The 68,211-nt window shown below is 48.3% G+C and overlaps 6 protein-coding genes across 6 annotated transcripts in view; 3 read left to right on the plus strand and 3 right to left on the minus strand.

Moving 5' to 3' along the window:
* Positions 1 to 3,208: 3,208 nt before the first annotated feature.
* MARCHF9 (membrane associated ring-CH-type finger 9) lies at positions 3,209 to 8,324 on the plus strand. Its single transcript, XM_049783085.1, has 4 exons — positions 3,209 to 3,610; positions 4,645 to 4,800; positions 6,809 to 7,001; positions 7,489 to 8,324. Exons 1-4 carry the CDS (start codon positions 3,209 to 3,211, stop codon positions 7,821 to 7,823), a joined length of 1,086 nt encoding a protein of 361 aa, XP_049639042.1. The 3' UTR covers positions 7,824 to 8,324.
* Positions 8,325 to 14,353: 6,029 nt separating this feature from the next.
* Positions 14,354 to 19,334, minus strand: LOC126022227 (25-hydroxyvitamin D-1 alpha hydroxylase, mitochondrial). The gene is made up of 9 exons (XM_049783077.1): positions 19,161 to 19,334; positions 18,357 to 18,547; positions 17,464 to 17,666; positions 17,178 to 17,378; positions 16,921 to 17,093; positions 16,557 to 16,723; positions 16,283 to 16,361; positions 15,266 to 15,463; positions 14,354 to 14,662 (listed from the first exon to the last, which is right to left on the minus strand). Exons 1-9 carry the CDS (start codon positions 19,332 to 19,334, stop codon positions 14,549 to 14,551), a joined length of 1,500 nt encoding a protein of 499 aa, XP_049639034.1. The 3' UTR covers positions 14,354 to 14,548.
* A 1,430-nt stretch (positions 19,335 to 20,764) lies between these two features.
* Positions 20,765 to 26,239, minus strand: METTL1 (methyltransferase 1, tRNA methylguanosine). The gene is made up of 6 exons (XM_049783092.1): positions 26,126 to 26,239; positions 23,032 to 23,195; positions 21,857 to 22,041; positions 21,659 to 21,772; positions 21,431 to 21,532; positions 20,765 to 21,272 (listed from the first exon to the last, which is right to left on the minus strand). Exons 1-6 carry the CDS (start codon positions 26,212 to 26,214, stop codon positions 21,117 to 21,119), a joined length of 810 nt encoding a protein of 269 aa, XP_049639049.1. The 5' UTR covers positions 26,215 to 26,239; the 3' UTR covers positions 20,765 to 21,116.
* Positions 26,240 to 27,257: 1,018 nt separating this feature from the next.
* On the plus strand, positions 27,258 to 34,284 carry EEF1AKMT3 (EEF1A lysine methyltransferase 3). Its single transcript, XM_049783106.1, has 3 exons — positions 27,258 to 27,434; positions 27,574 to 27,685; positions 33,819 to 34,284. Exons 1-3 carry the CDS (start codon positions 27,258 to 27,260, stop codon positions 34,208 to 34,210), a joined length of 681 nt encoding a protein of 226 aa, XP_049639063.1. The 3' UTR covers positions 34,211 to 34,284.
* A 2,516-nt stretch (positions 34,285 to 36,800) lies between these two features.
* TSFM (Ts translation elongation factor, mitochondrial) lies at positions 36,801 to 53,601 on the plus strand. Its single transcript, XM_049783087.1, has 6 exons — positions 36,801 to 36,873; positions 37,106 to 37,282; positions 39,067 to 39,195; positions 39,767 to 39,889; positions 50,138 to 50,225; positions 53,021 to 53,601. The coding sequence occupies exons 1-6, from the start codon at positions 36,802 to 36,804 to the stop codon at positions 53,425 to 53,427; spliced, it is 996 nt and encodes a 331-aa protein (XP_049639044.1). The 5' UTR covers position 36,801; the 3' UTR covers positions 53,428 to 53,601.
* A 1,308-nt stretch (positions 53,602 to 54,909) lies between these two features.
* The window catches only part of AVIL (advillin), a 24,608-nt gene continuing 11,306 nt past the window's right edge, over positions 54,910 to 68,211 (minus strand). Inside the window, exons 11-19 of the mRNA XM_049783069.1 lie at positions 67,506 to 67,643; positions 67,264 to 67,422; positions 66,432 to 66,611; positions 65,844 to 65,989; positions 65,603 to 65,744; positions 62,899 to 63,087; positions 61,657 to 61,725; positions 58,304 to 58,423; positions 54,910 to 55,023 (exon numbers count right to left, since the gene is read on the minus strand). Of these exons, the coding sequence (XP_049639026.1) occupies positions 54,910 to 55,023; positions 58,304 to 58,423; positions 61,657 to 61,725; positions 62,899 to 63,087; positions 65,603 to 65,744; positions 65,844 to 65,989; positions 66,432 to 66,611; positions 67,264 to 67,422; positions 67,506 to 67,643 (1,257 nt within the window). The remainder of the gene's footprint in view (positions 55,024 to 58,303; positions 58,424 to 61,656; positions 61,726 to 62,898; positions 63,088 to 65,602; positions 65,745 to 65,843; positions 65,990 to 66,431; positions 66,612 to 67,263; positions 67,423 to 67,505; positions 67,644 to 68,211) is intronic.

The raw sequence follows: 68,211 nt of genomic DNA on the forward strand, positions 1-68,211 counted from the left end.
TCTGAGGCGGACAAGGACTAAATGACTGGCAGAAGGTAGATTAAAACCCAGTAATACAAGAGGAAGCGTGGCTAAATAGTCGTTTTCTTTTCCCAGTTTCCTGAGTGTCAAAAGCAGAGCCTAGTTCTGGCAGGCGGGAATATAAGGAGACAGCAAAACTTGGTCTTTAAGGTTCTTTTAGCACTAAGATGTTATGCTACATATGTGTTTGTGTGTTTTAAATATTTCACATAAATATATTTCTTTGTTTTCTTTTTTTTTGGGGGGGGTCACACCTGGTGGTGCTCAGGAGTTATTCCTAGCTCAGTGCTTAGAAATCGTCACTGGCAAGCTTGGGGGACCATATGGGATGCCAGGGATGGATCCCACATTCGTCCTGGGTCAGCCGCGCACAATGCAAACTCCCTACTGCTGTGATACCACTCGGCCCCAAAATATAAACATTTTATGTGGAATATTGTGTGCAAAGAATTTACCTCTACCACCACCCCATACAACTATATCGATGAGAATAAAGTGTACCCACCTGTAAACTTTGTGGTTCTTTATTTAGGATCACTGTACTGGTCTGCTTTCTCTGTTTTCCAGAGCAAGTCTTTTCACAAGTTCCTTCCCCTTGCTCAGAACAGTTTTTCACAAATGACCTTTGTGCACATTTGGGTAAACAGAGGCAAGTTTCTCTGGCATTCCTAGGCGGGAATCTAACTTCTTTATTGCTGAGCTCTTGGGTCAGAGAGAAGGAACTAGTGTCCCAGTGTGAGAAAATCTAAAATCTTTTTATTTTTTGAAATGTGGTATATCCCAGTTGTGCCCAGGGATCTCTCTTGGGGGTGTGATTTGATCTGGGTCAGCTGCATGCTAGGCAGGTACCCTACCTGCTGTACTATTTCTTCAGCCCCTGAAGTCATCTTATTCCCACCCTTTTTCATTTTTTGTTTTTGGCCAAACACAGTGCTACTACGAATTACTCCTGGCTCTGCACTCAGGAATTACTCATGGTGTGCTCATGAGACCATATGGCTTGTCAGGGATAGAATTCTGCTTGGACACGTACAAGGCAAGCACCCTACCCTCTACCCTCAATACCATATTTGCTTAATAGCACTTTCCACCCTAACTTCTCTTTAACCATCTAGGAAATGATGTCAGAGTTCAGGCATGAGAAAAATATAAACTATTCTCCAGGATAAAATGGAATGTAGATCAGTACAGATTCCACCCTTATTTTCTTTCTGTGTAGGGAGCTAGTAAAAATAAATAAATAAAAATATAAAATAGAAACCAAATCCTCAAAGTGTGAACTGATTAAGGGGCACTGAGGTAAATCAATGGTTATTTGCAATGTTTGCTTTTATTTATTTTTTTGCTACACCATTGAAGCTCTGTGCTATAGGATTGCTCCCCAGGGGACCAGGCAGTGACTAACCTGGACCTCTGGTATGTAAAGCATGCTTTGCATGCACTCAGCCCCATTTAAAAAAAAATATGGTTGGCTTGTAAACCGTCTGGAAGACTCTCTGTGTCAAACTCCCCCCTTATAGCAGCAGTCTACATTTTGGCCTCGCTTTCTACATAAGCCCACCAAAGCCAATTGTTGTGGACTAGAACTCATCCTCTATACTGATTCCAGCCCCTTTTACTCATTCATTCATTCATTCATTCATTCTTCCAGTCCAAATATTTCAATTACGAGAATATTACTCCGCATGTGCACTTTTACCAAGGAGAGTCAGTCTGGCAGTCTGTCCTTGGTCTCATACCTTCCTGACTCCTGTTAATTACTCTTTCCTAATTAATTTTCTCCCAGTGTGTTTGACCCAACAGATTTCCCCCGGAATCCTTTTCCTTCAGCATTTGGAATGGGGAGACGATGGAGGGGACGCACGTGTCAGATAGAAATGATGTGATGAGGGCATTGAATGGTGCTCAGGGCCACGGCTCCCATAAAAGCACAGAGCGTGTGTTGTGTGTGTGTGTGTGTGTGTGTGTGTGTGTGTGTGTGTGTGTGTGCGCGCGCGCGCGCTAGGCTAGAATCCAGGTTGACCTCTTTAAGGCAAGCTTTCTACCTGCTCCAGCTGTGTGTGCGCATACATGTGTGTGTGTGTGTGTGTGTGTGTGTGTGTGTGTGTGTTTGGGGTGGTGCGTCCACTTTCCCTAGAGTGGTGGCAACCGAGGTCCGTCTTGTCTTTCCACCCAGGGGCGTGCAAAGAAAGACAAGGTTCATTCACGCCCATCCTTTTCACACACCGCACCCTCTTCCATCCATTCCCAGGCATGTCTCCTCTTCCCAGCAGCCCCTCGGGCGATGCCATTCCTCGCACCCATCTGTCTTCCAGCCCCGGCTCCTCCAGCCTTTTGTGTCAAACAAATAAAGACTAGGCTAACCGGGGACCCTCCTCCTCCTTGCTCACTCGCGTGCCTCGAACCCTCGACCAGTGGTGACGGCTGGGCACACGTGCCCGCTGCGGGACACAACCTGAACCTACCCGGGGCACCCTATGCACCTGGCTTGGCACCCCATGCACCTGTGCCGGGGCACCACCCACCCATCGGGCCCGACCACACCCTCCTCCTCCTCCTCCTCCCCTTCTTCTTCCTCCTCCTCCTCCTCCACCTCCTCCCTCTCGGGGGGACACCTGCTCGTGTGCGGGGCGCGGCGGGGCGGGGCTGCGCAGCCGCGGCGCCCGGGCCCGGCTCCCCCTGCCCTCTCCCCGCCTCGCCTCTCCCCTGCCCCGCTCTCCCCGCCGCCGCACCCCTTCCTCCCTCCATCCCTCCATCCCTACCGGCTCCCTCCCGCCGCTCCGGGGTGGGGGGGTCCCCGCTGCCGCCGGAAGGAGCCGCCATTTGCCACCTCGGCCGAGCGCGCGGGCCGGAGCCGGAGGAGCCGCGATCGTCCTGGGTGGGGGACCCCGATCGGGGATCGGCCGGCGTCGGGGCGATGAGGGGGCCCGGCCCCGCCGCTGCACGCTCGGGGCGCGGCGCCCCGGGGGCTCGGCCCGCCCCGGACCCGGACCCGCGGGGCGCGGCCCCCTGAGCCCCCTCTTCCTGCTCTCCCCGCACCCCCCGGCCATGGCCACGGCTGTGCACCCCGGGCCGCCCGCAGTGGCAGCCCCGCCGCCGCCCGGGCCCCGGGAGCAGCAGCTGCCGCTGCAGCAGCAGCCGTGAGCGCCCGATCGCAGCCCCCCCGCAGCCCCCCGCCAATCGGACGATGCTCAAGTCGCGGCTCCGCATGTTCCTGAACGAGCTGAAGCTGCTGGTGCTCACGGGCGGCGGCGGCGGGGGGCGGCCCCGGGCAGAGCCGCAGCCCCGGGGGGCCGGCCGGCGCGGCTGCGGCTGGGCGCCCTTCGCCGGCTGCTCCAGCCGGGACGGCGACGGCGACGAGGCCGACGAGGACGAGGAGGAGTACTACGGGTCCGAGCCGCGCGCCCGGGGCCTGGCCGGCGGCGGGGACAAGGAGCCGCGGGTCGGACCCCCGCCGCCGCCCGCGCCGCTGCCGCCCGCGCCGCCGCCGCCGCCCCCGGGCGCGCTGGACGCGCTGTCGCTCAGCAGCAGCCTGGACAGCGGCCTCCGGACCCCCCAGTGTCGCATCTGCTTCCAGGGCCCCGAGCAGGTCAGGCCCCGGTGGCTGGCTGGCTGGGTGGGTGGGTCGAGGGACGCGCCCCGAAGAGACTGACTGGGCCAGGAGGTGGGGCCCGCGGGGGGCGGGACCCTGCACCCCCCCACCGGGCCCCGATGGTGAAGTGGGGGGTGCTGGCCTCGGGTTGGGGTCCCCAAGAAGGGAAGGAAGGGAAGGGAAGAAAAGGGAAGGTTAGGGGTGGGGCTCCCCCGCTCTCCCCACCCAAAACGGGGGACCCAGCCTTTCTCTCCTCCACTGGCCACCCCAGCCAGGGTCATCGAGGTAGAGCTTTTGGGGTGCTAGGGTTCTCTCCCTGATAGGCAGAGAGGACCGAACTCTAGGCCCACCACCGACCTCGAAGGGAGGGGTCGGCCAGCGCCCTTTGCTTGGCTCTGTCTTCCCACTCCCTGGGACACTTTTTTCTTACTAGAGGTGCCCCCAATCCTGGCAACTTCCCTCCCACCTCATTCCAGAGAGTAATCTTGCTTGGGAATGTCGTGGGCACCGTTGTCCTGAGATAGTGCCAAAAGGGGGGGATGTCACTCTGTCGTGAGATATAATGGACTCAAGAGAAGCATTTTTCTTTCACGCCCCCTCCTTGCACCCCATCTCTCAGGACCTCTGCCCCCCCCTCACCCCCATGCTTGGAAACTCATTTCAGTAACTTACCCCAGTTTTTACATCTCATCTCTGAGAGACTAGACCAGCATGTGACCGGGTGAAAGGCCTGGCTACGAGTCCTTCCTCTCCAGACCCTAAAGGACAAACTTAGATTTGGGGGTCCTCCCAGTGGGGGGGACCTCCCTAAATGTTGGGCCACTCTCCCCCCAAATCTCTCTCTGTCTCCCATTTGTTTAGTCTGGGGGGGTTTACCTTGAGATCTTCTTTCTTTGCTGCTAAGATCTTCACTTCTGGACCACTTTGGGGGTGACGGACCCGAGAGGTTTGGGTTGGCTTTGAACCTGTGACTGGTCTGGAGAGGTCAGAGAGGTGATACCTGATTCGGACCCCCCTCACTCTTCCTCCAGGGGGAGCTCCTGAGTCCCTGCCGCTGCGACGGGTCAGTGCGCTGCACACACCAGCCCTGCCTCATCCGCTGGATCAGTGAGAGGGGCTCCTGGAGCTGTGAGCTCTGCTACTTCAAGTACCAGGTCCTGGCCATCAGTACAAAGAACCCCCTGCAGGTGAGGGGCAGCAAGAGGGTTTACAGACTTAGGCAGGCAGGGTCGAGGGAGCTGGTTTCGTCCTTGGCCTCCAAATGGGTCGAGGGAGCTGGTTTCATCCTTGGCCTCAAAATCATCCCTCACAACTACTACCACAACTTCTCTCTGTTCATCCTTCCTTCGCTTACTCACAGGCAATTTTGGGGTGCCGCAGATATTCCAAGCACTGTCCTAGGCACTGACAAAGTGAAAAGATTCCTAGGCACTGGCAAAGTGAAAAGATGTTCTTAATGGAGAGAATGATAGCCAACGTGAAATGTTGTCTGTATTAATGTTTCATCTTTTTCATAATTCTATTAGTTATGTAATGTTGTTGTCCTCATTTTAAGTGTTTTGCCTTTTTTGTTTGTTTGGGGAATTTTTTGAGGTTTATATTTGTTTTGGGGGCACAGCTGTCAGTGCTGAAGGCTTACTCCTGGCTCTGTGTTTAGGATCAGTTCTGGTGGGACTTAGGGAACCTTAAGGGGTCCCAGGGATCAAACCTGGGTTGATCACATGTAGGGCTGGTAGCTCCCTGGAATGTTACTCTGGCTCCTGGTTAGTTTTCTTTGTGTTTGTGAACTACCTTACTTAGGTTTACTCAGAGTTTACTCTTGGCACTGTGATCATATATGGTGCCATGAGACCATAGTTGGTGTCAGGAATCAAAACTGGGTCTGCCATATGCAATGCACATACCATACTTGCTGAACTGTTTCTACAGGCTCTGCTTTTTTTTTTTTTTTTTGCTTTGGGGCCAATTACAGCAGTGTTCAGGGGATTGTGTGTGGTAGTGGGGATGGAACCTGCTCCTCGTTCCTCATCCCAATCCTCTGAGGTAGACAGGAAACACCACAGCAGAACACTTCCCCCCCCAAATCACACAACTCTTGTTGTGCAGAGCATGGGCTCAGCCAGTTAAACAATCTCTCCAAACCCTATTCCCAGTTAAAATTTTGAGGGCAGGGCTGGAGAGATAGCATGGAGGTAGGGCATTTGCCTTGCATACAGAAGAATGGTGGTTCGAATCCTGGCATCCCATATAGTCCTCCAAGTCTGCCAGAGCGATTTCTGAGCATAGAGCTAGGAGTAACCCCTGAGCACCACCGGGTGTGGCCAAAAAACCAAAAAAATATTTTTTGAGGGTATTGGTGCTGGAGCAATAGTACATAGGATAGGGCATTTGCCTTGCACATAGCCAACTCAAGGTCAACCCCCAAAAATCCATACTCTCCCTGCACCTGCTAGGAATAATCCCCAGGGGACATTTTTGGGCACCACCAGGTATAACCCAAAAACAATATCAACGAACAAATAAAAGTTAAAGGCTTGGAGCCAGATAGTGCAATGGTAGGGCATTTGCCTTGCATGCGGCTGATCCAGGACGAACCTCAGTTCAATCCCCAGCATCCCATATGGTTCCCCCAAACCAGGAGTGATTTCTGAGCACAGGGCAAGGAGTAACCCCTGAGCATCACTGGATGTGCCCCCCCCAAAAAAGATAAAGTCTTGATGCACAAAGAGATTTTGAAAACTTGGTCAACATTACTCAGCACTGTTAGTAGATGATGGAGTTGTGTGTGTGTGTGTGTGTGTGTGTGTGTATGTGTGTTTTGTTTTTGGGTCACACCTGGCAGCGCTCAGGGTTTACTCCTGGCTCTATGCTCAGAAATCGCCCTTGGCAGGCACAGGGGACCATATGGGATGCCGGGATTCAAACCACCGTCCTTCTGCATGGAGGCCTTACCTCCATGTTATCTCTCCAGCCCCAGATGATGGAGTTTAGATTCAGAGTTCAAACCTAGATGAACTAGTGTCAGAACGCTTGCCCGGTCCTACCTTTCTGGAACAAGACAGGAATGTGGTGTCAAACAGTGCAAGAGGTGCCACATTCTAAGTTTAACGAGGTCAATTGGAAGGGGGTGTTGGAAGGCTCCCTTGAACCTGGCTCTCCTGGCCCTGACTTTTTTGAACATTTCCCCCCACACAGTGGCAGGCCATCTCCCTGACGGTGATTGAAAAGGTCCAGATTGCCGCCATTGTTCTGGGCTCCCTTTTCCTGGTTGCCAGCATCTCCTGGCTCATCTGGTCCTCACTCAGCCCCTCAGCCAAGTGGCAACGGCAGGACCTGCTCTTTCAGATCTGCTACGGCATGTACGGCTTCATGGATGTTGTCTGCATAGGTGAGGGTACCTCTCCCCCTTATTTGTTCAAAATGTCTTTCCTTCTTACACACTTAACTTCCCATGTCCACGCCTTCAAACTTCATGCCCACACTTTCTATCGTTGATATGCTTAGGGGTTCATTTGGAGCATGTACCTACCCACCCACTTTCTGCTTCTTTTGTTCCTTTTGTAAGTCTTTCTCTTCTCTCTGCTTGCTTGCTTAATATTTTTTCTTGGCTTGTTTTGGGGGGCTATTCTTATCAGTGTTCAGGGCCTATTTACTGGGGGTATTTTGGTACTCAGGGGGGAGTAACTTCTGGAAGGGGTTTGGGAACTTTGTGGTGATGGGCTTGGAATCTAGACTTAGTCTCTTGCATGCAAAACATGTGTGTCAGCCCATTGAGCTCTTTATTACTCCAGCCCATCACTCTGCTGACTTTAAGCACTTACACAGTCTAAGTCTACGTAGCAGTTGATCCTGGATTTCTCTTTCTCCTTGCTCAGGCCTCATCGTCCATGAAGGCTCCTCTGTCTACCGCATCTTCAAGCGCTGGCAAGCTGTGAACCAGCAGTGGAAGGTCCTAAATTATGACAAGACCAAGGACATTGGAGGAGATACAGGGGGAGGGACGGCAGGGAAGACAGGCCCCAGGACCTCACGGACAGGCCCCCGCTCTGGGGCAACCGGCCGTCCCCCGGCCACCCACCGCATGCGGACGCTCTTGCCTCAGCGCTGTGGTTACACTATCCTGCACCTCCTTGGACAACTGAGGCCGCCAGATGCCCGGTCCAGTTCCCATTCCGGCCGAGAGGTTGTCATGAGGGTGACCACGGTCTGAACTGGATTCCCGGAGCGGTTAATCTTGGGTCAGTGCATTGGCCAGAGATGCTTTATCAGCCATCGGGGCTGCTGGAAGTGTCACCTGGACGCACCACTTCCACCACTGAGGATCTCTGCGGACAGCCTCATGCTGGAGATACCCCGCTGGGCACAGACATCTGGATGCCACTCCAGCCCCACTGACAGCTCCTGACATTCATCCTGGGGCAGCCCAGTGCACAGACGGAGAGAGCAGCTTTTCTTCCATAGAGAACCGTTCTTACCTCAGCTCCTGGGGCCTCCAGCCTCCCAGCTCTACCACATGACTTGGTGAAGAGGGACCAGTGCCAGAAGAAAGGGGCTGTAGACCCCCCCAAACCCCCCACCCCATGGCCACAGGGCATCTGGCAATAAGACTAGATTACATTGACCACCTCCCGTTCCCTGCATGAGGGCGGGGGGCTTCCCCGAGCCTTCCCCCCACTGCATGGGGGAGGGCATAAAGAATCATTTATATGCATATAGAGACTCTTTCCTCATGCGGGGCTTCTCTGGAGGCGTGGGAGGTGTGGGGAGGTTTCTCTACAGAGGTTGCAAGTCCAAATGCAGCTGTGGGATCTGAGTCGGAGGTGTAATTCCCGCTGGGGAATAATTCGCATAGGCTGCTAAGTGGCAGTGCTCAAGGGGCTGCTAAGGGGTGGGCCTGCCACCTCAAGAGTTGTGTGATTTGGGGGGGGAAGTGTTCTGCTGTGGTGTTTCCTGTCTACCTCAGAGGATTGGGATGAGGAACGAGGAGCAGGTTGAATGACATCGCAAAGGAAAGCAGTGAGGGCATAAACAATTTTCTAGACTAGTCGATAGTCCATTTGTTTTCAATAGTAGACGGTTAACAGATTGCCAAATGTGTTTTTTTTTTTTAAATCTAGAGTCGCGCAGATCCTTGGAAATTTGTGTTACATGTGATAATAGATCCAGAGATGGGAAGTAGAATGCAGTGTGAAAAATGATGGTTATTCGCAAGCATGAACGTTCCTTTAGCTCTCTACACGTTGGGGCTGGGGGACTTAGGGAAAGGCTAGAGCTATCTTTCTTGCTCTGGGGATCACGTGGGTTGTTTTAGTCCTTTCCAGGTAATATGTTCACCAGAGAAATGGTGTAAAATGAATTTGGAGTGAGATTGACAGAATTTCCCAATGTTCTACATCTCCAACTCCTTCTGGCTACTGGAATTTTAGACTACAGGTCTGATTTGGTGTTACTCAACCAGTGGCAACAGCTGGAAGGTGTTGTGCTTGGACGCAGCAGATAGAGAACTGGTATTATATTTATATTTGGGGAGTTTGGGAACTAGTGGTTAAAATATGAATCAGTTTAAAACTTTATCCTGAAGTCTTGAGACTGTATATAGAGTGATAGTATCTTGGTTTTATTTTGTTTTGCCACATCTTCCTGTGCCCAGGGCTTGCTCCAGGTCAAGTAGTACCAGGACTTGCATCTGTAGTACCAGGTATTGAGTCCAGGTTGACTGCATGCATCATTCAAGGCAAGCACTTACCTGCTATGCAATCTTTAGTTCCATGATAGTATTTTTTTTTGTTTGATCTTTTATTTGCCAAATGATACTCTGGTTACTCCTAGCTCTGAAGCCTGGAATCACTCCTGTCAGAGCTTGGGGGGAACCAAATGGGATGCTAGGAATCGAACCCAGGTCAGCTGCATGGAAGGCAAATACCCTCCTCATTGTACGATCACTCTAGCCCTCATGATAGTATACCTTTTTTTTTTTTTTTGGTTTTTGGGTCACACCCTGTGACGCTCAGGGGTTACTCCTGGCTATGCGCTCAGAAGTTGCTCCTGGCTTCTTGGGGGACCATATGGGACGCCGGGGGATCGAACCGCGGTCCGTCCTAGGCTAGCGCAGGCAAGGCAGGCACCTTACCTCCAGCGCCACCGCCCGGCCCCGATAGTATACCTTTTAAGTGAATTATTCATCAGCAATTCAAATAATCATGCCTAACACTGATAGTTAGACCTAGACTTTCCCCATTACTGGTTCTTCTTTCAGGGAAGGTTCTGCCATATCTTGTCCCCAGTGAATGCTTTTTGGGGAAGTGTTTTTTGACCTCGAGTCGCTTCTCAGCTAGATCTCCCTCCCTCGCCCAGGAAATGGTTATCTGCCCTTCCCAAGACAGGGTTTGGCCTCTGTCCATGGTACTGGCAATCAAACCTGCCTGGGAGCGTAGAAACAAAGCTGGATCCTGTCTGAGTCACTTGAAAGCATAGAAATGGATCCCTTCCAACCTCTCAGGAGGTCAGGGTAAAGAGGGGATTGAAGCCAAGCACCCGTTCTTTCCAGTGAGAAATTGCTGCTTCAAAGAGCAAACTCTTTACCTTCCCCAACTGGGAAGCCAAAAAGAGCCAGATTCAACTGATTTTACAAACCAGCTGGCAGGGACCAGAGGGAGAGAGAGAGAGAGCAAGTCAGAGGAACTATACTGGCAGAGAGGGCAGGTATGACATAGGTGGGGTTTGCTTTGCCAAACCTGTGCTATCCCCACAACTCCCACCATGGAAGCTTAGGCACACCCAAGAATATAAACACCCACATACACAATTTTTCCATTGCCACTCTGGGTCCTAAATTCAGTGAGACGGTTTGTTCCCTTCTCTTTCAGCACCATGGGAGGTCTTCATGAAGTGGCTGGGGCCAGTATTCAAAATGGTCTCTCCTTCCCTTTCTCCCATGTAGAGATTCTTTTTCAGATAAAGAGATCCTAGGAATCACTGCCTTCCACAAGGGAATAGCCCTGTTTGCCCCATGAGGAGCAGATGTGCAGCATCTCACCCCTAATTCCAGTGGCAAAGGCCCAAGAGGAAGATGACATTTATTCCTCCTCAAACTCAAATCTACTAAAGAAACTCACTTCAGTGTGGGCCAGAGAGATAGTACTAGAGTTAAGACACTTGCTTTGCATGTGGCTGCATCAACAACAGCAAGCAACCCTGCTTTGAATGCTCAGTATCACACAGGGTTCTTTGAGCATGACGAGTGTCTCCCAGTCCTGGGCACTGTCAGGTGTGGCCCAAGCCCCATCCTAAATCAAATTTGGGGAAGTATAAGTAGAGAAAGTTTTGAAAAGCATTGGTATCCTACATTATTTAAATTAAAGCTGAATTTAGTGCCAAGGGAGTGGAGAGTAGAGTAATACAATTAATCCCTAATAATAGAGAAGTTGAGGGGAGAGGTGGTAACATAAACTTTGGTATCTGCCGAGAGTCTTACATATCACCCCGCCACCTTTTAGATCTTATGAAGGTCTCCAAGAGGGGCCAGAAAGATAGCAAAGTGGTAGGGCGTTTGCCTTTCACGAAGCCAACCCAGGACGGATGATGGTTTGAATCCCAGCCTCCCATATAGTCCCCCAAGTCTGCCAGGAGCAATTTCTGAGTGCAAAGCCAGGAGTAACCCCTGAGCACTGACTAGGTGTGACCCAAAAACACACACACACAAAAAGAAGGTCTCCAAGCGGGGGCTGGTGGCTAATAGAGTGACCCAAACCAGGGCAAGAAACTGAGTAAATGGGGAGGGAAAGAAGAGCAAAGTGCATCTTAGTCTAGACCCAGCTAATTGGAATGGGGTGAGGAGAAAGAAGGTGGCAAGTCCTGACCTGGAGAGGGTAATCTGGGATACAGAGGGAGGTTGGGAACATATTGAGAGATTTATTTGTGTGAAAGATGAGTTCATTTGTGTACATCACAAGTGGAGGACTGTGCCCAGCACCTGGGAGGCCAGGTTGTGCTGACTCAGGCAAACAGGTTCCCTCAGCCCACCCTCTACTCCTGCCCTGGGGCTTCGGCCACCTCCACATTTGGCTTTCATGCAGTCTGGCTCACTTTTCTGCCTGGAGCTCTGTCTTTGCCCAGTGGAAGTTACTTCAGGACAGTTGGCCAGGGATGGCAGAGTGGACTTTCTAGGACATCATTTGGTCTTAGAGCTTCAGATTCCAAAAACGCTTTTTCTGAAGAGTCACTGGTTTAAGGTATGCCTGCAAAGCCTAGTTTCTGATCGTGTTTACCATACAGCCCTTTGCATTACTTTCCCCACCACTCGTTGTTTCTCACTGGGAGTCAGACTTGGCTGTTCCTACGAGGAGAGAAACTGTCTGGGCTGGTGATGCAAACCTTCAGGTGTCTAGACTTCTGCTGTGACTTGGTCATTCACAAGCCCTGAGAAACCAGATTGAAGGGTTGGGGGGTAGGGTCTTGTTTATGGAATGTGAGTGAAAGAGAAGTCAAAAGTTAAGGTTAAAATGTTTCATTTTTTTATTTTATTTTTTTTTTCATTTTTTTATTTTCAAAGTTATGAATATTAAAATATCTTTTTGGGGGTCACACTTGGCAAAGCTTAGGTTTTACTCTTAGTTTTGTACAAAGGAATTACTACTCCTGGTAGTGCTTAGGGGATCATATGGATTACAGGGAGCACACCTGGGTGAACTGTGTGTAAGGTAGTGCACTACCTGCTTTACTATTGTTCTGCCCTAAAATATCTTAATATATTAAAAAAAAAAGTCTTGGGGGCCCGGAGAGATAGCACAGCGGCGTTTGCCTTGCAAGCAGCCGATCCAGGACCAAAGGTGGTTGGTTCGAATCCCGGTGTCCCATATGGTCCTCCGTGCCTGCCAGGAGCTATTTCTGAGCAGACAGCCAGGAGTAACCCCTGAGCACCGCCGAGTGTGGCCCAAAAACCAAAAAAAAAAAAAAAAAGTCTTGGAAGGGGCACGCTCAAAAATACCTTTGCCTGGGAACTAAATTCCAGGGCAACCCAACCTAATAGCTACTCGTGAGTCAAGGAGAATTAGTTTAAAAATTGTGTGGTTAAAAAAAATAATTGTGTGGTTAGTTAGGGATTAAATCCAGAACTTTATAGGGTTAGGGTTATAAAGGGCATATAAAGCATGCACTTTACCACTGAGTTTCACTCAGTCTCTCAAGGAGAAGTGTTTAATTTTTGTTTGTTTAAAATTATTAGCCAGGGGCCAGAGTGATAGTACAGTGGTAGGGCGTTTGCCTTGCACGCGGCCAACACAGGACAGACCCCAGTTCAAATCCCTGCATCTCATATGGTTCCGAGCCAGCAGGAGTGATTTCTGAGCCAGAGCCAGGAGTAACCCCTGAGCGCTGCCAGGTGTGACCCAAAAAAACAGAAATTAGGAAATAAAATAAGGGGCTGGGCGGTGGCGCTAAAGGTAAGGTGCCTGCCTTGCCTGCGCTAGCCTTGGACAGACCGCGGTTCAATCCCATATGGTCCCCCAAGCCAGGAGCAACTTCTGAGCACATAGCCAGGAGTAACCCCTGAGCATTACCGGGTGTGGCCCAAAAATCAAAAAATCAAAAAATCAAAAAAAATAAAATAAAATAAAATAAGTTGGGGTGGGGTTGGAGCAATAGTACAGTGAGTATGGTGTTTGCCCAGCATGCAGCTGGGATTGTATATCTAGCACCTCATATGTTTTTTTGTTTGTTTGTTTGTTTGTTTTTGCTTTGTTTTTGGGCCACACACAGTGGTGCTCGGGGGTTATTCCTGGCTCTGCATTCAGAAATAACTCCTGGCAGCCTGGGAGGGGAGGAACATATGTAATCATATGTAATGCCAGGGATCAAACCTGGGTCAGCTGCTTGCAAGGCAAATGCCCTACCTGCTGCACTATCACTCAGGCCCCCATGCATGATTTCTGAGTATAGAGCCAGATAACTCCTGAACACCTGAACTGGGTGTGACCAAAAAACAAACAAACAAAAAATCATAAGCCAGGGCCAGGGAGAATGCTTAGCATGCAAGAAACCTGGATTTGAGGCTGGAAGAGATAGTACAGTGAGTAAGGCCTTTGCCTTTCATGTGGCCAACCTGGATTTGATCTGCATCCCTTATGGTCCCCTGAGCATGACCAGGAGTGATTCCTATGTGCAGAATCAGAAATAACTCCTAAATACCACCAGATATGATCCCCAGACAAAACAAAAAACAAACAAACAAGCAAAAGGAATCTGGATTCAATCTCACACCACATGGCTCCTTAAGTAACATAGGAACAAGTCCCAAAAACTCAGCAGAAGGTTATAGAGCTTCTGCATACCAATGGGTATGGCCCAAAAAGCAAAAACAAGATGAAAACAAAAAACACGAGCCAGGTAAGGTCAGATTCAACATCTAGGGGAAGAAGAATAAATAGAGGTAAACTACTTCTGCTGCATGGTCCACATTCAACACAGAAGCCCTATGGCTTTGCTAAGTTAAGCATTGGGTCTGGCAGAGAATATATAGACGGAAGCCTCTTTTCTCAGAGAGTTCACAATAGAGAGGGCCAACCAGGTGCAGACCAGATGCACAACTACATAGCAAAGGCCATGATAAGAATTGCTTAGCCAGCAGCAATGAAGGTCACAGAAGTCTCAAAGGCGTAGTGGTTGAATTCTTCCTCAGGCCACCAGCAGTTCTAGTTAAGATCTGATTTGACTGAGGCATTGATGACCAGGAAAAGGGCTGAGTTTGCAGAAGGACATGATGTTTCATGGTGTAGACCGACTATATGCTTCATACACAGATCAGAATTGCTTCAAGTACTGGGCTTTAGTCTTTCTATCCAGTTTGGTCAGACAGGCCTGAGGTGTATATGCGTCTCCCTGTTTTGCACCTAATAAAGGTATGAGAAAGGCTGGCAATGATGGCTTCCTTCTGCAGAATTATCTGTCCAGGAACTGAAGGTTTATGCTCCTCTCAGGCACCAGCACTGTCCGGGTCATGGGTTTGATTGGGGCAGCACCTGGCTCAGGTTGTACCTCAAAGTGGATCAAGATCTGGAAGGGCAGAAAGAAGACAATAACAGTAAGAAGTAAAGTATAGGACAGTGAATTTTGAAGTGGTGCTGCATTGCGTAGGATGGTATTGGTTAAATAGGGTGATGTTATTAAGATATTATGCCAGGATATATTATGGTCTGAATAATCTCTCACCCTCCAATAAGGCTCCAACACAAATGCCTTATTGCTGGTAATTATATCAACCAATTATTTTGTTGTTTGTTTGTTTAGGGGTCACATCCAGTGGTGCTCAAGGCTACCTCCTGGTTCTGTGCTCAGGGGTCACTTTTGGCAGTGCTTGTGGATCATATGTGATGCCAGGGATCAAATCTGGGTCAGATGCATGCAAGGCCAATGTTCTAGCCAATGTACTTTCACTCCAGCCCTGGTCAACTAATTTATTGTTTTTCATTTATGAATGGGCTCACTCCCAGAAGTACATGGTGGACCACGTGATGCCAAGGATCGAACCCAAGGCTTCCCCACGCAAAGCATGCACTCCATACTTCAAACATCTCTCTAACCCTCCTATGCTAGCTAGAGGGAGCTCTCCTGATGTGAGATGTTAGGGACTCACATAATGGCGATGGAGATGCTTACCTGGGCCAAGGCCACTTGCAATTCAAGCTCAGCCAGCCTTCTCCCCATACAGCTGCGTTTGCCAAAGCCAAAGGGCAGAGATGCAAATGGGTGGGGGGCTGGGTCTTCCCCCAGCCAGCGAGCTGGGCGAAATGAATTTGGCTCTCGGAACTGGGCAGGGTCCCTTGAAGTGGCGTAGTGACAGAGTGTCACTAGTGTCTGGTGGGGGAAGAATAGAAACTTGTGAGTTGAAGTCAGGAACGCAGAACAGAATATATGGACTGGAAGAAAAGGCGGGTTCTGGCTAGTGGTGGGCAAGTTTTGGGGGGCTACTTTTTATTTGGCCACACTCAGCAGTATTCATGGCTTACTCCTGGCTCTGTGCTCAGGAATCACTCCATGTGGGGCTTAGAGAACATATGGGGTACCAGGGCACAAATCTGGTTTATTTGTGTGCAAGAAGGCTTGCTACACCCTACCTGCTGTACAATCTCCCCAAATCCTTGGTTTTTTTGTTTGGAGTGTTTTTTTGTTTGTTTGTTTTGGGGGGGCACACCTGGTGACACTCAGGGGTTACTCCTGGCTATGCACTCAGAAATAGCCCCTGGTTTTGGGGACCATATGGGATGCTGAGGAATCGAACTATGGTCTGTCCTACCTAGATTAGCGTGTGCAAGGCAAACACCCTACAGCCTGCGCCACCGCTCCAGCCCTTGTTTTTGGTTTTAGACCACACCTAACAATGTGAAGGGCTTATATCTAACTATGTGGGATCACCTCTGAGATGGTCACTTCTGAGATGATCTTATGCATGCTAGAGATCACCCCCCCACCCCCACCCCATCAGCCCTGTGCAAGGTAAGCACTTTACTCGCTATGCTCTATCTGTGGCCTTGAAGTTACTTTTGGAATGATGGTTCCACAGCCCCAGTTATGGCCCAGAGAAAAACATCCAGGTCAAGAGAAGGTTGAGAATGAAACTGATGTTCCATGTAGTCAGGGACAGCTAGGACAAAAGGGGAATTGGGTTCTACTCACATTTTTGGGAATAATGTAATCACCGACACGGATGTCTTTGTCTGGAACACGAGAATTTCCTGGTACCACAGGATACAGTCTGCCTTTCAGAAAGCAAGAGGGAAAATACTGAAGGGAGGCTGACACTAATTCCTCTCATCTGTCACCCCAACTTCCAAACCCATTCTTGGCTGAAGGCAGATATCATTTCTCTCTGCTCTTTCTGCCTGCTCCCATCCACTCTACTTCTTCCACCCTTCCAGCCTCTCTCTAGTGCTTCCTCCTGGGCTCTCACCTTAGCACCTCCTTGATCACGGCTTTTAGTAGTGGTAGCTGAGACAGAGCAGCGGCAGGGTACTGGGCACCAGGATCCAGAGCCATGGTGATTTCAGAGTGAAGAGCCTTCTGGACCTCAGGGTGCTGAGCAAGTTCATAGAGGGCCCAGGAGAGTGTGTTGGACACCTGAGGGAACAAGTAAGTGAAAGCATCAGAAGTCTTGAGCCTGGGGATCCAAGACAGAGGACAGAACACCAAGCCAAACTGCAGCGTAGGAGGAGCGCAGCTGAAAGGCAACGGTGAATTCCCTATAGCGGAAATCCCCTGGGATTGGGGAGGCCAAACTCTGGGGCTGAAGCTTATGGACAGAGAACCTCACTTACTGTGTCAACTCCAGCCAGTAGCAACTCTGTCACATTTCCCAGGATGCAAGGGACAGGCAATTTCTCCCGGAGCATGATATGGGTGAGGTGCTCCCCAGGTCCTGTGTCCTTGCCAGGCTTTCCTGGGTCCCTCTGGGCCAGCTCAGCCGCTTGTCGCTCCACATGCTGCTGGGCTGCGTGCAGAGAGAGAAGTCCAGGGATGCCTCTCTGAACAAGCTCCGTGTTCCCATCACCCCCAGATCATTTGTGTGCCTTACTAAATGCAAACATCTGGTCCCAGTCTCGGCAGAGGCGGCTCCAGGGTCCGGGCACCAGGCGATGCAGCCAGGTGGGCATCGCCATGGTCAAGAGCGTGGACACAAACACGGATCCCACGGCGCGGATGAAGGTCTCGGTGTCTTCGGGGACCTCGGCCTCCAGGCAGCCCAGGCGTGACCCCAATAGCACCGCCGCGATGCCTGCCAGGAGGAGGGCGCTGTCAGGGCGCTGGGTGGCCCGCGGGAGGCACCTCCAGCCCCCCACCCCGGGCGCTTGGAGACTTACCTTCGAGGCCGAATTTGTAAAACTCTCCGGCTACGTCCCGAACCAGGGTGGGCGGCCCAGCGCCCCGTCCCCGCTGGCGCCGCAGTCGCCCCACGAGGTCCCGGACCACCTGGTCCAGGGTGCCGGCGTAGCGGGCGGCCGCTGGAGGCCGGAGAAGGAGCGGGGCCAGGAGGCTCCGGAGCCGCTGCCATTCCTCGCCCTCCCTGCGCAGGGTCCGGGAAAGGGGAAGGGAGCGTCAGGGCAGATGTTGTGGGGTGGCCCGACGGGGCCGACGTTGCTGGTGGTGATGGTGGTTGGGTGAGGGGCGTGAGCAGCTGGCTGGGGCGATTGTATCTACACCCACTCTGGGTACAAGACCTGCCCCTACCTGCGCCCTCTTTCCACCCCTCGTGTTTATTACTCATTTCCTGCCCTGGAGGGGCTTGGGTTTCGGGGTAACCTGAGTCAGTCTCCCAGCCCATCTAGATGCTGGGACCGTGGCTCTTCCCAAAGGTTTCCAGGTATCTGGTTACTCTGGGGATAAAGGTAAAGCTAGGAACCTGAGCGGTGGCACAAGCGGTAGGGCGTTTGCCTTGCATGCGCTGACCTAGGATGGACCATGGCTCGATTCCCCAGCATCCCATATGGTCCCCCAAGCCAGGAGCGATTTCTGAGAGCATAGGCAGGAGTAGCCCCTGAGCATCACCGGGTGTGGCCCCAAAACAAATCCCCACATACACAAAAATAAAGATAAAGGGGGAGAGGACCAGAGCTCTCCTTCAACTTGAGCCAAACAGAGCGAGGTGGGAAGCCCTAGATGCTTTCCACAAGGGTGGGATGGAGGAACTGCCCTGTCCTCCCAACCCTGGAGAGGTTCCGACCCGGGGCGCGGGCTCTGCAGCCGGGAGACTCACGCGGTGAGCAGCCCGCAGGCCCGCTGGCCCCGGCGACGATGCTCGGCCCAAGGCGAGAAGCTGCAGCGCTCGGGCCGGGGTCCTTCTTGTCGCAGCAGCTGCTCCACGAGCGCGGGGCCCGCCAAGTACACGGTGCGCACCTTCCCGAAGCTGGCCAGCCACACCGGCCCGAAGCGCGCGGCGCCCTGGACCTGCAACGGGCGCACGGGTCACTGCGGAGCCAAGCTGGGGACTGACTCCCGGTACGGCCGGGCTTTGGAAGAACCACTTGCTGCTCTTGGTCTAGAGTCCCGGGTAAGGATGCTCGCGGGGCTGCAGGCCCCCTTCTCATCTCCCCCACCGGTTCCCACCCCGGAGGAGTTTGGAGTGTTAAAGGGGCAAACGGGTGTTTCGGGAACTCTTTGGGTTCAAGCAGAGGAATTCTTTTAAGTTTCCTGCCGTGAACTGCCCATCACACAGGATCCGCAGGGGCAGAATATATGCAGAATGCAAGCAAGCTTTTCCCCAGACTTGAATTATTCGTCTTGGAGCTGGTACCACGCGTCTCTTCCTCCCGCGCGTGTGTCCTGGTTCCACCCGTCCCCCAGACTTGCGCTTAGAGACAAGGCGCCTTTCTAGCTTCTTGGCTGGGGTTTGCAACGGGACCCTGAGCTGGTCCAACACCACCCCACATCTTGCCTTCTCAATAACACCTGGACATCCATGCCCAGGGGTCCTCTCTCCCTGCATCCTACCCAAGTCTGCCCTTTTCTGGCGTTCTCAAATCCAAGTCACACTCCCCTGGCGCAGCGTCCCCTCATCTACCTGCAGCTCATGTAGCCGCCACAGCCCCCCCTTGCAGAAGAGTTCAGCAAGGACACTAGGCGTGGAGGGGCCTGGGAGGTCCGCCAAACTATGGGGTGCTGCGCCGGAGTCTCGTTTTGGAGCCCAGCGGGCGCGATGGAATATTCTGGAAGCGAACTTGAGGTTCTGGGTCATGGTGTGGTTCAGGGCACCCCCAAGATAGAGTGCGTCTCTGGAGCGGCTGGTCTTGCACCCTTACTTAACTCTGGGGCGAGGGAGTGGCGACGCCCCTCGCCCAACTCCCCAGCCAATGGCTTCTCCAGAGTGGTCCGAGTTGGGAGTAATAGTGGGCGGGGCTGGGGCTGTCTCAGCGGCTCCCCTCGGGTCTCTGGTTGCAAGGATGACCCACCGGAAAAGGAGCACTGGCCTGTCTCACTTTTATCTAGCTGTCAGATGCTCCAGCCCAACTGTCTAAAAGATCCTTTTCTGGGAAAGGGTATTTAGTAAGGTTTGAGTGACAATCCCTGACAGCCCTCCACTTCCTCAGAAAACCAACCGCCTCCAGCCCACCCTCAGGAATTCCCCCATCCTCTCTTTTCTCAGAGAAACTGAGGAGATCCTCTGCACCTTCTATGAGCACAATTTACGTGTATTATGTATCATCGACTAAATAAATGTAAATGGCAAAAGTGTGTTTGTATGGGCTGATTATAGGGGCTGGAGCGACAGCACAGCGATAGGGCATTTGCCTTGCAATTGGCCAACTCAGAACCGACGGTGGTTCGAATTCCGGCATCCCACATGGTCCCTTGAGCCTGCCAGGAATAATTTCTGAGCACAGAGCCAGGAGTAACCTCTGAGAACCACCAGGTATAGCCCCCCCCCCCAAAAAAAAAAACCCCTCAAAATTAGTTGCAGAAAATGTCATCTTTGGGGAATGGGTGACTTCTAGTCCAGAGCTATCCCTCCAACTCTTGTCATCTATGGCTTGAGTATCAGAAATGAAGAAATTTACTGCCAATGAGAAAAGTTCTGAGATTGCTCAGAACTCTGGTCAGACAACAAGAATTAAGTGAATGCTCTGCATTGCTAACTGATTCATTTTTGGGTCCTTTTGGTAGGCTCCCTTTCCACTTATAGCAACAAAACCCTCCACAGTTTAGCAGTTTGTACCTAACTCCCCTATTCCCCACCCACCCCCATTAGGCTCTGTGCCAGTAGGCTGACTAAAGTTTTGGAATCAAAGGTCAACGTGATAAAAAAAAAAAACACCATGAAACACCCAAAACACAAGAGGGGGGTTGAACAGATAGTACAGTGGTAAGGCACTTGCCTTGCACATAGCTGATCCAGGTTCAATCCCCAAGCACCATATGGTCTCCCAAACCCCACCAGGAGTGATTCTTAAGTGCAGAGTCAGGAGTAAGCCCTGAGCACATCTGGGTGTACCCATCCTCCCCCAAAAAGAAACAAAGAGGCTCTTTACCCCAACACTTCCCAAGGAGTCTCCAAAGACACAGATTCTCAGGGTCAGCCAATGGCAGAGAGGACAGAAGGTAGTACTGTCCTTGCTCGAGCCTTTGAGGCGGCTATGCACACATTAGTGAATACAAGTGGACAGGTGATTTGAGCTAAGCAGGCTGTTTAGACAGTGCATTCCTCACCCTAGGTGAGAAGAGTTATCTTAGAGGGGAAAGGGAGCGTGAGACCCTCCCCAATTTCCTTTATGATCCACCGTTCCAATTGCCCAGTCATTTGCTTGTAGTAGAGGGTGTCTTATGAATAACACTTGTTTTGTTGGGGGTAGTGATGCAACTTCTTTTCTTTCGGTGCTAAGGGCCTCATCCCTACAAGGCAAGAGTTCTTTTGGGAGTGGGTATTATGTCTCTGTCTCAGCAATCTCAGCCTGAAAGAATCTGGGGACCTGATCTCCTTCCAGGCCCTTGAAGAGGAAGTCCAGCTTATGCAACAAAGCAGTCATCGGCCAGGAGAGGCAGGATTGGGCATCGCTGCCTGCAGGGTGGGGTCCCGTATTCTTCGGAAGATAGCAGGGAAATTCTTTCCTCCATTGCGCAGCACTTTCTTTCCCTCTTCTGTGGAGGTGCCTAGATGTCCCACAATGGGGTCTTCACTCTTGGGGAAAAAAGGGTTCAGTAAGTCCTTGCCTCTCTTTCAGATGGCCCCTGACCCCCCAACCTCCCCTCTCCTTCTGGCAGAGTTTGAATTAAAGAACCTAGAAACACTCAACAAAGGGCAAATATCTACACAATTTCCCTTGGTCCCCAACATACCAGTTCTTCCAGAGGTACCCGCTCAAATAGTGGGTGTCCTTCAAAATGGGTGCACATCCATTCATGAAGTTCCTGCACATCTGTGATGGTATAGACCAGCCCCTACAAAGGTGACAACAGCCAAGAAAGGAGGGGGCTTTCAAGGGAGCAGACAGAGGGTGGTGACTCCCAAGTGGAAAGTTTCTGAAGAGACCAACTGCCATACATGCCCTCCCAGTCCCGTCTCACCCCGACTCTCAGCACATAGGCATATTCGGCCAGCAATGTGGGACTGATGATTCGCCATTTGTGCTTTGTCCGCTTGAAATGTGGGTCAGGGAAGAGGAAGAACATCTTCGTTAGCTGTGAGACAGACAGGGTGGTGAGATCCTGAAGTCTGCGCCCCGCCCGCCTAATCCAGCCTAACCCACTGGGGCTGCTTCCCACCTGGCCCTTGCGGAAGAAATTCGGAAGGTGTTTCATGGCATTGCTACGGAGACAGGCAATGTTCTGGAAGCCACCTCCAGGAGCTGCTCTCAGAGCCCGAATCCGATCTTGTACATAGTCAGAAACCTTCACCCGGATCTCTAGGCCCAGAATCAGCGTGTCTGGGAACAGTGGGGACAATTCCACTGGACACAGAAATAGATTCATTAGGTACAACCTTGTAGGAAATGCAAAGGGAGTCAACACAGGAGGCCTCCATCTACAACCACCTGTATCAGGGAGGGCGAGTGTGGACACAGACATTTATTTACCTGGAGGATTGATTCCCTGATGGAGAAAAGGACTGGGGGAGAGCACAAAACTCTTCCAAGACTGCAAGAGGGAAGAGCTGGAGTGAGAGAGTCGGGACCTCTGATCGATTCCTGACAACCCATATGGTCCCCCAAGCCTGCCAGGGGTGATTTCTGAGCCAGCGATAACCCCTGAGCGTCACTGGGTGTGACCCAAAAATCAAAAGAAAAAAAAAAAGATCGTAAGAGGGAGGGTTCAGAAAATGTGTTTCTTTGCAAGTGCTACAGAGGTTTCTATGTGTTTCACTTAATCATAACCAATCATGGAAGACTGTGAAGACAAGGAAACCAAGGGATAGAGATGCTTAAAGGGGTAGAACTAGAACCTGCAGCAAGGTTTTTCAACACCTAGTACCATGTTCTTCTTCTCGGTCATACTGTTACTGCTATGAAAATAAGGAAGTGGGCAGCAAGCAGGGCTGGGGCAATCAAGAAACCAGAGGACTGTGAAAACAGGAGTGGGAATGAATCCTAGTGAAGAAGGGGGGAGGGGGAAGAGTGCTGAGAACCCAAGAAAAACAGTTCAGGATCATTGGCCACAGGGCTCATCTATGACGCTCATGCTGACCGGCTCACTGACCCGACACCTGGCAAATCAAGGAGGGTGAGGAGTGGGACCAGACAGAACAATCCAAGTTCTACGAGGCCCTGGAGGCAGTGCCCTCCCTTCTCCAGAGCAAAGGCCACAGCTTTCTATGCTGATGTCACAGCACCTGTGTCTGTTCCAAAGGGGAAAAGGCCAGTCTGGTCCCTGATCAGACCTGCTGAGGTGACCAAACCTAGGTGTCACCTTTCTTAGTCCCAGAGAAAGGGACAGAATGTTACCTAATAGGCCGCCATAGCCACAGCCTATGTCTGCAAACTCCACTTGGATGTCAGCTTTCTTTTCTTTCTTCTCCTTTGGGTCATCATGGCTCTGATTGGAAGTTGGTGGAGCAAAAAATTCAGGGTAGAGCTCTGACCAGTCCATCTCTTCTGGCTTCACAGGGCTAGTGGAGAAAAAAATGTTTGATGGAGAAGAGGATTGCCTATATCAGTACAGAAAGTGGTACTGCTTGTGTGGGTGATGGATCAAGGGTGGAGACAAATGGGAGGAGAGTTTCCTGAATCATTTTTGTACAGCGGGCCTTGTGACCTCAGGGAGAAATCATGGAAACCACCTTCAACCCTCAGCTGTGTGAATCATAAGCCCATCATCAGTGACCAATTGGTCTATTTTCTAGGGCTGATAAGAATCTAGGGCCTGGGAGATAGGTTGATGGACCAGAAACAAGCAGTCTGGCATGCAGAAGCCTCATGCTCAATTCCCTAAGGAAGTAGCCCCTTATCACTGGTACATAGCTCAAAAACAAAAACAAACAAACAAAAAAAAAACAAACCAAAAAAAAAAAAAAAAAGAAAAAAATGCTTCAACTGTAGTGGCTTGTTACATAGCAAGATTTAATACTTAGATGGACTGTTTTATGCAAGAAGCGTTACCAGAACAGTATTGTACATTATTGTGCTTAAGATTTAAATTAAAAAATTTTTTTGTTGTTTTTAGGTCACACCTGGCAGCGCTCAGGGGTTACTCCTGGCTCTACACTCAGAAATTGCTCCTGGTAGGGCCCGGAGAGATAGCACAGCGGCGTTTGCCTTGCAAGCAGCTGATCCAGGACCAAAGGTGGTTGGTTCGAATCCCGGTGTCCCATATGGTCCCCTGAGCCTGCCAGGAGCTATTTCTGAGCAGACAGCCAGGAGTAACCCCTGAGCACCGCCGGGTGTGGCCCAAAAACCAAAAAAAAAAAAAAAAAGAAATTGTTCCTGGCAGGCTCGAGGGATCATATGGGATGCCGGGATTCGAACCACCTTCCTTCTGCATGAAAGGCAAATGTCTTACCTCCATGCTATCTTTTCAGCCCCTAAATTTAATTTCTAATCTCCAGGAGTTCTAGGAAGGCAACCAAGTGATAAGAAACCACATAGGCGAAGGTAAGGTAACCTTGCTAAAACTATATATATATATATATATATATATATATATATATTATAAACGTGCATATAGTACATATTGTATGTAGTTTTCTTTTTGCTAGTAATCTCATCCCACTTCCTGCCTATAAAAGTCTTCCATTTTGGAAGTGGAGCAATAGCATAATAGGTAGGGTGCTTGCCTTGCACCTGGGTTTGATCCTGGCACCTCCTATGGTACCGAGCACCATGAGTGATTCCTGGCACCCATTATGGTTCCCCAAGCCTGCCAGGCATGTTCCCTAAACATAGAGGCAGGAGTAAGCCCTGAGCACTGCCAGATGTGGCCCCCACATAAACAAAGATCAGGTAAAAATAAACACTCCTGGGAGTGTTTTTCTACTTGATGGATGCTGCCTGCTGCCTGACCTGTAAGTCATTTCATTTCTTTTTTAATGTTTTTTGAGCTACACCCGGCAGCACTCAGGGGTTACTCCTGGCTATCTGCTCAGAAATAGCTCCTGGCAGGCACGGGGGACCATATGGAACGCCGGGATTCAAACCAACCACCTTAGGTCCTGGATCAGCTGCTTGTAAGGTAAACACCACTGTGCTATATCTCCAGCCCCGTAAATCATTTCATAAAGCTAACTCGATTTTCAAATATATAGCTAGTAGCTATCTGTGGTGGTGGTGGTGTGTTTGCATGCATGCTTGTGTTTGTTCTGTTTTATAGTCCGTTAGTGCTAAGGATTATTCTTGGGTTCATGGGTCACTCCTGGTGGTGAAGAAATGGAAGTAGCCTCAAGCAAGGCAAGTGCTTTACTCCTATATGTCCAAATGTAGTCAGTGGAATTTGGTGGGTGTCAAGGATCCAATCCAGGAATTCATATGCACAAAGCATGTGCTCGACCACTGAGTAACATCTCAGATACTTTTTTTTTTTGTTTTTTTTTTTTTTTTGTGGTTTTTGGGTCACACCCGGCAGTGCTCAGGGGTTATTCCTGGCTCCAGGCTCAGAAATTGCTCCTGGCAGGCACGGGGGGACCATATGGGGCGCCGGGATTCGAACCGATGACCTCCTGCATGAAAGGCAAATGCCTTACCTCCATGCTATCTCTCCGACCCCCTTTTTTTTTTTTTTATCATGAGGTGGGTGGGTACACCTGAGATGCTCTAAAGAGCACTTATGGGACCATTGGGTGAAGGTACTGAACCCGGGTCTCCAGAGCAGGCAAATATGCTTTCCAACCCTACATCCATCTGCAGGGCCTGAAATTTTATTTTTGTCTGGCTTCATCGTTGCTTAAGGATCACACTTGACGATGTCAGACCTATGCTGTGCAAAGACAGAAGGAAGTTGGAAGCATACAAGGCACTAGTGTCTTATATTTTTTATTTCTTTTTTGGGCTACACCCAGTAGACTCCAGGCTCTAAATTCAGAGATCTCTCCTGGCCAGACTCGGGGGCCATATATAGGGTACTGAGATTGAACCCGGGCCAGCTGTGGGCAAGACAAGTGCCCTTACTCACTATGCTATCTGACCCTACTGTTCTATCTTATGACAAGGTTGATATGACTGCAGAACAGCTTTTCTTCCAGGGTCACAAACTCCCCTTCTCCTACAGACTGGCTAAATTCTTTATGTGTTCAGTGAGAAAGGGATGTGGATGGAGTTTTGTACATGCTTGTGTGTTTTTTTAATTATTATTAAATCCCATTCAACCTCCATCACTCCAGCAAGGGTATCCTCTCTAGTGCTTCCCAGACTGGCACACTTACCCAGACTTTGGCCAGAAAGCCAGGGCCCCTCCTAAAACACCAACTCCCAACTCTACCAAAGCTCAATGACCAACCCATGTGACGTCATCAAGCGGCGCAGGGCCAGAGCCATCCCTGATCCACCCAGCCGGAAGTCCTTCCTCCCCCGTCCCGTCCGGCCTCTCCTCCCTGCCCTGCTCACTCACTAACGCAGCGTGTGGTCGGCCATGGGGTTGGAATGCGCACGCTGCCGATAGTAGCGCTTCTGAGGCTGCTGGGCCTGGGCTGCCGCCATGATCGTCCCCAAGTTCCGCGACCGCTTCGGCGCACCCACGTGGAAGCCGAGCCCGGGCGCACGGTGATGACGAAAGAGGGTGTGACGATCTAAAACCACGCCCCCTTAAAAGATCAATTTCTTGTCAATTTCGCCGACCTGGTAAAGCATCCCGGAAGCCCTGGGCGGGATGGCGCTTGGCACTGCTAGAATCTCTTTGGACCTGCAGGACCGGACCTCGCAACTCTGGCCCATTCTTCGCCAGTCCTGCCTGCCTGGTCTGGGTTAGCACCCTGGTCGCAGGCATTTGTTTATTTGTTTGTTTGTTTGTTTTTATCACTGCCCCTCCCTCCTTCCCCACCCCTGCCTGTATTTTTTTTGCACTTGCTTTATTAGATGTGAGCATGCATAAGTATATCACATATTTTTTTATCCATACAGATATCCATGAATTCATGCAAGTTGTGAGCATACTAGAGCATGAACCTGAGCTCATTTGGGATCAAAGCTAGGCATTGAGATATATAGAGCATCTACTCTACTAATTGAACCACATCCTTTGGACACTTCGCAAGTGACAAATGTCTGCGGATCTTCCTTTCTTTCTGCGCTTTAGAACTTATTCGCGCTCCTTTTCTTTCTCTCTCTCGGCTTCGGGACCGCGACAGTCCGATCAGCTGGATCTAAAAGTCGGGTGTGGGGGCCGGAGCGGTAGATAGCAGGCTGTAGGGCGAAGTCCGTCTTGCACGCGGATTGACCCGGGTTCCATCCCCGGCATCCCATAGGGTACCCCCAGAAACCTGCCAGGAGCGATTTCTGAGCGCAGAGCCAGGAGGAACCCCTGAGCACCGCCGAATGTGACCCCAAATCATAAATAAATGAATAAAAGTCGGGTGTGCACTGGGGACCCCAGTGGGAGGGCCAGCTCCTCCTTCCATCTCCGGGAGGGAGTCTACGTGGTGGAAGGAGGTGCTCAGGAGGCGGAGCTGGTCCCAGGGCAGCAGATCCAGGCAGGAGAACCCGAGTACCGGCCACGGTGGCATTCCCCCCCCCCCAACCCCCAGATGGCTCACCGGCTCCCGGATCCCGAATCGGAGCTGGAATCGGTGTTCCCGCGGGAGGACGGGCTCTTCGCCGACTCTTACTCGGAGAAGAGTCGGTTCCGGTTCTGCGGACACGAGTTGAACATCACGCAGAACTTCGGGTCCCGCTTGGGGGTGGCAGCGCGCGTGTGGGACGCGGTGAGCAGGGGCCCGGGCCACGTGGCTCTAGGGCGAGGGTCCGTCCCCACTTCCAAAGGGAGTTATTCTTTCTTCCAAACAGTTTATTATTATTATTATTATTATTATTATTATTATTATTTTCTTTTTCTCTCCGTAGGCTCTGAGCCTGTGCAACTATTTCGAGAGGGAAAATGTGGATTTCCAAGGCAAGAAAGTGATTGAACTGGGCGCTGGCACGGGCATCGTGGGCATCTTGGCAGCGCTGCAAGGTGCGTGCAACCTCGTGGAAGGAGGTTGGGGTGTGGGGGAATGCCTAAGCACTCTAGATGGGGGTAGATCTGGGCCAGGACATAAAAATCCGGAGAAGCAAGTCTACTTACCATTTGGCTCTTCGTGATTTTTATAGTAAACATTTTTATAGTACAAATAAATGCTTATCATCTTTGCTTTGCACAAGGACTTCTGCCAAAAAGCACATATGGGAGTGCCTTAATATATACAAATGGGATTGCCCAATAGGGGCTACCCACTATATATATATTAACCTTCAAAGATTGCTTTTTTTAAAAAATAACTTTGTTTTTGTTTTTGGGTCACACCGGCGGAGCTCAGGGGTTACTCCTGGCTCTATGCTCAGAAATTGCTCCTGGCAGGCTCTGGGGACCATATGGGATGACGGGATTCAAACCGCCGTCCTTCTGCATGCAAGGCAAACGCCCTACCTCCATGCTATCTCTGTGGCCCTAAAATAACATTATTAACATGTTAGGTTCTTTAGGTTTTGATGGCTTGGGAGAAACAGTCTTAAGGATTTCTCCAGGCTTAGGTTTATACAAGTAGGTCATATTCAGGATGACTTCCGGGGCAGGTTTTTATTGTCCTAATTTCTAGCCCTGAATTGTGATGCAGTGGCGAATAAAACAGATTTCTTCTCACGTGAGGACACTGCCCTGCCGGGAAGGCAGGAGTGCAGGAACTTTGGGGAGCCTGGGCAGTCTATGGACACCCTTCTGGGCAGTCTCCCTCGGCCTCCCAGGAAACCATCAGGGTTTGTAAAAATGGTGAGCAGTGGGGCCGGAAAGATAGCATGGAGGTAAGGCATTTGCCTTGTATGCAGAAGGCCGGTGGTTCGAATCCCGGCATCCTATATGGTCCCCTGAGCTTGCCAGGAGCGATTTCTGAGCGTAGAGCCAGGAGTAACCCCTGAGCGCTGTCGGGTGTGACCCAAAAACAAACAAACAAACAAAAATGTGAGCAGTGTGAGAACCAAGTGCAGAAAGAACAGAGGAAGGGTCAGAAGCAGTTTCCTATTAAGAATGAATACAGAGCAAATTGCATTTGTTCTGCTGAAATGAGTAAAAGGCCTGTGATGCAGACAGACACCTTCTCTTATGCCCAGAATGTGTTTTCCTTCCTCCATTTTGCTTCTGAGTTAAATATCAGGGTATAACCTCACCTTGTTCCCTTCTGCACCACATTTCTGCCATCAGCCAGGTCTGTGAATCCCTTGTCCTTACTGAATCGTCCCCTACTATTTACTCTCATCATCTCTGATCTAGTCTCCTGGGTTTCATAAATTGCCATCCAGCTTCCCCTTAGCAAAGTTAGACATGCCCAGACTGGATCTGGTGATCTTTTTCCACCAAACCTGTTTTCTCTCTCATGCTTTCCCCATCCCAGTGATCAACCCCCATCAGTGGGAGACCTAGACATGACCTGTTGTTTTAATTATAAAATATAAAGACTAAAGTCCTAGTGTCTGGGTGAGACCTTCCTCGGCAAGGCGCCTATAGCCCCTTTCGCCGGTGGGTCTGAAGAAGGGTAGTAGTGGTGAAATAATTTCACAGGCAGTCAGTTAAAGTTTCACCGGAGACAGCTTGGTTTATTCTATGGCCCTATCCGCCATATGCATTTCCTCACATGGCTTCTATGCTCAGCTTATTCTGAGCTGCTTCTCCTCTGGCTCTCTGCCTTTTTCTCTCAGGAGCTCTCTGTCTCCCTTTCTGCTGCTCTTCATGCTTCCTTGGTCCTCCTTTCCCCCAGCTAGCACCTTTTATTCTTAATTCCAGATTTATTCTTAATTTGCCAGATGTGGGTGCCAGGTGTGGTGAAATTAATATAGGGTATCTCCCAATGACCTTTGACATATTACTTCTTCTCACTCTACGTCCATCATTCATGATTTCATTTCCATAATGTCTCTTGACTTTCCTGATCTTTTTTCATCCATACCAATGGATTCCCACATCATCACTGCCATTTGTCTGGACTACTACTAGTGATTCGTCAGATTGTACTTCTGGCTTTGACTCTGTGTTGTCAACTCATTTACACAGCATTCAGAGTGATCTTTTGAAAATACAGCAGTAACTCCTTTCTTCCTACCCCCCATCCTACCATTCACCAGCTTGCTGCTTTCCCATCCCCTTGCCCTCTGAGGTCCTTCCTGGCTCTCAAGCCTCTTTCCTGTATCTCCAAACCTACTTTGTAGGTGCTGCCCATGATCTTTCAGTGAGGTCCTCAAGATTGCTTAAGGTTTTTTTCTCAGAGCCTTCACACTAGCTGTATTCTGCATCTGAAATCCTTGTATCACATGCCTTTTTTTGTGGGGGGGGCCACACCTTGCAGCGTTCAGAGGTTACTCCTGGCTCCACACTCAGAAATCACTCCTGAAAGGTTCGGGGACCATATAGGATGCTGGGAATCGAACCCAGGTCCATCCTGGGTCGGCTGCATGCAAGACAAATGCCCTACTGCTGTGCTATCTCTTCAGTCCCTCACATGCTTAATGTACATGCTTCCTTCAGTTTCAGCACCCTTTCCCAGGGAAGGCTGCTTGGACTCTGTCGTCGAGGTCCACTTGATCCTAATTTTGGGGGGAGGGGAATAGAAGGGTCTTCCCAATTGTTGCTCAGGGAGCCTAGGACGACTCCTGGTGATTCTTAGCCAACTGGACTATTTAGTTGAAATCTAGAGCCTGCAGATGAGATGTTGGTCAGGACGCTGGTGGTGCTTGGGGATCTCTAAAGCTATACTTGGCAATTCTGGGGAAACATTGGGAGAGATATATGGTACCAGGGATAGAACTACAGTTGGGTACATATGGGGTATGTGCCTTAACTTCTTTAGTCTCTCCTCTGCTCACCTGCTTGCCCCATTTTGCTTTTGGGCCATACTCAGCAGTGCTCAGAGGACCATATGGGATGTTGGGAATTGAATGGTTGACTGCATGTAGGACAAGAGATAATATCTGCTGTACTATTTCTTTGCCTCTTTCCCCCTTCCTCGTTCCCTCATTGTGTGTGTGTGTGTGGGTGGGTGGTGGGTGGGTATGGGTGTGGGTGGGTTCGTACTGTGGCCTACTACTACTAGCTCAGTGGTTAGGGGTCATTCCTGCTGCCATAAGGGAATCACACAGATATTGAACGTAAGCTGTTTTATGCATGCAAAGCTTTATTATGGCCCTTTTGAGCTATCTATTCCTGGGTTGTTTTGTACTTTCTTGCCATTCAAAACTGCAACTGCCTTTTCTCCTCTTTTCTTTCCACCTGTAACTTTATTCTTTCTGTTTTCTTTCTTTCTTTTCTTTTTTTTTTCCTGGAGTTTGGACCACACCTGGAAATGCTCAGGTGTTACTCCTGCCTCTACACTCAGGAATTACTCCTGGCAGTGCACAGGGAACCATGTAGGATGCTGAGGATCCAACCTGGGTCAACCATGTGCAAGGCAAGCCCCCTACCTATTTCTCCATTCCCTCTATTTATTTTCCTTCCTTCCCTCCCTCCCTCCCTCCCTCCCTCCCTCCCTCCCTCCCTCCCTTCTATGCTGGAGATTGAGCCCAGAGCTTCAGACATGGCAAGGTAGGTTAATTACTGCTGAAGTATGGTCTTGGCTGCTTTTACTTTACTTTTTCCTTTCTCTACCTATTCCCCTTTTGCCTGTCTTCCCTACATTATTAACTTTCCCTTTTCTTTTCTTTTCTTTTGTGTGTGTGTGTGTATGTGTTTTTTTGTTTTGTTTTGTTTTGTTTTGTTTTTTAGGTCACACCTGGCAGCGCTCAGGGGTTATTTCTGACTCTATGCTCAGAAATTGCCCCTGGCAGGCACAGGGGACCATATGGGATGCCGTGATTCGAACCACCAACCTTCTGCACGAAAGGCAAACACCTTACCTCCATGCTATCTCTCCGGCCCCTAACTTTCTCTTTTATTTGAACCACTCTTAGTATATGTGAATTAATGGTATATATAGTGCATATTAATATACTCTGATATTCCTATTTAAAAAAAGAAAAAGAAAACCTCTTGATCCAGCATACCCCTCTAGTTACCACCTGTCTCTCTACTCTACTTTATAATAAACCTCTGAGGAGTTTGCACTGTCACAGTTCCTCAATTCCTATCCTTTCCTCAGTCCAAACCAGGTCTCCTCCCCTCATGCTGCCCTGGTCCAGGTTAGGAGCCTCATTTCCAACTTCATAGTAGTAAAATTGGGACTCAGCTGGGAGTACAGATTACCTGACTTTGCAGCATTTCACCTTTCTTCCTCCTTGATACAGTAAGAAGCAGAAACTTCCCTAAGTTTTCAGAGTGCCATGCTGTGGTTTGTGTTCTCCCGGGCACCCTACCCTTCTACTTTATGGACTCCTTATCTTTACAGCTGAGATTTGAGTGCTTTGTTCTTTTACTCTCTGCTCTCATGCTCCACCATCCCTTCATAATTCAATGCCCTGTCTATGACTTTCTCTCTCCAGCCTGGCTGTCACTTTTGATATTTGCAATATCAAATATTATAATATCAGCACACTTGATCATGTGGTTGTCTGATAGACATCTCTAACTTAGTGTGTCTGGAAACAAACTTGTAATGATGATCTTCTTTTTTCCCTCCCTTTCCTCTTCCTTCTCCTCCTCACACCAGACTTTTTTCAGGGCTTAATCCTGGTTCTGTGCTGAGGGATCACTCCTGGCAGGGCTCTAAAGACCATATGCAATAGTGGGCATTGATCCTGGTCAACTGTGCAGGGCAAGCTTCTTACCTCCTTTTACTATACCTCTCTGGCTTCCTGTTTTTTTTTTTCTTCCTGTAATAGTCATTGTGCTTGTGATTAAATCATTATTGAAAATCCTACTGTCCCTCTCTCCCTAGGAGAGGGAAATGAAAGCTGAGGGTTATCTTGCTTGTCACTGTACCCTTGGAACTTAGTAGTTACCTGACACACATCGATTTACTGAATGAAGCTTTCTGAAATGCTAATCTAATCATCATCATTCCTTACTTTTACTATCCCCTCACTTTTGTTATTGCCTTATTTTGGGGGAAACATGCTCGGTAGCACTCAGGGTTTACTCCTGGCTTTAAGTTCAGAAATTACTCCTAGGGCTGGAGCAATAGCAGTGTTAGAGCATTTGCCTTGCATGCTGCCAACTTGGGACCAACCAAAATTCGATCCTCAGCATTGCATATGGTCCCCTGAGTCTGCGATGAGCAATTGGGGGGGTGGTTTGGGCCACACCCAGTGGCACTTAGAGGTTACTCCTGGCTCTGCGCTCAGAAATTGCTCCTGGCAGACTCAGGGGACTATGTGGGATGCTGGAGATCAAATCCAGGTCTGTCCTAGGTTGGCTTCATGCAAGGCAAACGCCCTATCATTGTGCTATCGTTCCAGCCCCCTTACTGCTATTTTTTAAATTTTCTGTCTTTAGCATTGAGCCTGAATTTTCCTCAAAACATCATAATTTTCCTCCTTGGCCTCATAACCAATACTTCCTTATTTTTATTTTCTGGTTTCAGGGCCATATTCAGCAGTGCTCAGGTGCTTCTCTTAGCTGTGTGCTGTGAGTTTCTCCTGGCAGTGCTTGGAGGCCTCTGTGGAGCTGGAGTTTGAACTTGGGCCTCACCAAGCATCCTCTCTCTAGTTCATGGCTGACATTGTTCCTATGGTTTGCAGAGCCCGTGAATGACTGTCTTAAGCTACATCTCATCTCACCAGGCCTTTGACTCTGTTCTCTGCCTGGAATATTTCCTGGACTAGCTCCTTCTTGTCCTTGAAGGCTCGCTGAGGTCACATCTTTTTTAAGCTCCCTGAAGGTTACCAGGTGTCAGGGGAGGTGGGGGCACAGCCTAGCTCTAGCTTATTCCTTATTGGCTTCTGCTCACACCTCAATGTGTTGGGCCAAGAGGTTGAAGTTTGGCTTGGAGACAATGTTGATGTTGTCAAATGTAGAGTAGTGAGAGTTGCAGTGGGTGAGGTGGAGATCAGAGAAACCAAAAGACAAAAGATGGCCTTGAGGCTGACAAACACACTGACCTCCAGGACCTGAGGTTTTTGGACCTTTGACCTAGACATGGAGATTCCTGGGCTGACCCCTCTGACTCAAATTTCTCTTCTTCCTCTCTCAGGAGGGGATGTCACCATCACTGACCTGCCCGTGGCCCTAGAGCAGATCCAGGGAAATGTCCGGGCCAATGTGCCAGCTGGAGGCCGGGCCCAGGTCTGTGCCTTGTCCTGGGGGATTGACCAACATGTATTCCCTGGAGACTTTGACCTGGTGCTAGGGGCTGATATCGTTTACCAGGAACCCACCTTCCCTCTGCTGCTGGGGACCCTCCAACACCTGTGCGGGCCCCACGGCACCATCTATCTAGCCTCCAAGATGCGAGAGGAGCACAGGACAAAGAACTTCTTCCAGCACCTCCTGCCCCAGCATTTCCAACTGGAGCTGGCCCAGAGGAATGAGGATGAGAATGTCAACATCTATAGAGCCAAGCACAGGGAACCAAGACCTGCTTGATGTCTGCCATTGATGCCACTGAACTGCTTATCCCAGTGAAGAAGCAGTCAGCCCCTGAAGCCCTAAACCAAAGACCAAAGGACCAAAGAGGATGGATTTCTGTTGCCCCTCTCTTTGCCTTTTTTCTTCATTCCCTCAGATGCTCATGAATCCTTGAGAACCTTCATAGCATGGGGATAGAGCACAGAGGATGCTTTCAGCTCTTGTTCTCAGCAGATAGGAGGGTGTCCAGGTGTTCAGGGACAGGGAACAGAGTGGGATATGACTAGTGGTTCAAGACTCACCCATCACTTCCAGACTGGCTGTGGTCTGTTTATACAAGGTACAATTTTTGTCATTGACAGATTTAATTTTGGGGAAGGTCTTGGCCACACCCACTGGTGCTCAGGGGTTACTCCTGGCTCTCTGCTTAGAAATCGCTCCTGGCGGGGCCGGGTAGGTGGCGCTGGAGGTAAGGTGTCTGCCTTGCAAGCGCTAGCCAAGGAAGGACCGCAGTTTGATCCCCGGCATCCCATATGGTCCCCCCAAGCCAGGGGCGATTTCTGAGCACATAGCCAGGAGTAACCCCTGAGCGTCAAACGGGTGTGGCCCAAAAACCAAAAAAAAAAAAAAAAAAAGAAATCGCTCCTGGCAGGCACGGAGGACTATATGGGATACCAGAATTAGAACCACTGTTGGTTCTGGGTTGGCTGGTTGCAAGGCAAATGCCCTACAGCTGTGCTATCTCTTTGGCCCATATTTTTGGGGGGGTCACACACGGCAGCATTTATGAGTTACTCCTGGCTCTACATTCAGAAATCACTCCTGGCAGGCTCAGGGAACAATATGGGATGCTGGGATTCAAACCACCATCATTTTGCATGCAAGGCAAATCCCCTTCCTTCATGCTATCTCTGGCCCTCTGGCCCAGATTTAATTTTTTTGAGGGGTGGGTTCATATCCCTCAATGCTCAGATGTTACTCCTGGATCTACAGTAAGGAATTATTTCCGACTGTCTCAGAAGACCATATAGGGTGACAGGGGTTGAACCTGGGTGGGCTGCATGCGATTCAAATACCCTAACCACTGTACTATCACTATGGTCCCAGTTGCTGCCACATTTCAATGGGAGAATGAAAAAAATAACTTTAAGGGAAAGAAAGGAATGTTAAAGATCCCTTCTTCAAATCTCAAGATTTGCTCTTTAGCTGAGGAGAAAGAAGCCACAGACCCCCAGCTTCTTTCGAGAGAAAGTCTGGGGGAAACCATGATTTCAACCAGGCAGAGTCCTGCCCTGCAACCAGGGATGGGCAGCAGTACTGTCCTTTGGACTGTAGCTTCTCTACCTTCACATTGGAGCCACAGTCACTAAGAACCAGGGTCTTTGTTTTTTTCTAGCTTGCCATGCTCCGTCTTTCCTCTGACCTACTATATTTGCCTTCACTTCCTTTCCTCTTCCCACTGTGGTACCTCTGGGTGTTTTTTTTTTTTTTTTTTTTTTTGCTTACTTCTTAGCAACATATCACCTTCTCTGGACCCCTGCCCTTCAAGCCATTTGCAAATTTTTGTGATCTTCCCAAATCAACTCAAATTAGCTTTTGCTTCCTACAGAAGCAAGACTGCATGATTCTCAGTTTGTCCCCGATGATCTACCCTTCCCTTCAGCTTCATCTCTTACTGCCTTCTTTTCTGCCTTGCAGTCACTGATCAACTGAGCAAAAGTTGTTCTCTAAATTCACCCCATAATTTCCTGAATCATTCGTTTTTGATTACTTCCCACCTGAAAAGGTTATTTTTATCTTAAATCCTCATTATTCTTTGCCACTTTCCTAAAAAGCAAATCTTTCCCTGAGCCTTCTGTTTGGATATGATTTCTTTCTTCTTCTTTTTTTTTTCTTTCCTGAAGATGCTGCAACCATTTGGTAATCGGATGGGGCTTTCCTTGTCTATGCGTTCCCATGAGACCATTATCTTAAAGGGTGGGGTGGTAGTGTTCTCACCTCTAATTTCTTAAAATCAAACACAGCTCCTGGCCACATATATACTCAACAAATATTTTACTCATTCAACATTTTTTTTTTTTTGTCTTGGGGTCTCACCTAGCAGTGCTCAGGTGCTATACCTGGGCTCTGTACTCAGGGGTCACTCATGGTAGTCCTAAGGGTACTCTTTATGGTACCTGGGATCAAAATGGGGTCAGCTGCAAGCAAAGCATGCATCCATCTCAACTTCCCAATGCAATCTTGATGAAATGTATGAACCTTTAGAGTAATTTCTACCTCACAAGCTTACCTGGTGCCCTAAGTGGTTAAGGACTGTGAAATAGCATTGAAATAAAATAATAATGAAAAATAAAATCAAAGTGTCACAACAAGGTTGGAATTCTTATTTTAGGGCAACTTGACCTCAAAAGTTTCCATTATCCGGGCTTGGGGGTGGGTGGGTGAACCATTCCCCCCACATTGAAACCTGTTTCCCCAAGACCAAGTCAAGGAGGCCAAGAGCCCCTCCAGCCAGCAGGGGGTGCTGGGCGCGTTCTGATGGGGCGCTGGGCCCTGTCGCTCGCCGTCGACCGGTGACCTCATCTGTGCGCCTGCAGAGTTGGCCGGGCATGGCGGCCACCACGATGTCCCTGCTGCGGGCCCTGCGCTCCTGTCCGATCGCACGGCCGGGGAGCTGCCGGGTGAGAGCTCGCAGTGACCCCGACATCAGTCGGCCTTGGGGGCCTTCCTCCCTGGAGCTCGGGTCGTACCCGGCCCTTCCCCAGGCTCCCACCCAGGGCCTTCCTTTTCCGATCCCATGGCCTGGACCGTCCCCCTTGGGGCCCTCTCTTGCTACCCGCATGCATGCTCTGCAGCTCCAGCTCTTTTCGGCTACATGCTCTCCAGGTCTCATCCCTTTCTTTGTGCCCCCAGACAGGGTCCCCCCTATTGCACTGGCCCCCGCCATGGAAAAAAGCGTTCCACGCCGCCCCCGCGCTGTCCACCGCCGCCCCCAGCAAGGAGCAGCTCCAGACCCTGCGCCGGAGAACGGGCTACTCGTTTGTCAACTGCAAGAAAGCCCTGGAAGCGTGCGGCGGGGACCTCCAGCAGGTGGGGTGGGGGGTAGTGGGGGGCCAAGGGAGGTGGCCGGGCTGGGGGACTGGGCAAAGTCTCCCTAGAAGGCCGCGGAGTCAAACTTATAAAGCCGGGAAGTTGAGGCTTCTGGCCCAAATGGTCACCTTGGCTTTGGGCTCCTTGGAAGCATTTGAATCGGGGCCACAGCCTTAAGGACCTTAATCTCATGTGGTCTCTCCCGTCTTCCAGTTTTTAATGTCTTTTTTAAGTTGTTACTTTATTTAAAAACACTGTAGTTACCAGGTTGTTTATAATACAGTTTTTTTTAATCTTAGATATAAAGTTATTCATGATTGGGATTCAGACATGCAGTGTATAACACTTTTCACTAGTGCACTTTTCTCCTTTCTCTTTCTCCTTCCCTTTCTTCCTCTCCCTTCCCCTCTTCCTCCCTTTCCCTTCCTTCCTCTCCCTTCATTCCTCCTTCTCTCCCTTCCTCTCTCATTCTCACTCCCTTTTTTTTACTCCCCCCTTTTAGACACTGGTTTTCACTACTGTTACTGAGGGATATCATGCCTATTATTTTATCTCCATTTAATACCCAGTTCTCGTCCTGAGTGATCCTTTCTAGGGCCCGAGGGATAGTACAGCAGTAGGGCCTTTGCCTTGCACATGGCTGATCCAGGATGGACCTTGGTCTGATCCGGGCCCCCCAGCCAGGAACGATTTCTGAGCGCATAGCCAGGAGTAACCCCTGACCGTCAACGGGTGTGGCTCAAAAACAAAAAAAAGGGGCCGGGCGGTGGCGCTAAAGGTAAGGTGCCTGCCTTACCTGCGCTAGCCTAGGACGGACCGCGGTTCGATCCCCCGGCATCCCATATGGTCCCCCAAGCCAGGAGCGACTTCTGAGCGCATAGCCAGGAGTAACCCCTGAGCGTCACCGGGTGTGGCCCAAAAAACCAAAAAAAAAAAAAAAAAAAAAAAAAAGAGTGATCCTTTCCAAATATCACAATGGTCCCTTCTCTGCCCTAACTGCACTCTCACATTATTTGTGGAAAGTTCCCTACCATGGACTGGCCATCCTAGCCCTCATCTCTATTGTTTCTGGTTATATTTACCATATTATCTTCTTTTATTTATATCCCACAAATGAGTGCAATCATTCTATATCTATCCCTCTCCCTCTAACTCATTTCACTCAACAGAATACTCTTCATATCCAACCACATATAAACAAATTTCCTGACTTCATTTTTCGTAATGGCTTATAATAATTCCATTGTATCGATGTCCCATAGTTTCTTTATCCACTCATTTTCTTTTCTTTTTTCTTTTTTTGGTTTTTGGTTTTTGGGTCACACCCGGTAGTGCTCAGGGGCTACTCCTGGCTCTACACTCAGAAATCACCCACCCCCGGCAGGCTCGGGGGACCATATGGGATGCCGAAATTTGAATCACCATCCTTCTGCATGCAAGGCAAATGCCTTACCGCTGTGCTATCTCTCCGGCCCCTATCCACTTATTTACATCTTTTCTCAGGCACTTGGGTTAGTTCCAGATTCTGGCTGTTGTGAATGGAGCTGTGATGAACAGAGGGCTTTTCTACAATTGGGTCATTTCATTATAGATATTCTATTTCAGGGCCTTACATATATAAACATGTGTTCTCCTGCTTGAACTATTTCTCCAGATCCTTTCATTTCTGTTTTAGAGTTGAGGGCAAGTAGAATAAACTGGGGAACCAGAACTTATTTTAGACCCTCTGTGTGGTTTGATATTACTGACGGCCTCCTCTTTGCTCTTTTCTTCTAACTTTCTAGGCAGAGAGTTGGCTCCACAAGCAGGCCCAGAAGGAGGGCTGGAGCAAAGCTGCGAAACTCAGTGGGAGGAAAACAAAGGAAGGTCTGATCGGGCTACTGCAGGAAGGAAACACAGCCGTGTTAGTAGAGGTAAGTGGTCAGAATTCCCAATTCAGGGGCCAGAGCGATAGCACAGCGGCAGGGCGTTTATCTTGCATGCGGCCAAATTAGGACAGACCCTGGTTCGATCCCCAGCATCCCATATGGTCCCCTGAGCTTGCCAGGAGTAACTCCTGCACACTATCAGGTGTGATCCAACCCCTCTCAATATCAATAATAAAGGTTTTCTTAATCCTTACAAAAAAAAAAAAAGAATTCCCAATTCTGACCTGGGGAGAAGAGTAGAGTGGATTTGGGCTCTTGTCTTGCATGTGGCTGATACTGGCTGGGTTCAATTTCCAGCATCTCATATGGTCCCCTAAGCCCTGCCAGGAGTGATCCCTGAGCACTGAGCTAGGAGTAGGCTCTGAGCACCACCAGGTGTGCCCCATGGATAAGAGGATCCTAGGTTGTTTGTCTTACTGAGCATATGTCTTATTTGTCTGTATGTCTTGTCTAGTACATACCTCCGAATTCCTTGATTTACCTGTTGTATCCTCTTAATTTGCTTTTGGAAGCTGCAGTAGATAACTTACACAGCAACATCTGTTTGATCCTACAGGTAAATTGTGAGACCGATTTTGTTTCCAGAAATTTAAAATTTCAAGAGTTGGTCCAGCAGGTCGCCCTTGGAACCATGTTGTATTGTAGGAGCCTAAAGGATCAACTCTCCACATACAAGAAAGTGAGTTGTTTTGGGGGAGGGGGGATCTTTGCTTGTTTCATTTCTTACATTGTCTTGTTTCAGTTCCTTGCTTTATGCCTCTGATGATATGGCACCTCTTTGGAAAGGAGTGCTCTTCTTTCCTCATATTACTGTAGTACCTTATATTTTTGTTGTTGTAATATGTTTCTATTAAATTTCATTTAGTTGTATATTGTCTGTCATTCCCAATAGAATGTGGGCTTCAACAGGTAGTTATTTTTTTGTTTTTTGGATCAGCGCTCAGGGGTTACTCCTGGCTTTATGCTCAGAAATTGCCCCTGGAAGGCACAGGGGATCATATGGGATGCCGAGCTTCGAACCACCATCCTTCTGCATGAAAGGCAAACGCCCTACTTCCATGCTATCTCTCCGGCCCCCAGTTTAGATAGTATTTTAAAATAAAATATCTTGGGGCCGGAGAGATAGCATGGAGGTAAGGCATTTGCCTTGCATGCAGAAGGTTGGTGGTTTGAATCCTGGCATCCCATATAGTCCGCCAGGCCTACCAGGAGTGATTTCTGGGCATAGAGCCAGGAGTAACTCCTGAGCACTGCTGAGTGTGACCCCCCCCCAAAAAATAAATAAAATATCTTGGGCCGGAGAGATAGCATGAAGGTAAGGCATTTGCCTTGCATGCAGAAGGATGGTGGTTCGAATCCCGGCATCCCATGTGGTCCCCGAGCCTTCCAGGAGCGATTTCTGAGCGTGGAGCCAGGAGTAACCCCTGAGCGCTGCCGGGTGTGACCCAAAAACAAAAAAAAATTTTTTTGGGAGGCTGGAGAGTAGCACAGTAGTAGGGTATACCTGGGTTCGATCCCCAGTATCCCATATGGTCTCTCAAGCCTGTCAAGAGCAATTTCTGAGCAAAGAGCCAGGAGTAATCCCTGCCAGGTGTGGCCCAAAAACAAAAACAAATAAATTTTTTTGGTTTATTTTTCGGTTTTTGTGCTACACCTGAGGGTAATGAGGGCTTCTCCTGACTCTATGCTTAAGGATCACTCTCAGTGGTGCTTGCAGAGATGTATGCGGTGCCAGCAGTTATGTCCTCATAAATGTTATTACTGGCATTAATCATAGTTTGTGAAACTGTTGAAACTACTTCCTAGTATTAAATTGCTACTTTATTATCAAACTTTGAATCTCTTTTTTTTCTTGTTTTTTGGGTCACACCCGGCAACACTCAGGGGTTACTCCTGGCTCTATGCTCAGAGATTGCTCCTGGCAAGCTCAGGGGACCATATGGGATGCTGGGATTCAAACCACTGTTCTGCATGCAAGGCAAATGCCCTACCTCCATGCTATCTCTCCAGCCCAAAACTTCGAATCTTGCTCTTGCCAGAAACTGCTGTTGGTGTGAACAACTATCTTGTTCCTTTTCTCATTATCTATAATAAAGGCTTTAATTTCTCTTAGCTTTACTTATTTCCCTTTTGGTCTTTACATAAATTTCCTTTTAACTTTTTTTGTTTATTTTTGGGTCATGCTAGCAGTGCTCAGGGAGTACTGCTGGTTTTGTGCTTAGGGGACTGTGTATTGCTGTGGATGGAATCAAGTCTCCTGCATGAGAATGTGTGCCCACTGAACCATATCTCTGGCCCCTCTTTGTCATTCTGAAGAAAATATCAAATCAAACTTGGGACTGGATAATAGTACAGTGAATAATATGCTTGCCTTGCCCATAGCCAACTTTGGTTTTATCCCTGGCAACTCACCTATCTGTTCACTGAACTCTACCAGAAAAACCCTACCCTGAGTACAGACCCAGGTATAAACTCCTAGCATAGCCAAGTTGGACCCAATCTCCTTTGCCCACACACAAAAAATTAAACTTAAAGAAAAGTTTCTTGTTTTTTTTTTTTTTTTTTTTTTTTTTTTTTTTTTTTGGGTCACACCCGGCAGTGCTCAGGGGTTATTCCTGGCTCCATGCTCAGAAATTGCTCCTGGCAGGCACGGGGGACCATATGGGACGCCGGGATTCGAACCGATGACCTTCTGCATGAAAGGCAAACGCCTTACCTCCATGCTATCTCTCCGGCCCCAAGTTTCTTGTTTTTTATAATAAACTATAACACTTTTTGGGGGGTGGAGGGCCCCACCCAGTGGTGCTCAGGGCTTACTCCTGTTTTTTGTTTGTTTGTTTTTGTTTTTCTGGGCCACACCCAATGACACTCAGGAGTTATTCCTGGCTATGCACTCAGAAATTGGTCCTGGCTTGAGGGACCATATGAGATGCCAGGGATCGAACCGCAGTCCGTCCTAGATTAGTGCTTACAAGACAGACGCTTTACCGCTAGCACCACCGTTCCAGCCCCTTACTCCTGGTTTTGTCCTCAGGCATCACTCAGCCAAATTTGGTGGACTATATGGATGTGGTTGGAACCAGTGTCAGCTGTGTGCAAGGCAAGCGCCCTACCAGCTGTGCTACCACTCCAGCCCCTTTGGTTAATATTTTGTTTCTTTCCCCCTTTCCCTTCTCTTTTGTTTCTGTTGTTGGAATTACTGGGTGTTGTCCATCTGGTTGTGGGGCTGGTAACCCAAGAGTGTGCTGGCAGCCTGAACAGTAGAGCAGTTGGGATAGCACTTGTGGTGTACAGGTGGCATTGGGCTCCAACTCATGGTTTCATGTTTATAAAGCAGGCACTTCTTTTCCTCTTATTTTTATTTAAGCAAGCCCTTATTTAAAAAGGTAAAGAAGGAGCCCAGAGAGATAGTACAAAGGTTAAGGCACTTGCTTAGCATGTGACGTTGGACCTGAGCCTAGTCTGAATTCTGAGTACCACCAGATATAGCCATAAAAAAAAAAATGGGGGTCAGAGAGATAGCATGGAGGTAGAGCATTTGCCTTGCAAGCAGAAGGACGGTGGTTCGAATTCCAGCATCCCATATGGTTTCCCTGAGCCTGCCAGGAGAGATTTCTGAGTGTAGAGCCAGGATTAACCCCTAAGCACTGCCAGGTGCGACCCCCCCAAAAAAAACAAAAACAAAAAAAACAAAAAATGGAACAAACCAACCAAGCCAAGATTTTCCTTCTCCCTTTATATTAAGTAATTTATTTTGTACCAACATTAAATCTTGGATTCTAATTTTATAAACAGATTACAATTACTTTCTATAACTTAGGTATATTTAATCATAATGAATAATGTAATTTATCTATTCTGAAGCATAAATGATTCCTGAATTTGACTTTTCTGTGCATGCTGGCTTCATTGTCCCTTGGATTCATCTTCATTCTTTTTTGTTTGTTTGTTTGTTTTGGTTTTTGGCCACACCCAGTGACACTCAGGGGTTACTCTTGGCTATACGCTCAGAAATCACTCCTGGCTTGGGGGACCACATGGGACACCAAGGATTGAATCAAGTCCATCTGGATCAGCCACATGCAAAGCAAACGTCCTATCACTACACTATCGCTCCAGCCCCTCATCTTCATGCTGTTCTGAATATTTCCTTACTTGGGTTGTGTTTTGGACCATACCTGGCAGGTTCAGAGGTCACTCTGGTGGTGCTGGGGATGGAACCCAGGCCCCTCACATGCAAATCTAGCCCTCTGAGTCATCTTACTATCTCTATTTCCTTAAGATACTTTGGACTCATGATATATATTGTTTACTTTTTTTGCCCCAGTCTTAGAATTGGCTGTTTTCCCCCCAAGGAAGCCTGATCTTTTGATCCTTTTTGTTGAAGAAATAGTTTTTATTTTATTTATTTTTTTATTACAGTCATTGGTGCTCAGGGGTCACTCCTGACCCTGTACTCAGGAATTCCTGGCAGTGCTTAAGGCATCATATGGGTGCCAGGGTTTGAACTCAGGTCAACTACATGCAAGGCAGGTGCCCTACTGATTGTACTGTGTCTATAGCCATGAGGGAATGGTTTTTAGAAACCAAGACCTTAGTATAAATAAATAAATAAATAAATAAATAAATAAATAAATAAATAAATAAATAAATGTTGTATGCACACATACACACACACAAACACAGAAATTCAATTCTAATACTGCACCATTTTGCTTCCCTTATTCCATATTTGTATCCGCTGTCATATTAAGTACACAGGCTACTGGCTCCTAGCAGATTTCACTGTTTACTTATTAAGGCTATGATATATGCAAACGTGTTTCGAAGGTGTTTAACTGACCTCTTTTTTAAAAAAATAACTGACCATGGGGCCAGAGATATAGCACAGTGGCATTTGCCTTGCAAGCAGCCGACCCAGGACCTAAGGTGGTTGGTTCGAATCCTGGCATCCCATATGGTCCCCTGTGCCTGCTGGGAGCTATTTCTGAGCAGATAGCCAAGAGTAACCCCTGAGCATTTCCGGGTGTGGCCCAAAAATTAAAAAAATAAATAAATAACTGACCACTTCAAATCTAAGAAGTTCAAGATTTGTTGATGTCCTCGTCTCTATATTGGAGTTTGGTGGTCAAAGACCCAGTATTGAGAAGGGCAGGAACTAAGGCACTTGCTTTTTGTGCCACTAAGCCTGGTTCACAAAAGGTCCCCCTGGGCACTGCCAGGGGTCACTACTGAACATAGAGCCAGGTTAGCCCTTTAGCACTGTGGATGTAACCCAACATTATACGCCCCCCCCAGGGTATGTGGAAATTTTTTCTTTCCTTTGATGGTTTGTTATTGATTTCAAATATAATTAGAGGCATATGTTTTTGTTTAGTCATTTTCACATCAAATCCTTGTTCATTTAATTACTTTTCTTGGGAGGACACACCCAGCTGTGTCCAGTGGCTACTCTCAGCCCAGTGGCCTGAAGTTGCTCTTGGTTGTAATTGTCAGAGGTGATCAAGCCCAGATCTCCCACATGCAAAACTTGCACTAGCCCTTTGAGCCTTCTTCCTGGCCCCAATTTATTTTTTGAATATGCAAAACAGTAATAAGATTCTGAAACTTAAAAAACATACACAGGGGCCCGGAGAGATAGCACAGCGGTGTTTGCCTTGCAAGCAGCGAATCCAGGACCAAAGGTGGTTGGTTCGAATCCCAGTGTCCCATATGGTCCCCTGTGCCTGCCAGGAGCTATTTCTGAGCAGACAGCCAGGAGTAACCCCTGAGCACCGCCGGGTGTGGCCCAAAAACTTAAAAAAAACAAAAACACACACTAAGAAGTCTTTGTTTTTGTTTTTGGGTCACACCAGGCAGTGCTCAAGGCTTATTCCTGACTCTGCACTTAAGGATCACTCCTGGCAGGCTTGGGGAATCTTATGGGATACCAGGGATACAACTGGGTTCAGCTGTATACAAGGCAAGCACCCTACTTGCTGTACTATTGCTCTGGCTCCAATACTAAGACATATTACAATATTACTCCCCCTTCTCTCCTGTTTTTGTTTGTTTGTTTGTTTTGTTTTTTTGCTTTTGGGGCCACACCTGATGACACTTGGGTTACTCCTGGTTATGTGCTCAAAAATCGCTTCTGGCTTGGGAGACCATATGGGATGCCAGGGGATTGAACTGCTGTTCGACCTAGGTTAGCACATGCAAGGCAAATGCCCTGCTGCTTGTGCCACTGCTCCAACCCCTTCTGCTTTTTTCTTTTTGAGGGGCTCACACTCAGTAGTACTCAGGACCTAGTTCTGTGCATCAGGTGGTGCACTGGAAACCATATGGGATGCTAGGGATCAAACATGGTTGACTGCTTGCAAGCAAAGCAACCTACCTGCTCTACTATTATTCCAGCTTCTCTCTCCTGTTTTTAGTCGCTCATGCAGATAAATGAGCTTCTTGGTTCCCTTTATGTCTTCTGCAAAAAAAAAAAAAAAAAAAGATATTTTATACAAATACTTTATTATGCAAAATGGTGGTATGATATATATATATATAAACTTTCATTATTTTTCTTTCACCTTTCCTTCTTTTTTCTTCCTTTTCTTTTCCTCTTTATTATCATGCTTCCTCTCTTCCCTCCCTTCCACCAGTGCTAGGGCTTACTCTGAGCTCTATACTCGAGGTCAGGATCCAACTGGAGTTAGTTGTGTGCAAGGCAAACATCCTACTATCCTACCTGCTATACTATCACTTCTAGTGGGACTTGGGAAACCATATGGAATGCCAAGGATTGAACTGGGTCAACCATGTACAAGCAAGCACCTTCCCCACTGTGCTATCTCTTTGACCTGTTTTCTTCCTTCCTTCCTTCCTTCCTTCCTTCCTTCCTTCCTTCCTTCCTTCCTTCCTTCCTTCCTTCCTTCCTTCCTTCCTTCCTTCCTTCCTTCCTTCCTTCCTTCCTTCCTTCCTCTCTCCCTCCCCCTCCCTCCTCCTCCCTCCCCCTCCCTCCTTCCTTCCTCCCTCCTTCCTTCTTTCCTTCCTTCCTTCTTTTCTTCCTTCCTTCCTTCCTTCCTTCCTTCCTTCCTTCCTTCCTTCCTTCCTTCCTTCCTTCCCTCCTTCCTTCCTTCCTTCCTTCCTTCCTTCCTCTCTCCCTCCTCCCTCCCTCCCTCTCCCTCCCTTCCTTTCTTTCTTCCTTCCTCCCTCCCTCCTTCCTTCCTTCCTTCCTTCCTTCCCTCCTCCCTTTCTTCCTTCCTTCCTCCCTCCCTCCCTCGGTCCTTCCTTCGTCCCTCCCTCCCTTCTTCCTTCCTTCCTCCCTTCCTTCCTCCTTCCTCCCTCCCTCCGTCTTTCCTTCCTCCCTCCCTCCCTTCTTCCTTCCTTCCTTCCTTCCTTCCCTCCCTCCCCCTCCCTCCCCCCTCCCTCTCCCTCCCTCCTTCCTTCCTCCCTCCTTCCTTCTTTCCTTCCTTCCTCCCTCTCTCCCTCTCTCCCTTATCCCTCCCTCCCTCTCCCTCCCTTCCTTTCTTCCTTCCTCCCTCCCTCCCTCCTTCCTTCCCTCCTTCCTTTCTTCCGTCCTTCCTCCCTTCTTCCTCCTTCCTTCTTCCCTTCCTTTCTTCTTCCTCCCTCCCTCCCTCTGTCCTTCCTTCTTCCTTCCTTCCTTCCTTCCTTCCTTCCTTCCTTCCTTCCTTCTTCCCTCCCTCCCCCTTCCTCCTCCTCCCTCCCCCTCCCTCCTTCCTTCCTCCCTCCTTCCTTCTTTCCTTCCTTCCTTCTTTTCTTCCTTCCTTCCTTCCTTCCTCTCTCCCTCCTCCCTCCCTCCCTCTCCCTCCCTTCCTTTCTTTCTTCCTTCCTCCCTCCCTCCTTCCTTCCTTCCTTCCTCCCTCCCTCCCTCCGTCCTTCCTTCGTCCCTCCCTCCCTTCTTCCTTCCTTCCTCCCTTCCTTCCTCCTTCCTCCCTCCCTTCGTCTTTCCTTCCTCCCTCCCTCCCTCCCTTCCTTCCTTCCTTCCTTCCTTCCTTCCTTCTTCCCTCCCTCCCCTCCCTCCCCCCTCCCTCTCCCTCCCTCCTTCCTTCCTCCCTCCTTCCTTCTTTCCTTCCTTCCTCCCTCTCTCCCTTCTCCCTCCCTCTCCCTCCCTTCCTTTCTTCCTTCCTCCCTCCCTCCTTCCTTCCTTCCCTCCTTTCTTCCTTCCTTCCTCCCTCTTTCCTCCTTCCTTCCTTCCTCCTTCCTTCTTCCCTTCCTTTCTTCTTCCTCCCTCCCTCTGTCCTTCTTCCTTCCTTCCTTCCTTCCTTCCTTCCTTCCTTCCTTCCTTCCTTCCTTCCTTCCTTCCTTCCTTCCTTCCTTCCTTCCTTCCTTCCTTCCTTCCTTCCTTCCTTCCTTCCTTCCTTCCTTCCTTCCTTCCTTCTTCCCTGCCTCCCTCCTTTCCTGCCTCCCTCCCTCCCTCCCTCTCTCCCTTTCCTTTTGTTTTTGGGCCACACCCAGTGGTGATCAGGGGTTACTCCTGACTCTGCACTCAAAATCATTCCTGGCAGGCTTGGGGGACCATATGGGATGTTGGGGCTTGAACCCGGATTGGCTGCATGCAAGGTAAACACCCTACCCACTGTGCTATTGTTCTGGCCCCTCTCTTTTCCTTTTTCCTTTTTATTATTTTGGGGCTACATCCAGTAATGCTATATGCTCTACGCTCAGGAATCACTCCTAGACTGCTCAGGAGACCATAGAGGATGTTGGGGTTGGAATTCTGCTTACCCAAGTGCAAAGCAAGTTCCATACCTGGTATACTACCCTTCCCTTCTTTTTTTTTAATTTAATTATGTACATTAGAAATTCTGTATAGAGGGCCCGGAGAGATAGCACAGCGGCATTTGCCTTGCAAGCAGCCAATCCAGGACCAAAGATGGTTGGTTCAAATCCCGGTGTCCCATATGGTTCCCCGTGCCTGCCAGGAGCTATTTCTGAGCAGACAGCCAGGAGTAACCCCTGAGCACCGCCGGGTGTGACCCCCCCCCCCCAAAAAAAAACCAAAAAAACCCAAAAAAACAGAAATTCTGTATAGTGGGCCCGAAGAGATAGCACAGCGGCGTTTGCCTTGCAAGCAGCCGATCCAGGACCAAAGGTGGTTGGTTCGAATCCTGGTGACCCATATGGTCCCCCGTGCCTGCCAGGAGCTATTTCTGAGCAGACAGCCAGGAGTAACCCCTGAGCACTGCCGGGTGTGGCCCAAAAAACAAAACAAAACAAAAGAAATTCTGTATAGCAGCTTTTGGAGAGTTTGTCTCATTTTCTTTTTTCAACTGGAAAAAGATTTTTCCAATTTAACAAATTATTAGTGTTGCAATAGGACTCATCAAAAACTTTTCTCCAGTGTTTGGTGTATTTGGGCTGTTTCCAGAAGCTTACAATTACAAATAATTAGTTAGCAGTTTTGTGAAGATGTTCTGAAATAATGTTGGACACAAATTATTAGGGTAAATTCATAGGATTTTAAATAGGATTGTGAGGTTAAAGAATAAAAGTATGGGGTTGAAGTGATAGCACAATGGGTAGGGCATTTGCCTTGCACGTGGCCGACCTGGGTTCAAGCCCCGACATCCCATATGGTCCCCCGAGCCTGCCAGGACTGATTTCTGAGCACAGAGCCAGGAGTAAACCCTGAGTGCCCCAGGTGTAGTCCAAAGACAAAAAAAAAAAAAAGAATAAAAGTATATATTGCTAGCTTTGTACAAATTTTTCCATTGGATTTTTTTATTGTTTTGTTTTTATTTTCTGAGCCACGCCTAAAAGTACTCAGGGGCTACTCCTGGCTCTGACCTTAGGAGTCACTTTTGGTAGGGCACGGGGGACCATAGAAGAATCTGGGTCTGCTGCATGCAAGGCAAATGCCCTACCTCCTGTACTATTTATTGCTTTTAGCCCTTCTCCATGGGTTTTGCAACATTTTGTGTTCCTCCCACCTGTTAGCAGAGCTAGTTTTAACATCTTACCACTGTATAAAAAGTCTTGGGCCCGGAGAGATAGCACAGCGGCGTTTGCCTTGCAAGCAGCCGATCCAGGACCTAAGGTGGTTGGTTCGAATCCCGGTGTCCCATATGGTCCCCGTGCCTGCCAGGAGCTATTTCTGAGCCAGGAGTAACCCCTGAGCACCGCCGGGTGTGACCCAAAAACAAACAAACAAAAAAAAAAAAAACAAAAAAAAACAGTCTTTGTTTTGGGGGCCGGAGTGATAGCATAGCAGTAGGGCATCCCATTTGGTTCCCCAGCCTGCCTGAAGCGATTTCTGAACACAGAACCAGGAGTAACCCCTGAGGACTGCCGGGTGTGGCCCAAAAACAAACAAACAAAAAACATCTTTGGTTTGATTTCTAGGAAATTGTATTCTTTAAAGTTATGCCAGAGTGGAATAAAATTGAATGTGATGAAGAGAATTAAAAAATTTTATAAAGATGAAAATATTGGGAATTGGAGAGATAATACAGCATATAAGTCACTTGCCATCCTTGTAGCCAACCTGGGTTTAATCCTTAGCACCCCATGTGGGTCACCTGAGGCCCCATCAGGAGTGGTCTCTGAGCACAGATCAGAGCTAGGAGTAAGCCAGTCACACAAAATAGGGAACTCGTTTCTGGCTTTTAACATCCTTAACTTCATGAAAACATCTGTTTATGTTTAGTTGTCTTAGTCATTTTTTTTTTATTATTTTGATGTTTGGGCCACTCCAGGGCGTACTTCTGGTTCTGCACTCAGGAATCATTCCTGCAGAGCTCAGAGGGACCATATGAGGTGCAGTTAGGGATTGAACCTGTGTCAGATGTTTGGGAGTCAAATGCCCTGCCCATTGTACTATCTCTCCAGCCCCAGTCTTAAGTCATTTTCTGAGAAATAGGCCATTCTTGATTAGTCCTTGCTCATTGGAGACGTGCAAATGGATTCATGTTTGTTTTCTTTGTTTATTTAGGGCTTCTTAAATTCCTCTGAGCTCTCTGAACTTCCAGCTGGGTCTGAGAGAGAAGGGTCACTCAAGGATCAGCTGACTTTAGCCATTGGTAAGTATTTTTCTAAGGAATCTAGAAACTGCAAATGTAAAAACTTGATCTTCTTGTCTCTTTGGTGTTCCTCCCCATCTAGATCAAAAATTGCAAGCTCGGGCCTGGAATGGTGGTACAGTGGTAGGGCTTTGCCTTGCAAACAACTGACCTAGGTTGGACCACAATTCGTTTGATCCCCTGGTGTCCCAGATGGTCTCCCAAACCAGGAGCGATTTCTGAGTGCAGAGCTAGAAATACCCTGAGTGCCACCGTGTGTTGGCCCAAAAACAAAACAAAACAAAACAAAACAAAAACAGTAACAACACAATTTAAATCCTGACTTTATGAAGTTTCCTTTCCAGAACCTATTGACTGTGAACTAGATTTGGATGGCTGTGGTTACCCTCCTTGGGTTCTGCTCTCTTCCTATGCATTCTTGGAAAAGAGGGAATTTACATGCTTGGAACTGATTGCTCATTCCGTTTAAGGCACCAAGTCTGTCTTTATAAGATTATGTCTGATGTTTTAGTGAGTCATGGAGGAGAGACCAGATAACTGTATATGGCACTTATTAAGAAATTCTGAAGGAAATGGGCATGTTAGCCCTGTCAGTTTCTGGGAATTAATTATTGTGCAGATGCTTTGGGCTTGTTTGAGGGGTATGTACACGCATGTTAGTTCAGGGGTTAAGGCATTGGCCTTGTTTGCACCCAGCCCAGTTCAGTTCCCTCCCTTGTCGAGGGGCCAAAGGGAGTACAGTGGATGGGGATCTGGCCTTGTATGTGACCAACCTGATTTCAGTCCCCAGCATCCCATATGATCCTATGAGCCTCTCCAAGAATGATCCTGAGTGCAGAGCCAGGAGTAAGCCCTATGTCTAATGGGTGTGGTACAAAAGACAAAATCCCCCAGGAGTGCATGGAGTAGCTTTTGAGTATAGTATTGCCCCAGATCTCCTCTCCCTCACAAAAAAAGAAGATTCTGTATGGTTTCTGGATGCCCTCATGTTTGCTTTGTTTTTATTGTTTTTTGTGGGGGTCACGTCCGGCAGTGCTCAGGGGTTACTCCTGGCTCTGCATTCAGAAATTGCCCCTGGCAGGTTTGGAGGACCATATGGAATATCAGGAATCAAACCGGGGTCCGTTCTGTGTTGGCTATCGCTCTGGCCCTGGATGCCCTTTTATGATTGTTAAGTATTACTATGGCTAATGCAGTGGTTTGAATTCAGACTCTCCATCCCCTTTATTTATCTGCTGCTTCTTGTGGCTTATTTGGAATTCTGTTAAAGATTAGCCTCCTGAGAGACTACGGGAGAGGACTGAACTCTCTTCTTGGTTCTCATATGTGAATATGTTCTTTTGATATTTTTTTTGTTTTTGTTTTGGGGCCATACCCAAAATGGTGTTCAGAGCTTACTCCTGGCTCTGCACTCAAGAATCACTCCTGGAAGGGTTTGAGGGACCGTAGAGGGTACCAGGGATTGAACTCAGGTCTGCTGTGTGCAAGACAAGTGCCTTCCCTGTTTTACTCTCTCTCCAGCCTCTATTCTTTTGATTTTTTTGATGTGAGGAAGTTGAAACGATTTATTGGATGACATGGGGTTTGGAATTTTCTGGGGTTTTCAGTTGTGGATTTTTTTTCCTGATAGGAATGAGGATAATGAGCAACTGTCTGTCAATTCTGCTGGGATTTGGGACGTTTGGTAATTTGATGCAGGAGAACTCAAATTCCTTGAAGTCAAATCTGAGTTTTAATTTTAGTTCTGCCCTGTATCATTTATATAACCTTGAGGTACTTGAACTCTCAAGCGTCAGCTTAATGCATTGATAAGGACCAGCATTTGAGTCTACTATGTGCCAGGAACTGTACGAAGTGCTTTCATATATATTATTTATCTTGTAACCTTGCTTTCAGGTTATTTTAAAAGTCAGTGTCAACATTTTATGGGTGAAGTTTTGATCAATTAGTAAATGCAGGGTCAGGGAGATAGCTCAAAGGCCAGGAATGCTTGTCAAGTGGACATAGAATTGCATTCCATCTCTGTTCTGAATGCTGCCTGCCTCCTGTGCCAGCATTCAGTAGCCCTGGTGGCCTTCCTTATATTTCTGGGGAGCCCCCTACTTACTAGGTGGAATTGCCATTAAGTCATTTAAGTCACATGATTGTATAAGAAGCAGAAGAAAGAATGTCTGTTAGTTTCTGTGCATTTACTTTTATGTATTATGGGGGCCAGAGAGAGAGCACAGTGGTAGGGTGTTTGCCTTGCAAGCGACCAACTCAGGACCAATGGTAGTTCAAATCCTGACATCCCATATAGTCTCCTGTGCCTGCCAGGAGCAGAGAGCCAGGAGTAACCCCTGAGTGCCATCTGGTGTGGCCCCAAAACAAACAAAACAAAAATTTATGTATTATGGTTTTTTGGCCACACTTGGCTGTATTCACGGCTTACTCTTGCTTCTGTGTTTAGGGATCACTCTTGGGGGGCTTGGAAATGGAGTTCCAGGGATCAAACCCGGGAATATATTCAAGTCTAACTCCTTACCTACTATTCTATCTCTCTGGTCCCTGTGTGTGTATTTTAAATATTAGAGTGCCTGGCACATGTTTGAGGTTCCATAAAGCCATGCTCTCCACCATCCCCATTTCCTTTTTAAACTAGAGTGAAGAATGTAGTTACAGTATTTTCATCTGATGCTATCCCCACTGTAGAAACACAGGACTGTCTCCCAAACTTGACTTTTCTACACAGTGGCACTGCTGCTAGAAGCGAGTCCTGGAAGCCTCTGTTGATGTGTTTGCTTCTTTTCCCTTAGGGAAATTGGGAGAAAACATGACTCTGAAGCGAGCGGCCTGGGTGAGCGTGCCAGCTGGGTTCTACATCGGTTCCTATGTCCATGGAGCGGAGCAGAGCCCCTCACTCTGCAATCTGGTGCTGGGGAAATACGGGGCACTGGTGGTCTGTGAGGCAGCCGAGCAGAAAGCCAACCTGGAAGATGTTGGCCGACGTCTAGGCCAGCATGTGGTGGGCATGGCCCCTCTCTCGGTTGGCTCCCTGGACGACGTGCCTGGGGACGAGTCTGAAACCAAAATGCTGTCCCAGCCGTATTTGCTGGACCCTTCCATCACGCTCGGGCAATATGTGCAACCCCAAGGGGTGTCTGTAGTGGACTTTGTGCGATTTGAGTGTGGAGAAGGTGAAGAGACAGCAGAGGCTGAATAGAGACTCGGGCCCACGAGAAAGTGCTTGAACTAAGCTCTGGACATCATTACATTTCGAAAAGAGTTAGGTCCTAAACCTCTTCAAACCCAAAATGGTGTTTCTCATTTTTGAGTTTATAATAAAATTAAAAGCATCATAAATAAAAATATTAAATAAAATAGTATAATAAAGTGAGTAGATTCTTTCCCTCACCTTTCTAATTCTGGACTTAGCTTTTGTTTTGGGGGGATTCATTAATCTGTACCCCCAAATTTCTCTTTTGTTTCTGGCCATACCTAGCAGCTCAGAGTTTACTCCTGGCTCTGTGCTCAGAAATCACTCCTGGCAGGTTCGGGGAGCCATATGGGATGCTGGGGTTGGAACCCAGGATGACTGCATGCAAGGCAAATACCCTACCCACTGTGCTATTGTTTTGGCCCCCATAGGCCCCCTAAATTTCTGACTCATTCTTTCTTTTTTTGGGGGGGGGGTTTGGGTCACACCTGGCAGTGCTCAGGAGTTACTCCTGGCTCTGCGCTCAGAAGTCGCTCCTGGCAGGCTCAGGGGACCATATGGGATGCCGGGATTCAAACTAGGATCCGTCCTGTGTTAGCTGCGTGCAAGGCAAACTCCTTACCGCTGTGCTATCTCTCCGTCCCCCCTGACTCATTCTCTTAATCCAGTGATCTGGAACTCTCCTGCTCAGCTTTTTCTCAGTTCTAGCTCAGAACTTCCTGTTTCTACCACATGGATTTCTTTGGAATTGTTGACTCAGAGAGTCGTGTGGAAAATATGGTTCCTTCCTTTGTGAGTAGTGTGCTTTGAAGACGTCAGTGGTACAGGGGCTGGTGTGGCCTCATTACTGAAACTAATAACACATGATGATGGAGTGTGTATGGGTGGGAACAGAGGTTTCCTTCACAGCTGTGAGACACATTTGGACATTCTTGTGCCAGAAATGGGAATCATGGTCCAGTTATCCAGTAAATTCACTCAGTAGTGCCGCATCACGTTCCCAGTATTGAGACATTTCTTCCACCATACACATAATTATCTTCATAAGCAAATCCCAAAATAATAAGAACACCATTTGGTTATACAGGCATGTTATTTGTAAAGTTAAAAAAAAATCTCTGGCACATACAGATCTGGATTTTGATTTTAGGATATATGTTACATATAGAGAGAGTATGTATATATATAAAATACTTTGAAATTAGTGTTTTGTTTTTCGTCCTCTTGTGACTTCTTTGGTTTCATGCCAATTTAGTGCTTGCTTCTGTGACTATCCAAGAGGCGACACCATCATAAAGGGGATAGTTATATTAGGCTACAATAGCTAGGGAACCCAGGGTTGAAGAATGAAGAACAAGCTGAGATTTGCAAATCTTGCTGTGTCTAACTTGGTGCTAGGTAAAAATTGGCAGGTAAGTTCTTTCCTAATATTGGCACTATTTGCTCTCTTCTGGGATTCTACCATCAATCAGCTCATGCCTTCTTGCCTTAGAAAAGCCCCTTTTCTTTCTTCATTTGCAGCTGCTTCCAGCCAGGCAGAGCAGCAAATTGTCCTCTTGTGATGCCAAATACAGAAACAAAGTCCTGTTCAGAGAGATAATTCTGAGAGAGAAAACAAAGTTTTCTGTTATAGGGAGCGTGCAGCAGGGTCCATACCAACAAGATGAGAGTGGGGTAGAGAGGAGTCTTGGGGAATTCCTTGTGAAGGGGCAGTGGAATGGTCATTGAGAAAGTCTGTGATGAGCTTGTTACTCTTTGAAGAGTTCTTTGGGTGGTGAAGCCCATGTGGAAGAAACTGAATTTGTAACTCATAGTCCCAAATAACAATGGATTTGAATTATAGACAGTTTGACTGGAATTCTGGTTTTCCTAGCAGGCTCTAGATCCTTGCTTAGGTGTCGTTCCTGATGGTGCTCAGGGCACCATATGAGATGCTGGGGATCGAACCTGGTTTGGCTACATGCAAGGCAAATGCCCTACCCACTGTGCTATCATTCTGCACTGCCATTTTTATCTGACGTATTTTAGATCACATCCAGTGATGTGCTTAGGAATCATTCCTGGAAGACTTGGTATGGTAGATTTTAAACCTGGGTTAGCTTTGTGCAAGGCAAGCACCTACCCCACTGTACTTTTTTTTTTTTGAGGGGCATATCTGGTTCTCAGGACTTTCCTGGTTCTGTGCTCAGGGGTCACTCTGGCAGTCTCAGGGGACCATATAAGGTTCTAGAATCTACCTAGCTGAACCTTATGCAAGGCAAATGCCCTACCTGCTGTACTAACTGACCCCATATTACAACTTTTTTTTTTTTTTTGGGTTTTTGGGCCACACCCGGCATTGCTCAGGGGTTACTCCTTGCTGTCTGCTCAGAAATAGCTTCTGGCAGGCACAGGGGACCATATAGACACCGGGATTCTAACCAACCACCTTTAGTCCTGGATCGGCTGCTTGCAAGGCAAATGCCGCTGTGCTCTCTCTCCGGGCCCATTACAACATTTTTCATTTGAAAGATCTGAGGGATCTTGTTAAAAGCATAACATTCAGGGCCGGAGAGATAGCATGGAGGTAAACCATTTGTCTTGCATGCAGAAGGATGGTGGTTCGAATCCCGGTATCCCATATGGTCCCCCAAGCCTGCCAGGAGTGATTTCTGAGTGTAGAGCCTGGAGTAACTCCTGAGCGCTGCCGGGTGTGACCCAAAAACTAAAAATAAATAAATAAAAAAGTAAAGAAAAGCATAACATTCTCCAAATGTTCACTGACAATGATTAGTTCTCTATTCATGCGAAATTATAGGCATAAGTCTTGTGTTTAGGAAAGTTGTAGTTCAGACACTTTAGAATTGACTAAAGAAATGTGTGTGTATGTGGTGGGAGGACGGACCCAGAGATCCTTTCCCAATTAGATACTTCATGGAGAAATTATATATATATATATATATATATATATATATATATATATATATATATATGATAATGTCTTAACTTTAGGGGTGCCAGGCAGGTGCTAAAAGCTGAGAATACAATTATGTACAAGATAAAGAAGGTATTTGCTTTTTTTTTTTTTTTGGGGGGGGGGTCACACCCAGCAGTGCTCAGGGGTTACTCCTGGTCTACGCTCAGAAATCACTCCTGGCAGGCTCGGGGGACCATATGGGATGCAAGGATTTGAACCACTATCCTTCTGCATGCAAGGCAAACGCTTTACCTCCATGCCATCTCTCTGGCCCCAATTCTTTGCTCTTGAGGCTTCTACTAGAGAGTCTGAAGTGTGGAGGGAGTGACACCGGAGCAGAGATCTAAATAATAGTGTATGTACAAGCAGAAAAAATATCTAGTGAAAAGGACCTTAGGCAGGAATGAGCGTGTTTTAGACTTTAGGGTGAGGAGAAGGGGAAAGAGTTACCTGAGATAAAACCAGAGGCAGGAGCTAAAGTGTGTGGGCCCTGGAGACTCTTGAAAGGACTTTGTCTTTCTTGTTTTGTTTGTTTTAGGTCACACCCAGCAGTGCTTAGGGGTTACTCCTGGCTCTGTGTTCAGAAATTACTCTTGGCAGGCTTGGGGGGGACCATTTGGGATGCTGGGGATTGAACCTGGGCTGGCTGCGTGCGAAGCAAACATCCTACTGTTGTGCTATCACTCTGGCCCTGACTTTGCATAGTGAAAAGCCATTTTGTGGGGTCGGAGAGATAACATGAAGGTAAGGCTTTTGCCATGCATGCAGAAGGATGGTGGTTCAAATCCCGGCATCCCATATGGTCCCCTGAGCCTGCTGGGGGGCGATTTCTGAGCGTAGAGCCAGGAGTAGCCCCTGAGCGCTGCCGGGTGTGACCCAAAACAAAAACAAAAAAAAAATAAAGAAAAGTAATTCTATATTTAATTTTATTTAATTGGGGGTAGGGGAACACACCACAGTGCTCAGGAGTTGATATGGCGCTAGGGATCAAACCTCTGAGCTATCTTCCTGGCCCCTAAAGATGTTTTAAATAGCATGACACTTTTTTTTTCATATGCCTTTTGACCATATGTATGTCTTCTCTGAGCAGGTTTCTGATTGTTTCTTCCCTTCATTTTTGGATGGGTCTGTATATGGAGGGAAGCGGACACTGGTGGAAAGTGTGATGCTGTGATGTTCCAGGTATGAAACCCTATTAATAACAATTTTGTAAACCAAAGTACCTACAAGAAAGTTAAAAAAATAAAATAACCATATCAAAAACAAATAGCACCTCTGATTTAAAAGTCTGTTGGGAGTGGGGAGTAGAGAGGCCGTGCAGCAGGTAAGGTGTTTGCCTTGCATATGGCTGACCCAGGTATGATCCCAGCATCCTATAGGGTCTTCTGAGCACCACTATATAGTAATTCCTTAGTGCAGAGCCAGGAGTAACCCTTTTGTAACTCTAGATATGAACCAAAAACAAAAACAAGAAAACCTCGTTGATTGTCATGTGGGGAAGAGATGGTAGGACAGAGCTGAAAACCAGTTTGGGGATGATTGCAGTTAGTTGGTGATAGCTGGAGCAGAGTGGCCACAGAGAGCAGTAGAGAAGTGTACAGAGGTAAACTGAGGAAGACATGTGGGAGGTGAGAAAGATAATGGAGCCCTGGGGTGTGGAGTGGAATTACTGTGTAGCTGTGGTGACTACTGAATGTTTACCATGTGCCAAAAGAATCCTCTGTCACAGAATCTCTGGACTCTCATACTTGTGGAGGGCCGAAGAGATAGCACAGCGGTAGGGCGTTTGCCTTTCACAAAGTCAATCCAGGATGGACAGTGATTCGAATCCTGGCATCTCATATGATCCCCCATGCCTGCCAGGAGCAATTTCTCACTTTGTGGAGAACTCTAATGGTCTCAGACACAGCTCCACGAGCCACTCACCTCCTTTTTAGCAGGGTTCACACCCTCAGGTAGCTCCTGGTTTTGGTTTTTCACCAGAACTTCAATCGGATAATATTTTGCCTCTCCAGCATCCAGGGAGAGAGTTGTGTTCTTCATGTCCTAGGGAAGACCACAGACACGAGCTGAGATACTCCTGGAGGTCCTTTCACGACCTGCCTCACATCACTGCATCCTTAGTGATCATCTCTGAGACCAGTGGTCCCCCCAGCCCGTTGCCTCTCAGGATAATCTGGGAACCTAGATAACTCGAAGAGAGGGTTCCTTCTCAGGAAAGCTGATTCAGTAAGTCTGGAAAATCTTGCCGAGCCAGTTTGGTGTAAATGCTGCACTTAAACTTTATTTAAATATTGTGATTACATCCCTTCTCTTGGCACTTAAATACATCTCCAGCTTTTAAATTACTGCAGATTGAAGTTACACTTTTCTTAAATACATTTTAATGACACTCCTTCGCCATTAGCTTTGGAATCTCGAGTCTGTAGAGCACAAAGGAGAAAATTGCCAGATGGCGTGGCCACCAGGTGCCAAGCTCTCTCCCCTTGTTAGAGCTGTTGGATTCTTGGCCAGAGGCTGTAGTTCTTTAACCCTTAGAATGGGGGGAAGAAAGCAAGGGAGTCAGAACAGTGGGGACAGCCCTTGTCTTGCATGCTGTGGGGCCTTATTTGAATCTCCAGCACCACATGTGGTCCCTGAACACCACTAAGAGTGATCCCTGAGCACAGAGCCAGGAATAAGCGTAGCAGGTGTAGCCCCAAAACAGAATAGGGGGAAGGAATTGGGGGGATATGGCTTTGTGGTAGAGTACTTGGCCTTGCATGTCTGAAGTCCTGGGTTTAATCCTCCACAACAGGAAAAAATACAGAAAGTTGGCATGGCCTGTAATTCTGTGTACCCCATCATCAGAAACTGATAAAAATCATTTCTGGGAAAATGTCGGTAAATTGAATATTTCTGAGTTGATAATAAAATTCATTTTGGGTCAAGAAAATAATACAGGGGTTAAGGTACTTGTGTTGTACACATCTAGCTTGGGTTTGATCTCTGACATCCTCCTATATGCTTCCTATATCCCTGCCAGGAGTTATCTCTGAGCAAAGAGCCAAGAGTTAGTTTTGTGCATCACTGGGTATGACCCCAAAACAAAAAATAATTTTTATTTTGTTTGTTGTTCTTTTTGGTTTTGGGGCCACATCCAGTGACACTCAGGGGTTACTCCTAGCTATGTGCTCAAAAATAGCCCCTGACTTGGGGGACCATATGGGACACCGGGACTCAAACCCAGGTCCGTCCTGGGTCAGTGTGTGCAAGACAAACACCCTACCGCCTGCACTACCGCTTTGGCCTCGTAAAACTTTTATTTTTAATTTTGGATCTCCCCAGCAAACCTGGGGGCTAGCAGGATTGCATCCTCCTGTTTTCAGGAGGACACAGGATGTCAGGGACCAAACAGGCATGTTCTCTAATCCTTTGAGCTATTTCCTAACTCTCAGTTGTTGGGTATTTTGTTGATGCTTTTGAGCTTTGGAGCTCAGTGATATGTGTGTGTGTGTGTGGGCTCAGTTCAGTGAGAAGCTAGGGGATGTGGTGCTTTGGGGGCAGAGCTTATCTGGCTACCCAGGTGGTGTTCAGGAGCATCAGGGACACACTGTGGGGTGTGTGTGTGTGTGTGTGTGTGTGTGTGTGTGTGTGAAGGGGGGAAGGTGTGTGGAATCAAACTCAGGCCCTCATAATAAGTAAAGCACAAGGGCTGGAGCAATAGCACAGCAGTAAGGCATTTGCCTTGCATGCTGCATGCGGCCAACATAGGACAGACCCCAGTTTGAATCTCAGCAACCCATATGGTCCCTCGAGCTTGCCAGGAGCGACTTCTGAGCACAGAGCTAGGAGTAACCCCTGAGTGCTGCCGGAGATGACCCCCCAAAAATAATAAAAGTAAAGCACAAGCTTTACTACTGAGCTACTGTTCCAACTCATTTATCTGTTCAATAGCTTGTAGTGCCAGCATCAACCTAGGACTTTGCCCTTGTGAGAACTGCCTCCCCACCTTTTTTCAGGTGCTGGGGTATGGAGCCATGCAGTGTCTGGGATCAAACTCAGGGACTTGAACATTATTTTATATTAACAATTGTTTTAATTAAGAGATTTGGTGTTGGGGGCTCCCATGCAGTGCTCAGGGGACATATGGACCTGCCTAGCAATTCTCAGTCAATCAAGTTGGCAGCAAGGGCTGGAAGTTACAGTGCTGCTCGGTCCTGGGATGCCAAAGAGATTCTGGGCTAGCTCAGGGGAGCTCAGGGAGCCTCTAAACAACACTGGCTACTACTTCAGTGTTGACCTCATGCAAGACAAGCACCTTAACCCTGTACCATTTCTCCAACCTCTCAAACATTACTATTATTATTATTATTATTGTTATTATTATTATTATTATTATTATTTTTTTTTTTTTTGGTTTTTTGGGTCACACCCGGCGGTGCTCAGGGATTACTCCTGGCTGTCTGCTCAGAAATAGCTCCTGGCAGGCACGGGGGACCATATGGGACACCGGGATTCGAACCAACCACCTTTGGTCCTGGATCAGCTGCTTGCAAGGCAAACACCTCTGTGCTATCTCTCCGGGCCCTATTGTTATTATTTTAAAGCCACTTTTATTGAGATGCTGAGATGAACACTATTTATTAATGAGTAATATCTTTTTGGTTTTTGGCCCACACTTGGTGGTGTTCAGGGCTTACTCCTGGATCTGCACTCAGGGATAACTCCTGGCAGACCCAGGGAACCATATAAAGTGCCAGGGTTTGAATCCAGGTCAGTTGCATGCAAGACAACCACCCTACCTGCTATGCTATTGCTCTATCCCTGAACATTATTTTTTTTGGGGGGAAGGGGACAACACTAAGCAGCTCTAAGTGATGCTTGGTGCTTTTGGCTATGTGCTCAGGAATTACTCTTGGCTGACTTGGGGAACCATATTGGTGCTGGGGATTGAACCAAGTTGGCCACAAGTGAGGTACCTTATCCAATACTGTACTATCTCCCTGGCCTCAGGGATTTTATTTATTTAATGGGAGAGCCCCCTATCCCTGGAGCAGCTTGTTTCTGAGACCAGCCTTTGTAGATGTTAACAGTGCTTGTGTGAATAAGGAAACTGTTCACAATTAATATTAAGTAATTTGGAGAGAGGGCCACACTCGATGACCTTCAGGGGTTACTCCTGGCTCTGCCCTCAGGAATCACTCTGATATTAAGGAATTGAGAAGGGCTTTGCTCTGGGCCCATTCTCACTGCTCAATGGCTTCTCCCATCTTCTCAGTGACCCCCCCCCAACTCACCGAGGTGATTCTCTGTATGGCTGCAGCATCGCCCAGCTCTGCCTTTAACTGTTCATATGTTTTCCCTTCCTGAAAAGGAGAGAAAACCATGATTAATAGGAGAGGGCCACCTCACACGTTGCCTGAGCCATGGGAAAAGTAAAATAAGAAGTAAATAAACAAATAAGAGCTGGGGAATTTGAGAACATTTCAGGCATAAAAAAAAGTGATGATACCCCCTAGTATACTCCCCCACACCCCAGGCTGGAGAAGGTCCTTAAATAGGACCAGCAGGCTTTGCTGGGGCTCCTCAGAGGTTCCTTGTAAGACAGAAAAATAGTGTAGGTGGCTTCTGCCTTTTGGTGAATTGTGGCTATTTCATTTGCTTTGGGGTCAGACCTCTAGGATTAGGATTACTCCTGGCTCAATGCTCAGGGGCCCTGCACAGTAATAGGATCATATCTGGAACTCTCCATGTGAGGTGTGCCCTCCTGGTCCCCATTGTGACTTTAGATAAATAGTTTCTCTAAACTTCCTCTTTTCTGACAAAAGAAACAATGTTTTCCTGACTGTAGGGGAGGCTGAAAAGCTCAAAAACATGCCTGGATACATTTGAATAACTTTGTATTACTGCCACAGCTGATCACTACTGAGACAAATTGGAGATTTTCTAACTACTGGGCTTGGTGCTGGGGGTGGGGTGGGAAAGGAAAAAAAGCACCAAAATAGGGGCCAGAGTGGTGGCGCACCTGCATAGGGCATTTGCCTTGAGTGTGCTAACCTAGGACGGACTGTAGTTCGATCCCTCTGCATCCCATATGGTCCCCCAAGCCAGGGGTGATTTCTGAGTGAGTAGCCAGGAGTAACCCATGAGTGTCACTGGGTGTGGCCCAAAAACAAAAACAAACAAAAAGAAGCACCAAAACAAGACCAAACAAAACAAAAACAAAAACAAAAATATAATATAAAATTGAAAAAGGAGCCCAGAGTGATAGTATAGAGGGTAGGGCTTTTGCCTTGCATGAAGCAAACTTGGGCTCCATCCTTGTCATCTCAAATGGATGAGCACTGCTAGAAGTAATTGAGAGTGCAGAGCCAGGAGGAACCCCTGAGCACCTCCAGCTTTGTGCTCCCAGCCTGCCCATCAAGAGAAAAGGAAAAAAAAAAAAATAAAAGTGAAAAGCTGGGCATGGAGGGTCAGGGGAGAAAGAAGGTTCTGGATTGACTGGGCCCTGAGTCCCCAAGCCAAGTCTCTGTCCTTACACTCCAGATGAGAGCGTCCCAGGCCAAGAACCAGCCTGTGAAGGTGGGAGGCTCAAAGCCTTGCTTGATGATCAGGATGGGAGTGTCGGGGTCCCGGCCGCTGGGGTGTGTACGCAGGTATTCCTGGGCAGTAGTGAGAGCTTGTTCCTTTTCCTTGGAGTTTGCCTCGGCTCCAATCCACAGGAACACCTGGTGGCAGAGAGAATGTGAAAATAAGCTGACACCAAGGACAAGCACTAGCTCTGGCGCCAGCCCTGCCCTCCCTCTAGCTCTTAGGCCGTGAGAATGTTTTTAGTCTAATTTATTCAGCAGGCTGAAATGTTTTCCCAGAATCGCTGCAACTTGAATTATCACATGCATCTCGCAAAATTATAGCTCGGAACTTCCTGTAAAATACTTCCTCTGGGTTGTCTCCATGTCCCTCAGTAGGACATTCCTCTCCATCCTTCCTCCCCAAATGTTGCCCCTATTTTCTGGATTTGTGTTCTTTATTTTTTCTTAACTTTATTTATTAATTGATTGTTTTTTTTGGGCCACAACCAGTGGCACTTAGGGGTTACTCCTGGCTCTGTGCTCAGAAATCTCTCCTGGCAGGCTGGGGGACCATATGGGATGCCAGGAATCAAAACTGGTTCTTCCCTGGTCTACCACATGCAAGGCCAACGCCCTACTGATGTACTAGCTCTCTGGCCCCTGGATTTGTGTTCTGATCTCTGTTCTCTTTTATGTAGAGGGGGACACACCCAGTGATGCTCAGGAATCACTCATGATGATGCTCAGGAAACCGTATGGGGTGCCAAGATTTGAATCCAGGTCGGGCATAGCCCTACCCGCTACACACTCTCTCCACCCTCTGGTCTTTGTTCTCGGTGATTGTCATTTATCTATCTAGTCAACTAATGCAATAAGCTGGGAGTCATCCTAGATACTTCCAGATCGAATGAGTCACCTAGGTTCCAGGTTCCCTCCTGAGTTTTTGGTGTGTCCCCAGTTGCCTCCCTACTCACTGACTGTTAGAGGTCACAGCAGATCTTGCTCCACTTTGTTTTGGGGCCATACCAAGGGGTGCTCAGGCTGTGGTATATACTCCTGGCTCTACCCAAAGAGCAGGTAGTACTAGGGGGATGATATGGGACACCTGGGATGGAAGCCAGGTAGACTGTGTGCAAAGAAAACACCCTACCCACTATCTTATGTCTCTGGCCTCTCTTGCTCCATTCTTTTTTTGGGGTTAGGGACACTCCCGGTGATGCTCAGGGGTTACTCCTGGCTATGCGCTCAGAAAGCACTCCTGGCTTGGGGGACCATATGGGACACCGGGGATCGAACCACAGTCTGTCCTAGGTTGGCGCATGCAAGGCAGATGCCCTACCGCTTGTGCCACTGCTCCGGACCCATTTCTTGCTCCATTCTTAAACTTGTCTTCATAGTTCCCCATCACCATCCTTTTCCTCATTCCTCCCTCCTCTCACACTCACTGGACTGATTCCTCTAAAGCCTAGCTTCTTATTTTGTTGCTGCTGACTTTGTTTAGGGGCCACATCTGGCAGTGCTCAGGAGCTACTCCTGGCTCTGCGCTTAGGGGTTTCTTTCAGTAGTACTCAAAGAAACTGCAGAGCCAGGGCTCAAACCTGGGGCCTCCCATATGCAAAGCATAAACTCAGCTTCTGGACTCTGGGCCCAGGCTTAGGAGTTTGAAACAATATCCAAGGATTTGGAGAGAATCTAAGGGGGTAGGTTGCTGCCTTGTGTGTTCTTGACTCCTGTCAAATTTCTGGGCACCTTATTTGGTTCCCCCAGACTACCAGGAATGACTCCTTAGCCCAGATTCAGGAGTAAGCTGTGAGCCAAGTATGGCTCCAACCGCTCACATGTCCAGCAAAAAATTAAAAGAACAACCTCTGTTCTTTCCAACCCAGGTCAGAGCAAGCTCTCATCTAGTCAACATTTGACAAATGTTTGACTCACTTGGGAGTGACCCAGGACTAGCCTGGGTGTGTGCTTTTGTTGTTGTTTGTTTTGGGGTCACAGGTGATAGCACTCAGGAGTTATTTCTGTCTCTGAGTTCAGAAGTTGCTCCTGGCAAGTATGGGAGACCATATGGGATACTGGGATTCGAACCACTGTCTGTCCTGGTTTGGCTGGTTCTCAGGCAAACATCCTACCATTGTGCTATTGCTTTTGGCCCCAACTTTGCATTTTTTTCTAGGTGTAGTAGGAAGCCATTCAGTGTGTTTAATTTATTTAATTGGGGATGGGGGAGCACACCACAATGCTCAGGGGACCATATGGTGCTAGGGATCAAACCTCTGAGCTATCTTCCTGGCCCCTGAAGATGTTTTAAATAGCATAACACCCTTTTTTTATATGCCTTTTGACCATCTGTATATCTTCTCTGAGCAGATTTCTGTTAATCTCCCTCCCCACATTTTGTTTTGTTTTGTTTTGTTTTCTTGGGCCACATCTGGCAGTACCTAGAGGTTACTCCTGGCTCTGTGCCCAGAAATTGCTCCTGGCAAGTTAGGGGACCACATGAGATGCTAGGATTCAAACCGCTGTCTGTCCTGCTTCGGTGTGCGCAAGGCAAACACCCTACTGCTGTGCTATCTCTGGCTTTCTGGGATGGAGGCACCATCTGTGAAATAGCCTCAACATCACGATCCTTGTCTTGGCTGATTATTTTTAATGTCCTGTGGTGTCCTACCTGGTCCCAGGTATCCAGGAGCATCACGTCGCCTGGGTTCAGGTCATCCTGGGTGAAGTCTGTGATCTCAGTGACTAGGAAACGGCCAGTCTTATTGGTACATTCAAAGAGACGGGCCTGGGCATCCATTTCCTGCTGGAGTCTACAACCAAAGCAGTGGAGAGGCGCTAAGTTAGAGTTGTGCAGTTCACAGGCCTGGGAGGCAGAGGGACCCAAGAGAAGGGACACCAAGGTACGATACCTTTTGTCATTGGCATAGGGAGCTTTCCCTCCCAGAAGGTCCCAGAATTCTGAAGACTCCTGGCCCTCAGCCATGGTGTCCTCCAAGCCGTCACAGAGCAATGTGGCCAGTTCCTTAGCCATTGTCCGCTCGTCCCCATTGGCCCCCTGGGAGTGGGTGAGGAGAGAATGCAGTAGTTAGTCCAGCACAAACATTTTGATGGAGGAAATAAAAGCTTTTGAAACTATGATCAGGTCAGGATAGCCAGGGTCAGCCACCATACTCCATTGCCTTGGGTTGGTGCACTAGTGTGCTATGCTGGGAAGAGATCAGGATAGATGGTGCTAGGAGGCTACAGTGTGTGTTGACAAGTTGTTTCAGCATTGATTTTTTTTTCTAGAGGGAAGGGCACACTGGTGGTGCTCAGGAGTTACTTTTGGCTCTGCACTCAGAAATCACTCTTGATAGGCTCAGAGGACCGTATGGAATGCTGGGAATCGAACCCAGGCTCCTGAACACAGTCCTCAGTGCCTTGGACCTGCTCACAGGAAGAAAGGTGCAGGGCTGGGCACTGAGCAACTGGTGTGAGCCCCACACCCTCTGTCCTACCTTGCCATACCACAGGATATGCTCCGTCTGGGTCCGCAGCAGGAAGACATCATTGGAGTTGAGGGAAGAGGCGAGGGCTGGCACCTCCACCGCTTTGGTATTTGATTTGTCATTTCCTTGAATCTGGAAGAGCCTTACTGGGGGGTCAGGCTCAGCATTTCCCTTTCTGGATGTTCCACCCTGGAGAAGAGAGAGGCAGATGTGGCAGGGGCCTCCTGCAGGTGGAGCCATATGCTCACTGTACACAGAACCTGCGAGTTTGGGGCTTCTCAGGGGAGGAACGTCTGGGCTAACTGAGACAGTCGGGGTGAGCTGCAGTTGTGCTTCCACTAATGATATTTATTATGTGTTTGTTATTATATGTCAGACATTAGGGCTGGTGCCTTCGCTGCATCATTTCATTGAGCCACACAATAATTCTATGAAGTAGCATTTTTTTTTTGTTTTTTTTTTTTGTTTTTTTGGGTCACACCCGGCTGCGCTCAGGGGTTACTCCTGGCTCTATGCTCAGAAATCTGGCAGGCTCAGGGGACCATATGGAATGCTGGGATTCGAACCACCGACCCTCTGCATGAAAGGCAAATGCCTTACCTCCATGCTATCTCTCCAGCCCCCCCTGAGGTGTGACTTTTATCTGAGATTTTTTTTTCTTCGATTTTTGGGTCACACCCAGCAGCACTCAGGGGCTACTCCTGTCTCTACACTCAGAAATCGCTCCTGGCAGTCTCAGGGGACCATATGGGATGCCGGGATTCGAACTAATGACCTTCTGCATGAAAGACAAATGCCTTACCTCCATGCTATCTCTCCGGCTCCTATCTGAGATTCTTACCTCGAAGATGACCAGCTTCCCTTTGAAGATGGCCATGAAGTGGCGAGGCTCCTTCCCCATGGCAACCCGGACTTGCACAGGGGCCCCATTAAACTGTTGGTCCACCTCTACGGCCTGGTATGCGGAGGCTGCCAGCTCATCCTGAGAGGCATGACGGCCCTGAGGGCAGGAGAGGGGAGGAAAGGACTCTGCTCACCACAGCCCCAGCAGAGTCCAGAGCCGAGTGCTTGCCCCAGGCTTACCTGCCAGATGTACAAGATGTAGTTCAGCTTGCCATTCACCTTGTACGTGTAGAGAACCAAGTAACAGTCTCCCCCATAAAAGAATCCATACCACTTTCGCTCCACAGGGACCAGTTCCAGGTTTTCAATTCTCCAGACCTGGGCAGAGGAGAAGACATATTTTTCCTGGAGCAGGAGTCCTAGTGGAAGAGACACCTCAAGGACACTGGACCGGGGCCCGGAGAGATAGCACAGCGGCGTTTGCCTTGCAAGCAGCCGATCCAGGACCAAAGGTGGTTGGTTCGAATCCCGGTGTCCCATATGGTCCCCCCGTGCCTGCCAGGAGCTATTTCTGAGCAGACAGCTAGGAGTAACCCCTGAGCACTGCTGGGTGTGGCCCAAAAACCAAAAAAAAAAAAAAAAAAAAAAAAAAAAAGGACATTGGACCACATTTAACAGAGGCTTCAGGTGGGACCAGTGCTAATCTCCACTCTACACCCCTCCAACCCCACCCCTTTTTTCTTTCCCAATGCAAAGGCTGGTCACATTTGCATGATTTGAATCCCGAGAAGAACTGGATTCATTCCTAGTCAGGTGCATCTCTTTTGTGGCTCACAGAATATTTGAATATATCTGCTGTGGACAGCATGCAGGGAAGCGGCCTTTCACTTCCCCTGAAGATTGTGGAGGTGGGCTAACGTGGGTAGGATGCATTTGCACTTGACAA

The sequence above is a fragment of the Suncus etruscus genome, chromosome 11, assembly GCF_024139225.1.
Source record: "Suncus etruscus isolate mSunEtr1 chromosome 11, mSunEtr1.pri.cur, whole genome shotgun sequence".
In the NCBI taxonomy this organism is placed as follows: Eukaryota; Metazoa; Chordata; class Mammalia; order Eulipotyphla; family Soricidae; genus Suncus; species Suncus etruscus.

Coding starts and splice junctions, on each gene's coding strand:
- MARCHF9 (XM_049783085.1), top strand. CDS start 3,209: ATGCTCAAGTCGCGGCTCCGCATGTTCCTGAACGAGCTGAAGCTGCTG. Junction 3,611..4,644: donor GCTTCCAGGGCCCCGAGCAG/GTCAGGCCCCGG, acceptor CTCTTCCTCCAG/GGGGAGCTCCTGAGTCCCTG. Junction 4,801..6,808: donor GTACAAAGAACCCCCTGCAG/GTGAGGGGCAGC, acceptor CCCCCCACACAG/TGGCAGGCCATCTCCCTGAC.
- LOC126022227 (XM_049783077.1), bottom strand. CDS start 19,334: ATGACCCAGAACCTCAAGTTCGCTTCCAGAATATTCCATCGCGCCCGC. Junction 17,667..18,356: donor GCCTGCGGGCTGCTCACCGC/GTGAGTCTCCCG, acceptor GACCCTGCGCAG/GGAGGGCGAGGAATGGCAGC. Junction 17,379..17,463: donor TTACAAATTCGGCCTCGAAG/GTAAGTCTCCAA, acceptor TCCTCCTGGCAG/GCATCGCGGCGGTGCTATTG.
- METTL1 (XM_049783092.1), bottom strand. CDS start 26,214: ATGGCGGCAGCCCAGGCCCAGCAGCCTCAGAAGCGCTACTATCGGCAG. Junction 23,196..26,125: donor GCCGACCACACGCTGCGTTA/GTGAGTGAGCAG, acceptor TTTCTCCACTAG/CCCTGTGAAGCCAGAAGAGA. Junction 21,273..21,430: donor GGGTACCTCTGGAAGAACTG/GTATGTTGGGGA, acceptor TTTTTCCCCAAG/AGTGAAGACCCCATTGTGGG.
- EEF1AKMT3 (XM_049783106.1), top strand. CDS start 27,258: ATGGCTCACCGGCTCCCGGATCCCGAATCGGAGCTGGAATCGGTGTTC. Junction 27,435..27,573: donor CAGCGCGCGTGTGGGACGCG/GTGAGCAGGGGC, acceptor TTCTCTCCGTAG/GCTCTGAGCCTGTGCAACTA. Junction 27,686..33,818: donor CATCTTGGCAGCGCTGCAAG/GTGCGTGCAACC, acceptor TTCCTCTCTCAG/GAGGGGATGTCACCATCACT.
- TSFM (XM_049783087.1), top strand. CDS start 36,802: ATGGCGGCCACCACGATGTCCCTGCTGCGGGCCCTGCGCTCCTGTCCG. Junction 37,283..39,066: donor GCGGCGGGGACCTCCAGCAG/GTGGGGTGGGGG, acceptor CTAACTTTCTAG/GCAGAGAGTTGGCTCCACAA. Junction 50,226..53,020: donor TCAGCTGACTTTAGCCATTG/GTAAGTATTTTT, acceptor CTTTTCCCTTAG/GGAAATTGGGAGAAAACATG.